Source organism: Haplochromis burtoni, unplaced genomic scaffold, assembly GCF_018398535.1.
Source record: "Haplochromis burtoni strain Fernald_Lab_line unplaced genomic scaffold, NCSU_Asbu1 Contig_155, whole genome shotgun sequence".
Classification (NCBI taxonomy): Eukaryota; Metazoa; Chordata; class Actinopteri; order Cichliformes; family Cichlidae; genus Haplochromis; species Haplochromis burtoni.
This window is the reverse complement of record NW_024582516.1, coordinates 877,487-933,234: the sequence shown is the minus strand read 5'-3', so window position 1 is coordinate 933,234 and position 55,748 is coordinate 877,487. Positions and strand designations below refer to the sequence as shown.

The window sequence follows — 55,748 nt, the reverse complement described above, 5'->3', positions numbered from 1 at the left end:
GTTGAAACGTGCTGATCAACCTTGGAGGCAAAAAAGATATAGTCATCTACCTCAACAACATCGTGCACCTTACTCGCTCTCTGCAGAAAAGCTGCCTTTACACCTCATCTCAGTGATGAGAGAGAGCAGAAGTGACATTGGCATGCCTCAGGAGGTGGGAAGAGAAGAGTGCTGGCAGGAGATACACCCACCCTTTTCCACCTTATGCGTCTGAGCAGACCAGCATGCACCTGTCCCTTCTGGCTGTACACAGCCTGAGAGAAACTTCAGGTCGCTTGCGATTGCCTCCACTGCCATGAAATATCCCTATGCTGTCCAACCTTTGTATCGGGATAAAAAGACATAAAGAAAAGGATAAAAAGAGATGGAAGGAGCAACACATAATTGGAAATGACTGAATCTGTGCATAACAGAAGAGGGAGTATGCTGGGAGGGAGGAGGGATGTGAACGATAAGCAGATAGCGGGCGTGAGAATGGGAGTGACAGTGACAGAGTCCAATGCAAAGATAAACAGCCTGGGTGCAGCCCCTGTAATGGCTTTGCACAAGTAATTTGTCACTCCATGTGAAAAGCAAACAGCAGGAAAGGCAATGGCAACACTTTGCACTGACACTTAAGATTGGCCAAGGATGTCTCACCCATCTGTGTACAAAACTGGCTCGGCCTATTCCTCAAGAGCGAGAAAACACCTTGAAAACGTCCAGCCGCATTTCAGTTGACGAGATTATGTCAGGTTCATTATTTTAACTGGGTTTAAATAATTGTTGCTCCCTGGCTGAAGAAATACAGATTTAATAGGAGTCATAGCTTCTTGGTACAAACGTCTTTAGACATGAACAGAAACATAACTTAAGTGAAATCTGAAGTGTTTTAATTCCTTCTTTAAAGGCAGCTTTTATATCACTTGCAGTATATGAAACTCTACATAATGAAACATATTTTTTACATCTTTAAAAGGCTTGAAAATGGAAATTGACCAGCCACCATTTTGAAGTAAATGACAAGCGACATAAGCTGTAAACATAATTTAGCATGTGAGCACTGCCATCTTGTGGCCGTTTCCAATACTACATGCATAAGGAAAAAATATTTGCATCAATAAAAAGCAGGTGCCGACATTTTTCATTATAAATGAGAATATTAAAAACATTCCTGAGCCATTGAGGCATCAAGCATAAAGAAATAGGGAACAAAACAATGCTGTGCAAGTCATTCAAATCCAGCAGTTCATTTTGAAACAAACAAACAAAGAACAGAATTTTGTGAAGGCGTTATGCACCATCTCAATATATTATCACACCAACCATTAACCTATTAAAATGCTCTCTGCAGGACCACCCAGCTGCGGCAGGTGAGAATGCAACAACCTTGACCTTTTCCCTGAGATGGGCAGAAGCTCGCCGTTGGCTTTCATCTGGTCTATTTTCCTGGACAGGTCGGCGTCGCTGTCAATGACCAAAGTGCACCTTTGGGCGTAGCTCACCAGAGTCTCTTCCCCTTGGCGAAAATTGCCAACCAAGGAGACCATGTCTTTACCCGCCAGGTGGAGCTCGGCAATTGATGCCGTGTTGGCGATGGTGTTCCGGTCGATTCCGAGATGGCGGAACGCTTCGCTCATGCTTTTCTTCTTGATGAAAGCGGACAGGACTTGTTTGTAGCGGTGAATGACGTACTGGACTCCGGTGGCTTGTGGAAATAGATGACAGGTTATGAAATATATGAGTTGCTGTTGCTTTTTATTAGTTTTAGTAACAATCTCAACTCTCACTGGACACACATACAAATAATTCATGCATATAGTTTCAGCCTTCCAATTTTAATTGAAAGATTTTATTTTGAAAACAGGGAAATCGTCTAACTCACTGTAACATTTATTTATTTATTCCTATAATTTTTAGCATTGCTTTTAGGATTCACTAAGCCTTCAGCTGCTAATATCCACAAACAAATCTTAATTCTGTTACTGATGCACTGATTCCACCTTTGGGTACTTAACTATCCTTTGTAATAGTACATGACGTTGAAAATGTCACCTGCATCAGTTTGAGTGAAGAATTAATTTTCTGTTAATGTCCTTTTTAATAAGTCATACACCTACAGTAAGACTGCAGCTGATAGGTGGGAAAACACATCAAACTTGTGTTTTATAACAGCAGCTAATTATCTGCAGTGTTGTCTTTATGAAAGTGTGGTTATTATGCAGAACCTGCTGACTGCTTTTCATTTGCCTGCTCAACCAACCAGTTACTGCTGCCTTAAAATGGTGATGCTGGAACAAGACTTAGGCCTGATTCAGACCTAAGTGAATCTTTCTAGAGTCTACAATGTTGCCTATTTAAGTGCCGATGACTGTGCTGGCATTTATGCTTGTGTGCTATATTACGTGTTAATTACCAAGTGATCATTTCACTGTGTTTTATATGTGGCGACAGATGACAGAAACATGTAAAATACTAGGACTTTTTTCCCCTCCTGGGTCCCTGCGCTTTGTCGTGGTCCGTTTTTTGGGGGGGAGCAAATACATCTATCCCTCAAGTTTTTGCCACTTCTTTGTACATTCCCTCACATTCTGATAGCTTCAGCAGCCTCCCTCCAGGAACCTGCTGACATTTACGAGTCCTTATATTGATGCCATGATTATTAATCCTTAGTTTCAGACAATGATTGTTATTCTGCCACTGAGAAATTCAAAAACTGTGCACAAAAAAAAAAAAGAGCTGGAAATGCATAAAAGCAATCGATGGTACAGGACGGGCCAATCACAGAAGTCACCGACTGCATCAACCTGATGTGTTGTTACATTTCAAGGGCGGTGCAATTCAGGTTAAGTTGTGAGTTACGGCGTATGGTTTTACAGCAGTTTGTGGTTATGACGTAGCTACAAGTAGATTTCCCACTGAAGCATAAATCCCCAGTTACAAGAATACATATAGCTCATGAGTGAAGCATAGGACCAATGAGTACTGATTATACTGATGCATCGCTAAATTCTAGTCAAACTGAATTATTACCCCTTTTCCTGCTGTAGTCCCTCCCTTTCTTTGATCTTTTCTTATCCTTATGGTGTTTCTTGCGTCTGTGTTCACTAGATGCTGCAGACACTTCCGATGAGTCGGATGCCTCAGAGCCGCTGTCGCTGCTGGTGGAGGAACTAGAAGAAGCTCTTTCTCTCTTTCGAGATTTATTTTCTGAATGCTGCACTCTGCTCAGCTTGGGAGCTGAAAAAAGACAAAAAAAAAAAAAAGCGTATAAGAGACAGTATGATAAATAACTTTGTGTGCACGATAATATTATACAGTATATGCTGTATACCTTAGTAGCGTTATAGTAACATCAAAGTTGACCTGGGCAGTTCAACCTACCAAAACATACTATCAATCTAACACCTAGCTGGCTACGTGTTAGATCGATAGCCAATTGATGCCAATTGTTACTAGCATCATTCACAGCTAGTAACAATTGGCGCAAAGCAACATTGGAGCAACCGGTGGTTTGGGGGGTTGGGAAGCTCATCTTGTAACCGGAAGGTTACCGGTTCGATCTGCCGATCTGTCTTGGTCGTTGTATCCTTGGGCAAGACACTTCACCTACCGCCTACTGGTGTTGGCCAGAGGGGCCGATGGCGCGATATGGCAGCCTCGCTTCTGTCAGTCTGCCCCAGGGCAGCTGTGGCTACAACTGTAGCTGCCTCCACCAGTGTGTGAATGTGAGAGTGAAAGAATACTGGAACTATAAAGCGCTTTAAGGGTCTCGAAAAGCACTATATAAATGCAATCCATTATTATTATAACATTATTCAGCATAATATAGCAATACAGGATCAACTTAAATAAAATCATTTATTTAATTAAAAACAACAGTTTATTTAAGATGCTTTATACAGTAAAGATACTTCAGTATTATAGAGAAAACCTCAAGAATCATCTGATCCTCATACGAGCAGCAGGTGATGATGGCTAATGATGGAACCACAGGGGAACAGCTAAGAGGCAGTGGGGCAAAATATCTGCATCTTTTATGTTTTTTAAATGTAGTTCTTCAAGTAAAATAACTATAGACCATATAGAGGCAAGTGAAAGTTTTAGGCTAGTTCTCATAAAAAAAGGCCTGTAGTACAGTAAAGAAACAGTATACTTCACTTCAGTTACTGACTTTCAGTCACAGGACTGGGGGCAGCAAACGCTGGCATGGAGCGGTTACTTGTGAGGTTTTCAATCTGGCTTCTCAGGAACTTGCGGTCTTGCATCAAATCCTCCACCTGCCTCTCGAGAGCAGCGATGCGTTCTTGTTTGCTCTCCAGCATGCACTGCAGCTTGGTGATGGTCAGCAGCACCCTCGGGGGAAGACCCTCTACTTGGGAAGCAGCTAGAAAAGACAAGACAGCCACACAAAAGAGGATTACAAGCATACAAGTTAAACTTCTATCATTTTTCTATCAGTTTTTGTCTCTAGAAGGGATGGTGTGCTTTTCAGGCAGTCGTTTCAGTATTTGTTCAGGATGAGAAGATAAAATCAAACAAATTATTATCTATTTTCTTAACTATCAACATGTTTACATCACTGCTAAGCCAGAGGCTGATGCTGGCTCAGCTTAAAGGACGATAACCATAAAAAGTAAACTACATGAAGCAGCAAATACTGTCAGAGCTTCCCATACCAGACATGGCACTGCTGGGTGTGTTGTCCTGAACAGAATCTGCTGATGCTCCCGTTTGAAAATTCTCCCACTTAATGATACGAAGGTCGTCTTGCTCCTGCTTTAGCCAGGCAGGAGAGCTGAGGCGCTCTTTGGTCCTCACGGAGCTGGAGTCGATTTCTACACAGGGCGAATAACATGACGGCTCCTGATGCCAAACAGATGACATCTCTTCAAACCTGGAAAAGGACAAGAAGGGGGTATCATAAGCCAAAAAGGTCAAAGGCTAAAGGACAGAATGATGTTAGAGTTCCTATATGGATGACACCCCAGAGAGAACAGGTTTTTCACCAATCAGAAGATTGGCAGTATAAATGACACCTCACCTGTACAAGTGCCCATTGGGAAGACAATGAATCTCAAAAATCACTCCTGATGCATTTATCAGTGAGTGTGATAGATTAAGTGCTTAAACCTCAGTCACACAGTCCTTTAGACCAGGTAGCAACCCCCTGGCAACCACCAGTGATAAGGGAAAGGTAAGGTAGCACTTTAATTTGGTTTTTTTAAGGCAAACATTCGCAGTGTAAAGTTTGTGTTGCACGTTTTAGGGTTGCATTATCCCATGGTGAGTCGTTGCTGAGCATTTTCATTTTCCATGCAAACTATGGGTAATCTGCTAGTGACCAAAGAAAGGAGGTTTTTGGTGCAGCAGCCTCTTTTGACCAATTTCATGTAGCAACAGCCAGAAACCTCCAGTAACCACACACCAAGCAATAGGGGAACACTAGTCTGTAGGCCTGCTGAGGCCTTTAGTACTGGTGATGACTCCAGTACTAAACCTAAAACAACTTTTACTGTGTCACAGAAATTTCAGTCTTACATTAATGCAGGAGCATAGGGGTAATGCAATATCTGGAGAAACATTGATTAAAACAACAAAGCAACTGAGGAGTTTTTTCAAAGTTGCAACAGTACTGCTCAGGAGAAGACTGAAGTGCTTCTAGGGTAACCAGAATCAAGTTACAAAGCCGTTTTGATGTCACTGTAACAAGGGCTTCAACTTCTGGAAAAAACAATGTAATGTCAGGGACTCATATGTAGCCACAGAAGGTGCCTCATCACGTGCACTTCTTTACAAAATGTCGACACATTTTAAATTATATTTACTGGTTTTGAGAGTACTATTCAGCAAATGTAGTACTTCCTGTGCTGTTCAACGGGGCCACGCTCAAATGTTAACTAGTCATGACTACAGAAAGAAACCAGGATTCTTCGATTACCAACAATCTTGAGCTTGACTCTGCAAAATCATCTGCAAATTTCTGTTCATGGAGATTTACAGGATGCGACTGACAGTGATTTTTCTCAGGACTGCAGCTGTATTTTTTTGGTTTAATTAATGGATATGTGGACTTCCTTATGTTACTCATGTTAAATGTGACCACAGTTTAAAATGAAGAGGTTGGCCTATGTGCAAGTAATCCCTGTGAGCCAAGGTTCAGCCTCAGGTTCCAGACAGCTCTCGACACTCAGGTTTTCATTGTTGGTTTTACATGATGTCAGCAAGAGATGATACAAAGTGAGAACAATTCTGTACATTCGGTAAAAAGTTAAGATAATGAAGCATCATGAGGTTTTTGGACTGCCTGATGCATAACACAGTTTTAAGAATGGATCATTTAGTATTTCTTTATTGTTCAGAAAAAATAAGCAAATGTGATTTATAACTATGAAAAAAGTCAGCCACCCTCTGTTCCTGCACAAAGCTACAGGTTCAAACCAAAGGATTACTCACATGTGGTGGCTTGCATTGTTACAATGTTTACCATCAACAGCTCTCTGCAAGTAAACCTGCACCAAAGCTGTATCCATGGCAACTTGATATGATCTTGTAATTAAGCAATGTGTATCTTGTAATTAAGAGATGAAGATCTTGCAATTATGAGATATTTTTAAAAGATGCAGATCTTCTAATTATGAGATGGTACGTTAAAATTACGAGCTACAGAAGTCATAATTACGAGATAACATCACCAGTTTGTGCAACGTGCTACTGAGCAAATGAAGGCTTGATGTAAAACTGAAACATGACTCAAAGCGCTTTAGTACCTGAACAATGCTCACGCAGTATGACGGCCCTCTACGGCCTCATTTAATGCATGGCTGGCTGCATCAAGAGCTGTCACTCAAAATTAACATAACAAAGGCGATATTACTATCACGCTGTAGGTCATGTACAGCAGGCTTGAGTCCATACGTAGGTCTGAGGCATATAGTTTTAGCTGCAGTCAGGTTTACTCTGAGAAGAAAATAGATTTTATCTTCTAGATTCACTTGTAAAGAAAAGAACATTTTCCAAATTGTATGTAAGGATGCACCCAGTTTTAGAAGTGTTGATGACTGAATTTGTCATCTGGATGAAGGACTGAAACAACTATTATTTATTAATTAGCAATGCTTAAAATAGCTTGAAACAAACTAATAAGCAGATATGACTTTTGTATATTAAATAATGAAAGAAAATCTGTTTATGCATTATGTTCATTAAAGAAAAGATGAACAGGATATTTTATTCTTCAATTATGATCTCTGTCATTCATAATTCTGATTTACTGCCTCATAATTACAAGGAAAGGTCATCAGATGCTTGATTAGAAGTTTAATTATTATTATTTAATTTACCTCTATTTTAACATAACATTATACAGGATACCTGAAGAAGTTAGCAGGGTTTTTTCCATGTAGAATGACTCATGTGGCCTCTCATGGAAAACAGCCACATAATAGTTTCTGTTTCCCATCATCGTCATCATAACAGATCCAGAGGTTGACAGTGAGTCTAAAACATAGAGGTGCAAAGTTTTCCTCTGTGAGCTGGCTGTTACCAAACATGGGAATGGTCACACACGGACTTTGTATAGTGAGAGTCATAGTTTAACATACTAACCTGAACGTATATGGCCACAATTATTGGATAAAGACTATTAAACAAAGATAGATAGAGATGTGGCAGATTTTTCAAGAAAAACAAACGTGTTTGCATACACTGCATAAAAAGCAAACAAAGAAACAACACAATAAAGTGTATAAGAAGAAGAAGTCACCACAACCAGTATGGATCTACATATTTGAGCTGGCCGAATATCTTAACTTCTACACTATTGAATCATTCACTACCAGAAACCAACAACAGTTTCTAAAGGGTAAAATTAATTTTGAGTAGAACTGACTTCAGCTTTTTGGTTCAACCCAAATAATCCCTGTTTGTCATGTGGCCCCTTGGGAAAATTACTGCCCACCCCTGGTGTAACATCACAAAAACATCTATGCTAGTGTGGGCCACAGTCCTCTGGTGGGATATGAGGGTACTGCAGGTAGGCCACATATCTATTTTCTTCTACATATCCAGTACATGTCATGTCAGTAGGTGTCATGGAGAACTGGGACCTATCCCAGCTGTAATCCCAGTTGATCCACTGCAGGGGCCACAGTCATTTACAATAAATAAACTTTTTATTTGGTTTTCTGAAATTCAATCAAATCAAATCAAATTTTTATGAAATGTTTCTACTGTTCTTCTAAAGAACTTTTGATGAAGGTTTTTACTGGGTGGCCGAAGATGTTCACATTTCAAACTATGTTCAGACATCGATGTTCAGACACCTTTCATGGATCAGTGAAGGGTGCTTGCTACTTTTTCTGCTCCTGAATGAAACACTAAACAGCACTATGAGATCTTCAATCCAAATTATGAGATAATCTCTTCTGTGCTAAAACACTGAAACAAAAACACTTAGTTAAAAGCACATGTATCATTAGTTATTGTTTTAATCAGTAGTTACTATGAATATCCACAGTGTGTCTTTTGTCCTGTGTCCCTCCTGTTAACCCCCATTGGTTGCAGTAGATGTCTGCCCCTCCCTGAGCCCTGCCAGAGGTTTCTTCCTGTTAAAAGGCAGTTTTTCTTTCCCCCTGTAACCAAGTGCTTGCCCACAGGGGGCCTTTGACTGTTGTGGTTTAATTTAACCCTAATATTGTGGCGTTTACCTTAAAGTGGCTTGAGGCAACTGTTTTTGTGATTTGGTACTATATCAATCAAATTGAACTGAATAGGTATAAACTGCAAAACGTTTATATGACATTTATCACGTCTGAAACACAGTAATAATGCATGAGTAATAGTGAGGAATAGCAACTTCTGAGTATCTATACATCAGAATAATGCACTAAGTGCATTAATGGAACCACTAAGGTATTTTTATCCTCTATAAATGATGTCATATTGATCAGAAATTGAGTGCAGTTAAATAAGTAAGTGACCTGAGTGTTAGCTTTTCGTGACATCAGTGGGTTTGTGGGCCTTTGGTAAATGATTGATGATTAATGATTGAAAAAGATAAAAAACTAAACTAAAAATAATCTGTCTGCTTTACTGCTGCAGTGAGCATTGCTTTTACCTTTGTGCAAAGGCCTCGTCATTTATTAATCAAGAACCATGAGTTCATAACATATCACACATTACTACACTCAATAGGAGATCATGAACAAAGCACAAGTTAAGCACTGATTGATTATGTCCTAATTTCTGCTTCACTACAGTGTTATGCTGTTTTTCCTAATTTTTTATCACTCATTAACATGAAATGTACTTTGTTAGTCAGGAGAAGTTTCTGAATCAGACACACCTTTGCTGGAAAGATGTGGAAAGGAAACTCCAGGTGGAAAATATTTCTGAGTAATGCAACACCGCTCGATCTAAAGTGATGTATGTTTTAAGCTAAATTCTAGTGTTTACTGTCACAAACTTCTGGTAGCAGTTTCAAATGCGGCTCAGCCTCCTCACATGCATAAAACAAACAGCTGCTTCTGCAGGTAAAGAAAGCTTTGTTTACCATTTCTACTGTGGCACTTACAGTGGGATCAAATATCAGAGGCTGCCTGCAACACATGAAGACGCACACCCTGTATTTACAAGACTTTGAAGGGTGAGCTTGGCTCTGTGTTGAAACGATAACAACTCTTAAAGGTAGGAGGAAGAGTGGGTGACAAGCTATAAAAGAAATGTAAATAACATGACTTGTGAGTTTAGACACTTTTCTCTTTACATAATGAATTTTATGCCACCAAATGAACTCAAAATTGGTTTCTATCAATCAAACTTTTTGTCTGAAAGTAGCAAAGTGTAGCATGTACAATTATGCACTGAAAACCAAAATGATCTAATGTCTCTTTAATCTCTCTAATGGTTTAAGATGGTAGTGAGACTTGCTATGATGTGTGGTTTGGAAACAGTGGCACACAAAAAAAAGAGCTGGAGGTGACGTAGCTGAAGATTTTCAAGGCTAACATTTTTACTGGGAATAACCAGAATGGACACGTCTAGAAATGAGCGCTGCAGAAGGACGGCTCTGCTGGATGTTTTGGAGACACAGTTGGAGAGGCAAGGCTGAGATGGTTTGGACATATGCTGAGGAGAGATAGTGGATATATTGGACAAACAATGTTGAATAATAAACTGTTTGGTAGAGGGATGAGAGGAAGACTACAGAGAAGATTCATGGATGTAGTGAAGGAGGACATGCAGGTGGTTGGTGTGACAGAGGAGGATGCTAGGGATAGAGTGCCATGGAGGCAGATGGAGTTGAACTTAAAAAAATGTAGATACATACAATTTTCTGTTAGAAATATGAAGCTTTATTTGCTGGAAGTTGGGCCAAAACTGAAGCAGAATTTCTCATCATATCTTAAACCAGTGAGGCCAAAACATTTCCCATAATGCAACTGAGCAGCACCTTTCAATTTCAGTTGTAGCACAGTAATTCTGTTTAAACACTGTATAAAAGTCAACCAAAAAAGAAAAAACAAAACAAAACAATGAAATCACAACACACTGACTAAATGCTAAGCAAAAATAGTTCATCATACGTCTCCATAAATTCCTCCACCAGCAGACGCCAATCGTGAGAGACTGGACAAATGTCAGTGGTTAACGTTTGTAAGAAAAATCCCTTTTAATGAATGCAATATATGTATATATTATTTTAATCGTCGAAGGCTGGGCCAAAAAATGAAGCAGCTATGTCAAACCTCCATTGCCCAGAATGCAACCAAACTGTATGTTTTGTATTAAAACATCTTGAAGCATGCTCAATCATCCAGGTAAGTAAATCTCCAAAAGTTGATTCTGTTCATCTGAGACTGAAGAAGTCACTGGATGAGTGACGAAACGTTTCTCCCACTGAAAACGCTACGTCCAGATGAACAGAATCAATATTTGAAGATGCATTTTTTGTAGTTGTAATCAAAGTCCTCATTGTATAATTTCTCTCTTGCAACTTTTGTGGAAATACTAAAGTTTTGTGATGTTTGTGGCAATTTCTTCTAACCTCTTGGCCAGATCTCTCTGGAAAGAGATTCAGTCTCATCTCAATGAGACTTTAGTATATGTAAAATCAGCACAAAATTAACACAGAATCACAACATCATGATAAAAAACTAATGACACATCTGCATTAACTCCTGCATGAACTCACGATGATTCAGAATACTGGCCTTGTATTTACTAGGTATCTGATCTATACCAGTTATTGATCGATAATTTGCAGTATTGCACAGTATTAGTGTAAGATGTAATGGCTGCAGCCACAAGATAAGTGGTGCATTTAGGTGCTCAATTCCTTAATGCAGTATATCAAAATGACAGTAGTTGATCTGCTAGTGTAAACTGGAGGAAGTGGACATCACTGCTTAACTTGGTGTTTCCATGGAGATGTTGACTAACTCTTTAACAAGCTGAAGCACCAAAACACAAGTAAGTGAGTAAGTGCTGCAGTGATTAATCTGAGTCCAAAAAACACATTAATATCCGTGAGGTGATCCTAAGCTACTAAGAGAAAAACATGGGGCTCAATGCAGAAGGAAGACCAATGTTATTTTTTTTAACCTCTTAATTACAGAAGCATAAATGTGTTCGGCAACTGTTTTAAATAAGGATATTTAGCATGACAGAAGTTACAAACCTTATACAACACACAAAGGTGCAACGTTTAGAAGACTACACAGGGCTAAACATGTCTCCTTGCAGTGGGTTTAATTAGCTCCTACCAAGATGGATGCTAATGACTGTAATTACCAGCAAAAAAGGGGGAAAGGGGAGCAAGCAACAAAGCCGGTGAAACATGCGGGACAACGTACCTTTAAGAGAGTCCAGTGGATAAAAGTGGAGGTGATAATGTCGTCCTGTTTGTCCTGCTGTCAGCTGAAAATTCACCTGGAGTAAATCACTTGGTTGGAGGGAAATATAAACAGAGACGGGTGAGAAAATGAGGGAGTACTGTAACGTGCGTGTCTGGCAGAGGGGCGGGGCCATGAAGCTGCCTTCAGGTGCTCCACAGAAAGTCAAGCTTCTCGTAACTGTAACTTTGATTTCAAAACTGTGGCGCTGTCGTTTCAGAGGTATAACCAATGTAACTGGTTGCAAAGTTCTTGAAGTAACAGGAAATCATTAGTAGAGCTCCATGAGTATAAAAAGCAATTTCTGGATGTAACAGTTGGAGTGCGAATGTTCTATATATCCAATATGTACCTTTTGCTGATGAGTTGTACACCGGATGCCCTGACTTGTGTCACCAGCTGGAAACAAACCAGACCTTTTACTTACCAAGCAAATGTGTGTTTTCTCGCCGGCTGGATTACAATGTATTAAATGCATTGTTGGACGTTGTTAATAATTAAATAACAATGGTGTTATATTACTGGAATAAAGATTGAAATGGTGACTGAATCAAATTTCGTACTAGCAGATCATAAGCTCTCTTGAAAATATAAGATATGGTGAATCAAATCTCAAAAAGCATTTTCTTTTTTGAATCTTGCTTTATCTCAGTTATTGTTCTGCGCTATGGGATAAAGCATATGACCTTAATTTGAAAACCTTAAAAACATTATAGAAAGAACAACTAGGATAATAGCCGAGATGGGTTCAGGAGATCCCACCAACAAATTGTTTCTGAGTTTGTAAAACTTTAAGATGTGATTTACTTGTGATCAAAATTTGATTAATCATGTTCAAAGCAGTGGCCATTTGAGGCTAGCTCCAAAAGCATATTGATTGTGATATCCAGAGCTAAAAAGTCGAACTTTAAATAATTAAAAATAATCTTTGGATAGTTTCTCCCTTTCAAAAGGTCTTCACATAGTTCTTGCAAAGCTTTGATGTGTGTCTGGGCTCATTATTCATCTCCATGATGATGCAACAATGACACAACAATCATGGCTGCATTCACTGTTGCAAATGCCAATCACCCATGATCTTCTTTCCCCCAGAAATGACTGCAAATGTGTTTCTAAATCTTTAAACTTTCTAATAATACTATGGAAAATAGTTTTTAAACTCTTTCACACCATCACCAGAGTAGGTACTTTAAGTTCAGAACTAGAATAGGAAATAATATTTATTCATGTTTGACATTATTTCTTGTGCGTCTTTGCTGATTTTATGAAGGCCAAGTTAGGATAACCACATGCTTTAAGAGTTATTTTTTGTTTTGTTTTTCAAATGTGTATTTCTTTTCTTTTCCTTTTTCCACAGAGAGAATTTTCTCTGGCTAGTGTTGTATGGTTCTGATCACCCCCAAATTTATGTTCCAGTGTGAGTCAAAGAGTAGGTACTTGTCTGTGTCTGGGGTTTCTGGTAAATTTCATTACTGAGGATTCCATCTTCCTCAGTGCACACAACAATAGTAACCTATTTTCTTTGGTTTTTATATATATTTTTTATCCACAGAGTTAATGTGTTTGTTAAGTTACAACAAATATTCTTACAATCTCAAAGATATTTTGAGGTTAATAAAAGAAAGCTCAACACTTACCTCCCAACTTGGTTAACTGTGTCCTTTACATGTGAACATTTCCCATTTTGATTTCCTAAATTAAATTACATTTACGTGCTGTTACCATATTTCCCACTGTCCTCGAAAGCAGCAAAGGGGTGGTGACAAACTTGAAGGTGGGGTCTCCTTTCACGGAACATAAAATGATAGTAAGCCTTTTCCCATTCAGTGTAACATGTTCAGTGTTCATGTTCCAGGCCATTTGGATTACTGAGGCATGAATAAAGTCAGACATGATGACATTAAAGGAAACTTTATTAGCAGTAAGACTAAAATTCTTTGGCTATATAGAAGCTAATAAGCAGACTGATGCTGTGACTATCTCATGTGCTGTAAGTCATTTGAGTATCTTTTTGCAATATGTTTATAATAGTGGTCACTCATAAGAATAAATCTCAGCTGCCATTAACGGACACACAAGTGACACAGACATCAGATTCTCCACATGTTAAAAATCAACCTGAACATCACGATCAGATTTCTTTTCACACACCCTCTGGTCTATTCTAAGCAGTATGCTAAATAATGCTCCGTATTAAACACTCTTCTTTGTTAGTCATAAAATATAAAAAAATAATAATACATGTATAACAAGGAGAGGTGTATTTGGATTTGTCAATTCCTTTTTTTTTGCAACTAAATATATATCAATATATAATTTATTTCAATGAGAAACTGATAAAATATGTAACCGCTGCTGTGAGAACAGTTCAGATTCAAGTCCATTGCATTGCATAGCCTTCATAATGCCAGCTAATACTCCTTCAACTCGAAATTTCACATTTCTTCATTTAAAAGCACAAAGCCATGCTGACTGATTGCATTAGTTATAACAGGCACAGTTTGGGGCACGGAGGGTGAAAAAGGTCAAAGAAGTATTTGATCTAAAGAAGCATAATACTTACATGAAAGTCTTAATAGATTAGTGAATGCAAGAGAATCAGGTAGCGAAGTAAATACGGGTCTTATGTTTTTAACGTCATTATCTTATCAAGTCTTAAGCCACCTGATCACACCACGCTCGATCTAATTGATTCAGTGTGACTACAGCTGGCTCCTGTTTGTGTTGTAGAAATCTTGGTGCTTTATACTGGCCACTATATAAATGCTGGTTAATTAAAGATTAAAAATTGACTAAGAAATGGGCAGTAATTGTGAGACACAGCTTCACTCACTGATAAGTTCTAAGTAAGAGAATCAAGGTCAGCGTCTGTGAAGGAGGTAAAATAGAGAGCCAACCACATTAACAGTAAGTCAGTTTGGACAAGACACGAGCCAAGTTAATTATTTAATCGCCCCACTACCCTCCTGCTCCGGTCACAATATCATACAGAGAGACCGAGTAAAGTTAGTTTGTTAACCAGACAACCCGCGTCCTTCCTGCCTGCCTCTCTGGCTTTCAGTGGCAGATAGCGAGAAGGAGGCGCTTAAAGTCACCGCTGCACTCGTCCCTCAGGGCGTCCTTAAGGGACACATCATACTTCTCCAGGTACATGTCTTTGATGGTCTCCAAATCATACTGTTGAAAAAAAGAGAACCACAAAATTAAATTAGCCTTTATGTCGAGCCTGCCAGAAGTCAACTCATGGGAATTTACCAAATATAATATGATGGAAATAATCAGTTTCAACTTGACCCTCTAGCAAATGTGGAGAAGACAAACTCATGTTTAAAGTTTCACTCACACAGGCCTAGAGACAGGCCAGCGATTCCCTAGAAACCTCTGGTCACTAGGGAAAAGTGTGTATTCCCCAACTGGTTGATTTGCAGTCACTATAAGTTACTGGGTGAAAGTGATCGCAAAGACGGTGTGGCATCGACAACCTGGAGTTACTGGGAGTACTGCCCAGTATCACTAGGTAACATCCGGGAGTTGATTCTGAAATGGTGCTTCTATGCAAATTGCTGATAACTGTGGTGACCAAAGTAATCACATAGAAGTTTTAGTTGCAGCAACATATACCTGTTTTTGCAACCAGTTTTTACAAAGCTAGAGCCACCAGTCTTCTGCAACCACTTGCCAACCACTTTGGGAATACACATTTTTCTCTAGCAACCAGTGGTTACCATGAGGTTACTGACTTTAAATCTCTGTGAGTAGGGCTTATACATCAGTTTCACAGTGACTGTCAGAAACCTAAAGCAACTACTCATAATTTATCTAGAATACAAATTTTTCCATAGTGACAAAAGGTTGCCAGGCAGTTGCCAACTGGTCTCTAACCTACGTGACTGGGGCCTAAATCATTTACATTTTCTGGAGTAGATTTCTGATCCACATTCTGCACTTGTTTGAATTCTTTTTGATTAGCATTTAAAAATGCCTTGTATACTATACGTTTGTATGTTAACATAAACCAGGGGACAGGATTTACCAGAGTTTGCCTGAAGGTGGCAGTGAACAGTCTTATAAGTGACTTTAAAGTGTAAGAACATGCATACTGTAAAAACAGATGTAATAATCAGTGAACTGTTTAGTAATCGCAGCATGTTGTGAATGTTTTTAATCATCTTTTATCGTGTATTTTAGCTTGACAGTCTTTGGCCCCTTCTTATAAACAAGGTCATGCATCATTAGCGGAATTACCTCGGAGCGACACACAATAATGCGAATCAGGGTGTCCTCATCAGTGCCTGCTCCTTTCATCGCTTTGTTCACACGTCTCGCAAAGTAAAGCTGGGGATTCTTGGCAACTCTTACTGTGAGGAGGAGGAAAGGGTTTCATTAAATTCCACAGCAGATTATGAACCATATGTTCCTGCAGCAACAATTTATTTTTCTTCAATATGCTTATTAAACACCAAACTTTTATTTGCATAGCACAATAGGAGTTTACCCAACGTACTTTCCTGTCATCTAGTATACAAAAAACTAGCAGTTTGCCATGTGATTTTGATGCTACCACTGCTTCTCTAATCTTCTAATCAAATTAAATCAAATCAAATCTAGAATCATAGATTTTAATATGGACAGCTTTCTAATTCATACTAACCGAGAGCAGTGTAGCATTTTTTCAGTGTCCCTCCAGTCTCGTTCTCAATGGCATCGAGGATTTCAGTTCCAGAGAGCTGTTGAGAGAGTATAACTAGCTGAGTTAAGCACTGTAAATGTCTTACAGAGTAACCTTTCACTTTCCATATACAAATATTTCTTATGTAGTGATTTGTTAGGAGGTGTCAGGAAACAGTGATGTGATATGTGCAAGCAGATATGCAATATCACTGCAGCAGCGGGCACAAATACCAACCTGCTCATATATCTTGAAGGTGGCCTGGAGCTGCAGGTAATTTCTGGTGGCCAGGATGTAGGTGAAAGTGGATTCGTCTGTCCCAAAACGGCTTTCACCAGCCTGCATCAGTTCAGCGAATATTAATGTTTTTCAGGGTTAATAAATCTGCCACGATGCAATTATGAATAATTTAAAAATGAAACTGTACCTCAAACAGGGCAATAGCATCTTGTTCAGCCAAATTCTCATCCACCTCATAACTCTCATCTCTGTTGCCCTGGAAGAAGACAATTAAGAGGACTTTGGTCCTTACTGAGGTCTATTTATCTGACTCACGCAACTTTATCTGGGCTCCATTTTACTCTTGAGAGGCTGTCTGGATGTTGGCCAGTGTGTGTGTGTGTTCACATGGCATGGTTTGGCGAAGGGAGAGTGAGCTCGATTTCAGTCCAGGGACAGATGGGAGGAATTTAGTTACACGAGTAGAGTAGAAACTCAGGGCCACTTACCTGCAAAAGAGCTGTGAGAAGGTTTCTAACATCCCCGCTCGTATCTCCCTCGATATCGGCTTCAAGATCACGCTCGTGCACTGCAAGAGTGACACCGAGAAAACCGTTTTAGCCATTTCCTGCAACCATTCACCTATTCTCATTTCCTTGCTGTGCATAAAAGTGTACAGCAACAATCAGAAAACTAGTTACTAGTGTAAAGTGAAGTAGTGCAGTTAGCTGCTTAGTTAGCTTCACAAGTAATATTGGAAGCAGAGCACATGACTCAAGTAAATATTTTCACATACTTGGTCATAGTCCTGGTTAAATGGGGCAGCACTCTAAACTATTAGGATTGGGCACTGGAATGATGGCATCTTTCTAACAAGCTATTATTTATTCTTTATAGCTGAAGTGACCAACAGACCAATTACTAGACAAATCTAGTAGTCTTTCTAGATTTGTCTGACCATTTCTATTTTACTCTGTGCAACAACTGTCACAGTTATATTAACCTGCACAGCCTTTTCCTTTGTGTTTACACTCAATGTATGGAAACAAGAGAACTTATTTAAAGATTTTCCAACCAGCCTTTTTATTTTTGAATACAAACCTTCTTTTACTTGAAGTGAGAAAATAAGATTTTATTATTATTTTATTATAATTAATAAATTAATAATAAAAATTGTTGAACTACTGTTGAATTGCTGTTTGTGTTTTAAAGCATCAATAAAACATTTGATAACTATAACATGGTGCTTGACTACTATATGGAAGCTTGCTATTACATTTAATAATTTTCTCATTATACGTTTATTAGCAGTGTGCCCTGCATATGCTATTGTGCTAGCTTTATGCTGTCCCAAGTAAAACAACAATACCTAGCAAAGTCAGCAAAGTCATCGCTCAGGTCTATAAAATGTAAGCTTTAGCTATCAGTGTGCTAACATAGCATATTAGCTAGTTCACCCGAAGAACAAGGACAAAGCATGCTAATAATCTGTTCAGCTAACCAGCATATCCACAGGCTGATTAAAAGCCATCAAACACATCAACCAAAGAATGTTCTAGTCATTCTAAATCCTAATAAAACAAACTCTTAAATAATCATACGCACTCTGTAGAAAATTACAACGACAAACTTGAATGATGATGTAATTCCTTCCATGCATAATTATAAAAAGAAAACTAAACAGAGGTTACTCTGTTCAAAACTCATAAGATTTCAGTGCCTATAACCACAGAGGATATAGCCAGCTATAGTGGTAAGTATAATCAACTCTCAGCGCCAGCACAATAATGAAAGGGAAGTGGAAACAGGATGGGCCTTGACTAAACAAAATGTGACATAGCACTAGAGACAAAAATAATAAGCTACTGTATGAGGTGTAGGTTGATGACTCACACTTAGTAATTTCATCAAACGGAGAAGAGATTTAAAAACTGCTAAGTTGCTTATTGTACTAACCCTGAAAGTAGCATTCCTTGAACATGGCAATGTCCTGTTAAAAAAAAAAGTAGGAAGTTAGACATTTCCTCTGAAATTGAATTGCAATATGATTGTCAATATAAATATATATTTTGCTAGTTACAGCATTTGTAGCGGTGCAGAGGAGCTCCACCAAGACATCTTCATCAGTGCCCGGACCTTTCATTGCCTTCCTGAGCTCCTTCACAGCATAGATAACCGGCGGATCCAGCATGGCAAGGACAGCCTTCTCAAAGTTCCCTGACAGCTCTTTCTTCAACACATCCACCAATTCCTATCCCAGACAGACATGCTGATTTTAGCAGAAACATAAAAAAAATGTTTCTTACACATTTGAAATGAGAAACATGTCAAATGGCACTCACGTCATCATATTTTTCAAAATAGGCCTGTTTAATTTCCTGACGCTGAGCTGAACTCCGGTTTGCCAGGATGTCAATAATAGCCTGCTCATCAGTTCCTGAAAAGAAGTCACAACAGATCAGATGCAGAGAAATCAGATGCATCCTTTCAAAGTTTAAAGAGACTAGTTTAATTAAATAATGTACCGCTTTCATCATATTCACAACCTACCTAACCCCTTGCAGGCTTTGCGAATGGCCTTGATGTCAGCAACAACATCAAAATCTTCATAGGGAAAAACTGTGGGCTGAGAAAACAAAAATAATAATGTTACATGCAGTAACTGTTATGGACACACACTGATTACAGCTAATCACTGTTTATGCAAGGATTTCTGATCGCAGGCAAGAGCAGCTGGCAGCTGGGGGAAGGGATGGTGCTCCTCGTTGAGGAATTCAGCAACTGAACTCTTTAAACAAACTTGGTGGAGGCCACATGAATGAAAGCAGTCAGTGAAGTGCAATCGAGGGTTTCTCTCTCTCACACACACACACACACACACACACACACACACACACACACACACACACACACACACACACACACACACACACACACACACAGAGAGAGAGAAGTCTCCCATAGTAAAGATACATTAGACTACATATATGGGCATGAATATTATGGTATTTTCATATATACAGGTTCATACAACACCCCTAAAATAACATATACGATATTTTAGGGGTGAGGGGAAACATTGATACAGCCGAGTATCTTAATATTTTGTATGGCGATAGGAACGCCAAATATCGATATGTTATTAAACAAATTCAAATACTGGACACACTTCGCTCAACAGGACAGCAACCTTCCTGCATCTACAAAAAACCTCTGCCTGATGGGAGGCAACCTTCCTGCAGTCACAATCTGCCTGGGACAGACGTAGAAAGATTGTCGTAGGCCTGTATTACTCTCTAATCTAAAATTGCAGACAATGCCAACATGTTGCCATCAGTCTGAATGAGTCTTTGTCAATAAGCCCAACTCAAGGATCTGATCTCAGCTGGCTCCCAGCCATACTTGCCCACCTTGAGACCTCAGAATTAGGGAGACATTCGGGGGGGGTATACATATACATATATTTACAAAGAAAACCCTTTAATTTTGCAGTGTTTATTTATCGGATAAAATAAGTTAAATGTCACCGTTATTATTGTCCGGCAGACCTGGCCTTCGCGGTCTAAGTGGGCCGGGAAAGCCGGGTAGACCGGAAGTGAGCAACTGTGAAATTGGACGGTCTAACCTTCTTCTGTTTGACGTTTATTCAGCTGTGTGGAAACCCTCCCGAGGGATTAATAAAGTTTTATTTAATCTAATCTAATCTAATAACTTTAAACTCAGCCAAACCGATTTACTCACGAACAAATAAGACAAAAAGCCAAACAATAACATGTTTACGTTATCTAAGTGACTTATATGTCATGTTTAATGTGCCGGGAGTTTGCTGTTCTCGTCGGCTCAGATATTTGAAGTTTACACAGCTACATTCTCGCCTGAAAATATGATAAAAGTTTATTTTGCGACCCAGAAAAAGTAATAACAGTAATATAAAAACTAAGTAGCTGCAGTAGTAGTAGCCATTGTTGGAAACTGGAATTGACTGGGCCAGTGTGGGATATGGTTTTTCAATTTTGTTGTCCGGGTGGAAAATTGAGAGAAATTCGGGAGAATGGTGGCTCCGGGAGATTTTTGGGAGGGGCATTGAAATTCAGGATTCTCCCGGTAAAATCGGGAGGGTTGGCATGTATGCTCCCAGCTGGTTTTATTCTGGTTATATTCCTATAGAACACAAAGGTTTCTGAGCACAAAGGTAACAAATGTGAATTTCTGTCTGTGTAGACAACATCAGATATGGGATTTTTGATGATTTATGACATTTCATTGGTGTATTATCAAAAAAATTTAATAACTGGCTTGACACCCTTTAATTGCAGACTGATCGCAGACTGACTCCATCTTATGGCAGCATTTGTGGCAGGTTTTACTGATAGGGGCTGGCATGTTTTTTTTTTGTTTTTTTTGTCCATTTCTAAGCAAAAAAAAAAAAAAACTTAAGTGAGATAACTGTATACTGGATAAAACAGATACTGACAAAGTTTAACTTTGAGGACCCCTTCCTGTGCCCCCTTCCCTTGTTTAGTTTCAGCTGATCTCTTGACTGATCCTCATTTCAAATTGAACACCACGGGTGCTCAAGCTTTCAGCTGTGCCGCACCTTGTTTCTGAACCCATTATCACTGCACTTTTGTCAGCTTGAGTCTTTGACAGAGTTCAAATCTCAGCTCAAAACTCATCTGTTTTCATTTTCACATCAGTGATAATCCATCCTGATTTTTGTGTTTTAAGGTGACCTTGAGTGTTTTGAAAGGCACAAACAAAAAAATTAATTATTATTAATAATAATAATAATTTGCAATTAAATCACAATATAATTGCAATGAGTTTTACAATACTCAGCAAATCTTAAAATGTGAAGTCAAGATCTTCAAAATCAACTGAAATTTCCAGCCCCATAAATGGACGAGCCAAATAGCTTCTGGGAAAAAATTTTTATGGTCAGACAAGAGAAAGACTGACTTATTTTGGTTACAATGACAAGAGGAGTAAAGATGAGACTTTCAAACCTTAGACCACTGTACCAGCTGTCATGCATGGTGGTGGTAGCATCATGCGCTGGGGCTGTTTTGCTGCCAGTGGTGCTGCTACATTGCACAAAGTGGATGGAATAATAAAGGTGGAGAGTTTTGAATTCTTCAGCTTCACCTCAAATCAACTTTTAACAAAATATCAGGTGGAGTCTATGGATGTATTAGAGCCTGTATACTTACATATAAAATAAATAAATATGAAATAAATCTCCTTTGTAAGTATCCTTATAACTGGACCTTATTCTAACTATTCTTCTTTCTGCATTTTCATCAGTCCAGTTATTTTTCTTTTCCCAGTTAAAATATATCAATAGCATTTTTAAAGGAACTTTGCCAAAAACTTCTCACAGAAATTTTCTTTCTGCCTTAAAATGTTTGACATATTATAGGTTCACAAGTTATTCACAACAATGTGCCAAGCCATATTACCTATAGCAGTATATAAGGAAGCATCTGAAAGACATCTCCTGGACTATTCTGCTCTGCCCTTCTATAATATTAAATATGACTAATATTGAAAAGTCCCTGATTTCCAGATGAGGTTTTAAAGTCGAGGTCTTTTGCAGTGGATAGAATATGTTTTCACTGAGATAAGCCTTTGTGGATTCAGAAAATATATTGTACTTGTTTTTTTGTTAGTTTTTTTTTTACATTTCAGGCTGGAAAATGCAGCCAGGAAGTGGTTAGTATGGTTAGTACGTTTCCAGTGGTCGAGTGTTGACAAAAACAATTCATCTCACGCTCTTCTCTCTACATCCAGCGCTGAATCATTAAAAGTATAGCTGTAGTATTTGCTCACTCAAATAAAAAGAGTAGTGTCAACCATTTGTACTGATTAATAACATGGTGATAGGACAGGATCCACAGCCTCCCGTGAAATCCTTTCATTGCGCACAGCCGAACTCATTAAAGAAAAAAAGAACTAGTGTAACGGGACCGTGATGAAATTCCGCAAAGGAGTGGCCCTTTCCTTTGCGTAAACCCCGATACGGCGTCTCCCAGACGGTGTCATTTGTAGCGTTTACACCGCTTGAACCTTAAAGAAACAGCGCTAACTGAGAATCTATATTCACAGCTCTTTATCTCGTCAGTGTAGTCGCAATAATAGAGGTTCCGTATGATGAAATGGGTTGTGCGTAAAGCCTTAAAAGTGGAGGGCGGCTCGCATTATACGGACTAAAATGATGCAAATAAAACATGTTTTAAACTCCTACAAAGACATAATCCAGCCGTCATTCCTGGCGGTGGTCGAACCGAAAGTATGGCTCATACAGACTTAAACCAGCGAAGCCAAGAGATTTTTTTTTTTTAATCTAGCCTTTAATCAGTGCTTTTCTCAGAGAGATTAGGAGGAGAATGACGCCTACTTGACAGTTGCCCATTTTCGTGGAGATGATCCGTCAGCAGCGGCTGATCTCTTGTTGAACTGGCAGCCTTTGGGTGGGTTTGGGGGATATTTGACCTCTTCTGACCAAACTGCGACTCAGCTGCACATACTGGAATGTGACGTCACCGCGGAGCACAGCGTGGCCCGGTTACGTGCGCAGTTAACGTCCACAGCCCTTCCCCCGGTTTCTGTCTGACTTAATCATGCTTACTGTAAAGATCCACTCCAGACATGTTGCGTTATATAAGAACATATTAGTAATTCTTCCGATTAAATAGTTTAATTAGCCAATATACAAATATTTTTAATAGTCGGTATGAAGATATGGTGCACAAACGAGGATTTTATTACACAGCAACCAGGAGCGTGTACTGAAGGGAGGCATAGGGCACAACCCCCCCCCCCCCCCAATATTGATTATATGGTCATTATTTATAGTGAAGTTACTCTTCCTGCTCACTTCATGATTAGCTCCTGATCATTTACCATTATCAAAAATATTTAAAAAATTAGTATGAATATACTTTTTTCTCTTAATGCCCCTTCAAGTTGGGGACAGTGTGCATGTTAAACACATTTATAGTACTTGGTCATATACAAATGCATAACAAACACCAATTAGGAGTGTCATTAAATCAGAAGTTAACTTTACAATTATAATGGTCTAACGTAGCCCAGAAGTCAAAGCCATCCCACCAAAGTCGAGTTAATTAATAACTCAAATCAGGAAAATGCATTGTTTTTTTTCCCCTTTTCCTCTTCCTATGTGATACCAGAATTACAACAAAAATAATGAAAATCTGTGTGGATCACAAAGAAGAAATATTGTTTGGTTATATAAAAACAACATCGCATTTGAACATTTTGTACTTTTTGCAGATCCACTGTCCTATATGCATACCATACATTGATATGAATGGATACATTAGATGAGAACATGTTGTCCCATATAGGAGGAAGCAAGGTGATTTAGATAATATATGGATTCCCTGTGGCCCTCCTGTACAATAATACAGACCCCCCCAGAAAAGATCATCATGGATCAGTCCACTCTCTTTACAAGACTTTGTAGTAGATATAATAAATCATTGGGTAATGATTATTAGATCGCCATCAGTAACTCAGATACTAACCACACCTGGTGTGACTGTTTCTGATCAGTACAAATTAGTCAGACTTAATAAGGCATTCTACCAGATCCCAAAGGTGCTCAAATAGATTGAGATCTGGTGACTGTGGATGTCACTTAAGTGCAGTAAACTCATTGTCATGTTCAAGAAACCAGGTGGAGATGATCTTTGTTTTGTGACATGGTTCATTATCCTACTGGAAGCAGCCATCAAAAGATGGGTGGTCATAAAGGGATGGACACAGTCATCAACAACACTCAGGAGTCAGGTGGGGTGTAGTGTTTAAAGATTCTTAATTGATACTACGGGGCCCATAGTGTTGCAAGAAAACACCCCCACATCACCCATAGCCTGAGCTGTTGATACAAGGCAGGATGGATCCATGCTGCGTACACCAAATTCTGACCCTTCTGAACAATGCAGCAAAGATCAAGACTCATTAGACCAGGCGATGTTTTTCAAATCTTCTGCTGTCTAATTCTGTTGTCTGTATGAATCATTTCCTTTGTTTCCTGTTCTTGGCTGGCCAGAACCAACCCAGAATGATTTAGGTGTGATTTAACCATTTTTAATGTCCTTGATCAAAATGAATCTCATTTAATTGAACCATTCAGAAAAAATTTCCTACATATATTTTAATGTTATTTTTAACTTATTTTCTTGTTCACACATCGTGTTTTTCCCACAAAGAAGTAAAGAGACACGAGATTAAACACTTTATTCATTTACTATAGTTATTGTACCCCTTTTCTTTAATTTAACAAGCGTTTATATAATTAATAAACCAGAGTCAGAAAGATGATCTGTTAAATCGTTAAAGAATTTAGTTTCTTACAGCATAATTACCAACCTTACCAGCCTGTGCTCCAACAGTGAGTATTTTACTGTCCCTTAAAACTGTCACTGCATCATAATTACTCACCCACTGAATGATAGCGCTGCCGCTGCCCTCCATAATACACGGTTTCCAATTAAATGCCTGATATCGTCACACTTACAAAGCCATATAATCAGAGGGAATGAGTCACCTCTCTTTGATATATCATTAAATGCTGATTTCCTGAAACATCAATCAGGGAAAGTTAAACTTATTTCGGCTGATTACTCACACAGTTTAATGTGAGACACTATAATAAGCAAATTAGCAACATATTCTAAAAAATATGTTTTTTTCAGCGACAACAATCACTAGCCAGATTAAGTTTCATCAGTAGTGATTCTCACTGGCCTGTGTAGGATGTCGTAATGACACACATTGTAAGCTCACATGAATTTGCTGAAACCAATTAAATAACAGTTGTCCACACTGTAATTTCTCATTCATAAAAGTTTCTGCAGCTTCAGTTCTCACTTTTGCAGCTCACTTAGTAAACAAGGTCTTGTGCAATTATGCTTGTGCTGATGCAATTCAAAATTCCTCCTAACATCAGAGCTGTAGACCTGGACTAAACTTAGATTAAATATAAATAAATAAGACATATACTCACAGGATGGTTGGTGAAGTTAGGAGGGCTGAGAGAGTCCCACACAGAGTGGTCCTGCTCAACCTGACCTGTTCCCTCTGATGTACACATTTCTAATGCTGGCATGTGCTCAGTGAATACCTCAGGCAGCAGAAACCCAAGAAGAGGAGCAAGAGGAAGAACCATCATGGAAGGACAGGCCCTTGCACGGTATGTACCACCAGCAAATAGAGGAAGTGGCTGACATCCAGAAATCCTACCAGTGGCTGGACAAAGCTGGACTGAAAGACAGCACAGAGGCACTAATCATGGCAGCACAAGAACAAGCTTGGAGCACAAGATCCATAGAGGCTGGGGTCTACCACACCAGGCAAAGCAGGCAGGCTGTGTAAAGATGCCCCGGAGACAATCCAGCACATAACAGCAGGGTGCAAAATACTAGCTGGCAGAGCATACATGGAACGCCATAACCAAGTGGCCGGCATAGTGTACACAAACATCTGTACCTGGAGCGCACGTTGTGGTGACCCCCAAGCTAGGTGAGTGGCTCCAGCAGATCCCAGGAACAACATCCGAGATCTCTGTCCAGAAGAGTGCAGTCCTAGGAACAGTTAAGATACTGCGCAGGAGCCTCAAGCTCCCAGGCCTCGGGTGGAGGACCCGATCTTGAAGAACAGACCGCCTGCAGGGATGAGAGGGGATTTTTTTAATGCTGTCTTGTCTGGGAATACCTTGGAATCCCCCAGAAGGAACTGTAAAATGTGGCTGGGGAGAACAACATCTGGAATACCCTGCTTAGTCTGCTGCCTCCACGACCTGACTGTGTTTCAAGCTTCACTACTGGCAATTTTTCCTTGGTGAAAAGCCAAAGTATCTTTAATGGATGCCAACGTTTTTTTTTTTACTGAAGGAGAAACCCTGGAGTGTTTAAATCTGCTCCAAAGCATTAAGCAATCTACTGCTACAGAAGCACTGCCTCAGTTTAAACATGAAGGGAAGCCACAGCAGCCTCATTCATGGTATAGATCCCAAATAAATGAGATGTAAACTGTTTGTGGGCCAAAATGGTAATAGGTTGCTATGGTTACTTTCAGACATCATAATGATTGTCTTTTGACTTTCTAAATTGATTGAAGTGGGGTTTTTTTTAATACTCTAAAATACTCTATTTCACTGAAAAACAATGACAACAATGTCAAATTGACCCCTTTACTAACTGACCTTTACTTGTCCCATGTAAACACAAACTGATCTATAAATACAGTCTGATTATTTATGGCAAATATTTTTAGTAATACTCATCTGGCTGTTTGCTTTTCTTATGCTTTCAAAGAATTAAGAGATCTTAAGTTCAGATATTGAGACCAAATGTTTTGCAATAACTTTAAACCTCTTTGAGGATTTGAAACACAATTTGTTGACTCACCAGTTAAGATGAACAAGTTCAATATGCTCAATATGCATTGACTTTTTTCTGCCAGGACAAGGTGTGATTGCGGTATGCAATTGAGGAGCGCAACACTGTTGCAGGCACCTGTTTATTTGGCAGCAGCTGCAAACTGAAAGCTTGCTTTTCTTTTTGTAAATTGTTCAAAATGTCTCTGTTTGTGTTGTCTTAATTTATTGTTTTCCTTGCGAGAGTTCGCTGCTGAAACAGTCCAAATTTCTGAAGGACTACAAAACTTAGACGTGTCTGGGGGAGGGTGGAAGGGTCCTGGGCTTTATTTCACAGGCGGAGGAAAGGGATCCTGCTGAAGCCTCTAACACAGATCTGGGGGAGGAAACAAAGGCGACATTCAAGAGGATCCAGGCTGTAATGTCATGCTGGCACAGCACCCAGACTCCTGTTATGACCTCAAACACATCTTGTTTGGAGTCTGAGCAGCTCCGACTGTTAATAATCACAGACAGAGGGCTGCGTTTCATCTGCTCTGACACTAAAGACCTGCCTGGAAAAGGAGGCCAAAATATTTGTGTTTAAAAAAAGAAAACTACAGGAGAAAAATAGTCTTAGCACATCTTCATGGATTTGTTTGTTTCAATATTTTAACAAATTCATCAATTCAAGATTTTACTTCAGTTTTGGCTTCTTATCTGAGCAGATATTTTTCAGCCCTCTTTGAATTCTTTTAGTTCAGAGTGATCATGAGGCTTTCTGAGCACACTAGGCTTTTGTTTGCACAGAACAATGCTAATAAACAGTGCATTGTTTACCTGCTCTTGTGGTAAAATTCTGGCATTGTAGTGGCTTGTGGTCATTCTTGCTGTACCCAGGTGGTAGTTTGGGGCACCACACAAAGTGTTGCGTGGTCTCATTGTGTGGCAAATAAGAGCTGTGAACACTTTGCATGCAATCTCGCTCAAATAGTTTAACTATTTGGCTGTTGAGGTTGTTGTTGTTGTTTTTACCAAAAAGAAGTATGAGGATGCATTAAAAGTATAAGTGATGCAATAAAGTACAAATGTTCTTCTTGGACTGAAGTAACTAACTTTTTAATCATCAGTGAGGTTTCAACTTTTCACCATTTCTTTGTGTTGTCTCCTCTTCTCTACCTGCTTATTGATGTCTTTCTAGTACCAATTTTTGCTCTGCTATGGACACATTTAAAATAAGTATCTAGAGAAAGGTTATGGAGATGATGTAGATGAGATGAAGTTTAACCTCTCTGCTGATACTGGATGCCTTAAAGTTCATTGTGGACTCTTTGGTGCTACTGGTGTCCTGCAGAAGATCTGACAGCGACACCTTTCCCTGGAAGAAACTCGTTGCTCTGCATAAACCTGTCGTGACATTCCTTAAAGTGGATCAACACCACCACCTAGTGGTCACAGTACTAAGTACAGTTGAAATGTGATTTCCGACTTTTCTCCTTAGTGCTTTCCCTCAGTTTTCAGATGTAATGTGTAGAAAGAGCATTTTTCTTTTTTGATTTGTTTTCAATGCAAATGTTTTAGGACACTGGGCCAAAGTGCCAAAGAGAAAATGTCTAGTGTCAGCAAAAACTACTCGTATATGACGTTAAAATGATTAAATTCCACAAGGTATTACATGCAGAAATATTCCATCGAATTGTCAAAATCTGTAAAGCCCACTGACTCTGCCAGCAGTCCTGTGAAAAACTAAGCCCTTCCTTACAACTTCCATAGGAATTAAGAGGGTAAGTAGCAGCCAGGTGCTGCTAACTATATGCACGTGATTAACTGATCATCAGCAAGTGCAAGCACTTCTTTAAAAGCAAAGGTTTTGGCAGTTTCCTGGTCTGGAGCAGTCAGGTGTGTGTTAACACAATGCCACAATCTTACCAGCAGTTGATGACCCTGCAAATTCACTCCAAAGTCTGACCTAAGAGCTACATTTCTACAGGCCTCAGTTAGCACGTTCAATGTTTAAGTTGATGACAATACAATTAGAAAAAGTTGGACCTGGGCTACAAGTAGTACCAAAGTATTCCAGAGTTAAATGTGACATCATTTATCTGATAGCTAAAAGGTCGGCTGAAATTGGATCAGGTAACAAGGTGAAGGTCCCAAGCACAGAAGCAAAAAAAGACATTGGCATTGCAATGTCCCCATCAAAGTCCAGACCTCAACCTTATTGAAATGCTGCCACAGGAACTCACATGAATGTCCACAATCTCAACGAACTGAAGCAATGTCATATAGAAGAGTGAGCTAAAATTCAACAATAACAAAGCAACAGACTGATAATGTCAGACAAAAACTATTAATTCAATTCATTTGTGCTCCTTTAAGCAGTTCTTTAAGTTACTGATGCATGAACTATCCCAAATAAATGCCATTTCCATTTCAGTCTGCACCAGATTTAGGGGGGTTTAGTTATTTATTGTTTTGAAACTGAATCTGTATATTCTGTATTTGTTCCGTTGGGAACAGCGCTCCGGTTCTCAAGCTGGGAAAAAAGTCATTATTGTTGGTCTTCATATAGCCTAACATTTGTTGTAAATAAAATTGATGTGAAATAGTACTATGTTTATCCTTTACAGGAACTAAAAATATGCCCCTAATCTGACACATAAGCTGTGAAACTTATTGCAAGTGCTGCTTGAAATGAAGCAGTTCCTTTAGATGTTGTTTCTCAAAGTTACAGTTCCTTCCAGGGTGAGTACTGGCAACAGGGCTGGGGGATAAAAGAGATAGGGGTGAAGCAGTTTATGTTATAGGCTGTGATCTGAACGTGAAGGTGTTTGCAAGCATCTACTCTTGTGAATGCATGACAACTAGAGCTGAAAGAATTTGCTGTCAGCTTTCACAAAAAAATCTCTTATGTGTATATAGACAACTTGTTTTAGCTTCTTTTTCTTTACTTTTCTCATGCTAATGGGCATAAATATAAGGAAATATAAGATGCAAACATGCCACATTCATTCACAGTTTCCAGACAGGTCAAATAAAACTTTACAATAAACAAAACAAACAACAGAAACAACTATAAATAGTAACTTGATAAATACAAGAACAACGAGTCTGCTCCTTTATTGCCACTGCTAAGCTACGCCAATATTTAGTATTTACTGGTAGCACAGTTTGTCCAAATGTAGGGAACCCATAAGACACTGGTGGCACTGGTGGCACTGGTATCAATCTCCCTGTCAGTTTTGTGTTTAATTAATTTAAACGTGGTTTGTCAAGTCCATGTAAAAGCTCTAAAACCACATGGCTGCACTTTAAATGATCATAACCCAAAATATTGTGTTTCTCATTATAAAATGAGAATGACTTGCTACTCAAAAAATTTAAAATAGTTCTCTTTGAAGGTGATCCTACTGAATTGGTGTTTCTTCTGTTAATGACCAGGCAGTGAAAAACAAATAACTATCCATCCACCCGCTTATCCTTTTCAGGACTGCGGGGGGCGCTGGAGCCTATCCCAGCTGTCACAGGGCGAGAGGCGGGGTACACCCTGGACAAGTTGCCCGCCTGTCGCAGGGCTAACACATAGAGACACAGACAACCATTCGTACTCACATTCACTCCCGACATTTTGGTTTAAATTATTGTCATTTTGTATAACAGTGTGTCAGGGTTTGGGTGGCACTGGGATGTTCTGCCCTGGCTCCACCCATGCATAGGTCAATTACCCAGGCTTGTCCTCTCACACCTGTGCTTCCGGGATGTTTTCCATCAAGGAAGCACATTTAGGAGCCAGTGTGGCAATAGATCTCTGCCTGACCATACTATCCTCATGCTTAAAGAAATACCAAGAAAGCTTTCCTAAGAGAGTTCAGACTATGTTGAAGAACAAAGGAGATCATACCAATATTGACTTGTTAGGTTGTTAGAAGAAACTCTGTTTTTACCTTATATACTGTATTTCTATGAGTTTTCAAATACTTCACTAAATTGTTGCACCTATTTCTAGAAGAAATCTATAAAAAAGAAGAGTAGCTTAAGACAATGTTACTGCACATTACAGCACAAAGGAGATCATTAATACAAAGTACAGATAAAAGGGGCCCAAATAAGGAGCCTTGGGGGATTCCTGCAGAACATTCAAGGTAAGGAGGCTTGAGATTGCTAGTACATATACATTGCTTCCTATGGGCCAAATCTGATTTACATCACATTCTTCATGAAAATTGAAAAGTATTGTTGCATCACTCGAAATCACTTCTCTTCACATTTAAACCAAACAGGTAGTTAATGATGAGGAACAGTTGTTGGCGGTTTAATGGGAAAATATTGACCGTAAGACAATACCACTCAAAACCTCGTAAAGGTCCATTTCAGCTGGTTTATTTCAAATGTGAATCAATTGGTGGAAACGCACTCAATGGCACAAACCAGCAAGAAACTTTGCCAGTATACTCATACTGACCCCAATTGCTCATACTTTTCTTTTTATGACCTGAACAGTGTTTACAATTTACACAAATGAATACTAAAAAGCAATAATATTGAGATATTTGGTGTTTGGCACTGATCATTTCCTTCTGTTTTTGTCTATGACCTTTACCAGTGAGTAAATACAACATTACACCTGAACTGTGGACTGCTAGTTACACATCATATCACATGTATCTTTCTCCATTTTTGTTAAAGTCACGATATCTGAACTTTTATCGGTTTTAAATGCACAATCTGAATCTAAATTCCTCTACCCTGAAGCACACATCATTTCGTGCTCCAACTTCTGCAAGGGACTCGATTTTACTCCCAGATAATAAATCAATAAACCTGTTTTGTAACCCAGACTGTCTCCTCCGCTGACGGGGGAAAAAGCCTTTTGTGAGAGCTGGAGTTATCCATTTAGCTCCCACTGTAACAAAGCCCACTCAAAATAAGTTGTACTATCAGGCTGACTCACATCGCCTTTCAGGCTGTGACTGCAAATGTGCTCTTTGTCTCCTCGTGCAGAATTCCCCTAGGCTTCCCGTGAGTGGAGGTGTGCAGTGTGGAGTGGCTGTATTGTCATGGAGGCAGTGATTAAGTAGTCTCAGCCTGATTATGTAACTAATTCAGTACTACAGTAGTGTGGATTAAATCCCCTGACTGCTCTCATTTAGTCTGAAACATCTTTTGATTAAACACAGAGGAAATACAGCAGAAATAATAATTAAATGCTTCTGACTTTATTTTCTTTTCCTTGTTTTATTCATTGTTGATCCACAGCTGTAGCAGCAGCTATGTTAACTCTGTTTTTGTTGTTATGTGGGTCTTACAGAGCTTTAGAGCATCACAAGACCTGCCTTTATATGTGCAACAATGGCTACTGAACATTTTGTATTTCTACAGTCATATGGACTGTGGCTACAAGAGCCTCCACACCATTGGTAAGACTTTATGTAACTTTATCCAAAAGTAGCTGAAGAGGTTGAGGTAAGCAGCAGTTTGTGGTATACATAGAGAAAAGCAATCACATAGCAATCACACAGCTTTTGAAAACCATGTTTTTAACTCCAACACATCTTGTGCCTCATAATCACACACAATTTTAATACCTTAAATCACGTCTCAAACTCAAGCCTTGAGGGCCAAATCTTTCCCTTTTCAGATTTCAGCCCGGCCTTTAGGTTCTCAATTAATTTTTGCCCATCCTGCTGTGGCTGTGGTTGAATTAAGGGAGGGAGTCCTCTCCACTGCAGCTGCAAGCTAACAAGCTAGCTAACATGAAATGGATCCAAAAAGAAAAGGTGATGGTTAAAGCCTCGATTATACTTTCCACATATGCGAGGTCTACTACGGTCCGCTCAGGTCCGTGCAGATGTTCTCATACCTGCCTGGTTTTTCTGACCACGTGGACTTGCTTGCAGACAACTTACATTGCATGTCATTGGTACAATAACTAACGAGCTACGCGTGTGTCCTAGGTGACAGACTTCCAGGTGCCTTTAAAGAAATATAACAGGACCGGCGAGATGTCTGTGTCCATGTCATCAATGCAATATATCAAGGTCTAATGCCAGATTTCTTCAAGACAGAGCTTTAAACAAGGCCTAAGTATCTGCTTGCAATAATGTTTTGTGAAGATAATTATTTTAAAAGAGCTGGGAATTGAATCAATGTGTAGGGAAAGGAAGCTTTAGAAAGTGGCTAAACTATAAAAAGGTATGAAGTTACCACTGAATGTCCTGTTTGGAGTCGAATTTCAAAGTGATGAAGGCAAATTTCACCATAGCAGAGGAAATGATATGATGAGAGAGGGGGAACAGAAAAACTACCAAGTTTACTTGCAGTTTTTATGGATTTATTTGAGTGATTGTGAATTCTACATTATTTATGTAAAAAGGGCCCTCTAAAATGGGTCTGCTGCTCATGGTGACACATGAAGATACTGCAATCCTGAACATGTCTTTTATCCCATCAATAGTAGGAAATAAAAAATAGCGCAGTGGTTGTCAGGTACACCTGTTAATGGAAAATCAGCCTTGATGAGCAAATCATAAGGAGGTCAAAAGATATCAAAGAACGGTAAACTCACTGGCTCTTCTAAGCTCCTGGAGCACTCAAAGCACTTCATTCATACAAGCAACTTGTTTTTCTCTATGTTCAAGTGCTGTTTTCTATCCAACATCCACACTCCGATGAACAGAGGTGAGTATCTTGCCCAAGGACACTTTGGCATGTAGACTGAAGCAGGCAGGGGTCAAATCACCAACCATCTGATTAGTAGATGCCCTGCTCTACCTCCTGAGCCACAGCCAGGAATCATTTTAGGCTCATGTGATGATCCGAGTTGTGATAAAAGGTTTGACATTTTCAGATTTCCAAGTTTACTACGGCAGTCTTAAGTTAAAGGATGGCTGGTGACAGCTGTAATTGTGACAAATTTAGGTGCAAGGTTAATTTGGTGTCCAGGACTCTGTGTTCCCTGCTAATCAATGGAGGAGTGTTAATCACGTAAATTTGCCTTTGTAGTCAAAGAAAGGTTTAGTGGGAAGCATCTGCTGATGGAGAAGTCGCCTCAGGCACCATAGCATTCTGGTTCACAACTGGTTGAGGTCAAGGATATTCACACCAAACGGTGGTCTTATCTCACTACCTCAGGGTTCACATAATAGGTCAAATATCACACTTGTTTTGGTGATTTCTGACAGTGGTGCCAGCAGCTGTAATCCTGCATTCACCGTGCTTACTTTTAAGAGTTTGTAACTATTGGCCTGCATTCTTTACTCGTTCTTTAAAGTGTTTGATATTCATTTTGGCTAGCGTTAATCTTGTTAAAATGACATTAACGCCATAACCGCATTAACGTGGCAAATCTCCGTTAGCGAGTTAGCACGGCGTCAGCGTTAGCGCGGTTAGCTCTATCTGACGGAGATTTGGCGCGTTAATGCAGTTATGGCGTTAATGTCATTTTAACAAGATTAACGCTGACAGCACTAGTTATGATACAAATACATTTGAAGGCTGATGATTGGGGTTGACGTCACTTTATCACGTAACCTATGTGGTGGCTAATTATATTTCATTTTGTTTTTTGGGGGGTTTATTTTGTGTCTTAGCAACATTTTACAAAAAATACTATGAATTGCACTTTTTAAAATGATGATTTAATTTACTGAAGAAAAAAAAAAATCTATCTGGCCCTGTGTGAAAAAATATTTTATGATGGCGTTGTACCAGCAAAGTAAAAGCAACTTTCGAAAAGGAAAAATAAGGGGAATAAATCTCTTTGTCTTGACCACTGTGGGCGGTGGTGGTAAAGCTACGTTTTGTTATATGTGCGTTTTTCTTTGTCTTACTATAGCCAATCATTGCAGAATGGCGTACATAGTCACATATTTCCTGCACGCATGAGTAAGAGTGAGTGACTAACAGTGTGTGAATGAGCTCACATTGGTCCCTGAGAGAGGCCGCCTCGTTCCCATCAATCAGTTGTCTGCATTCTACCTGGAGGCAGAAAACAGTGAAGACAAAGCGCACTTACCTTCTGGAAATTGCTGTAATTGAGTGATTAAGACTGATGACGTCAAATGAAAGCCTGAATGAGCGCTCATTCACAAACAAACGGTATGTGGGTGACTCACCAGCATCCTGGCCTTGGGCTTTGTGCATGGCATCTGCATTCGTGCGGTAGCAGCTCCTGGTGAAAGACAGCGCCATGATTTAGAGTCAAACAGGCAGCGTTTGCACCTTTTCTACAATCACAACAGAATATTGGATGAGTGGACCCGTGTTTGTCCTTTCCACACCAAGGGCATGTTTCTGTTGCCTACACTTGTGCATAAACCATGCCGGCGTTGTGATCGCTGCCATCATCGTGCTCATAATCACTGTGGGGATGAGCCGTGTAATAATAAAAAACAATTTTACTGAGATGATTATCACGTAGCTCTTTAACTTCATTACTGTACATCACTTACATCCAGGGTTCACTGTCATACAAACACAGGAAGAAGACTTTTGTTTTTATCCCTGCTGTCCACTCACCCCTCTGCCTGCTGGACTATGTTTAACGTGCAGATTTCTCCTGACCTTTATAAATCAGATCACAACATCGCATCAACTTACAACTTAATATAATCACTACTCTGGAATCAGTTAACAGTATACTTAAGGGACAAAGGCAAAATGTAATTTTATTAATATTTTATAATTCCTGCTAACAGAGATTTTTTTTCCATAGAATTCAATCATTTCTTTTAAAAAAAATGCCACAAAATCTTTTGTTTCTCTGCCAGATTTAAGAAGTTAAAGCTTAATATACTACAATGTACTATAATTGGTTAAGATACATATTAACTCTATATGATAGAAAATTTCTTTGTTACAGCAATGAAAAATGTATTTAAACATAACCCATTACAAACTATGTTAAATAAGAAGAATAAACCCATAACAACATAACAATATGAGTGCTTTTAGTAGAGATATCATCTGAATTTCAGGAGTGGGACCGCTCCTCCTTCACGCCCCCTCCGGCCTCAGGCTATAAAAACCCTCCTTCTCCAATACCTGCTGTTCTCATTTTCATGCCCCACCCTGCCCACCCCTTTTTCTTTCCTCTCTTCTCCTGTCCTCTCCTCTCTTTCTTTCCTTTCCCTTTATTTCTCATTAGTACATGGGGTTCTGCCCGGCCCTAGAGCCGTCGCCAGTCCCCTTCAAGGCCTTCCCCAAACCGCAGCACTTTTCACACTCCTCATCCCTCATCGCCCATCGTTACCAAAGATGTGGTCCCTGCTAGTGAAATCCGATTTTTTGATAACTTTATTTGACAAATAAAGATGTTTGTGTGGACATATACTTTAACAATAGTTAGCTAGCTAAAATTATTATTACACATTTATGCAAAGGTAGGACTTGATAAGGTAAGAATTTGATATCTTTTTTTTAATAAAAGTCAACTTTTTTTCTTGAGTATTTCTTTTTTTTTTTTTACCCTGTTCATAAAGTCCATTCATTTGTCTGTGGTTCCCTGTTTAGCTATGGTTTCTTACTTCCCGTTTTATTTTGCTACTTACCTGTCTATACTAATGATTGTCACTGTACTGCAGGGGTGTCGAACTCCAGGCCTCAAGGGCCGGTGTCCTGCAGGTTTGAGATCTCACCCTGGGTCACCACACCTGAATCAAATGATTAGTTCATTACCAGGCCTCTGGAGAACTTCAAGACATGTTGAAGAGGTGATTTAGCCATTTAAATCAGCTGTGATGGATCAACAACACATCTAAAACCTGCAGGACACCGGCCCTCGAGGCCTGGAGTTCGACACCTGTGCTGTACTGCCTGTATTGGCTTGTGCTGTGTTTGATTTGACTTCCCCTTTTCACATCATCTGATTAAAAGCTCAAACTAATCATGTGATCAGTTTAATCTGTACTCAGGTGTTTCTACTTTCTTCATTACCTTGTCTGTCTTTTCAAGCGTCTGGTACCCCAGGTGCTGACAATCACGCATCTGGCCTGATTGATGCTTGATTAACAGCACCTGTGAGCATGGCCTTTGCTACAGCAGTTGTTGTGTGCTCCTGGCATGCCACATTTGACTTATGTGGATTGGGGACTTAGCACAGGGCAACTTCAAGCTGGTGTGCTGCAAACTCAAGTTGCACCATTTTTTGGACCTATACTAGAGTCCTAGTATATAGAAGTAGTATAGTATAGATATTTATTTGTGCCTTTGGAGCTCAGGAACAGTTCAAACTGTTCTATGAATTTTGTTTCATAGAACATGGACGTCAGTTCACCTAAATATATATATTTTTTTTATTGCTCTGCCTCGAGACTGCCACATTTGGGCCTTTCTGGTACAAGTATAACAGTCCATACCTTTCCTATACCAGTAAGACAGCGGTTAATGAGATTTGTTTGCCAAAGAGCTTTACGGGTTACGATTATAATGGCACCGTGATTTGTGGCCAAACTGGCCACTCATGAACCAAAATACCTGCCTTCAGAGAAGAGTGCCCGGTTGTTTCAGGTGAAATTAAATACATCCAATCAACAAACGGAGTGAAAAGTGGGCAATGAATAACACACACATGAGCACACACACACACACACACACACACACGTAGGCCTAGAGGACTCCAGCATAAAAATACAAACACCGTTCGCAGCTGGAGTGTGTCTGTCCAAATAACAGGAGCAAGAAGGGGAATTTCTCAGAGAAACAGCCTCCTCAGGGCTGAAGGCCTTCCCTAATTGGGAGAGAGGTGTCATCGACCCCCAGCAGTTAATCATGGCACTGTGAGGAGAGAACTGCAGACACGGAGGACTCATCGTTCCCCCCCCCCCGCAAGACATCGTGAGTGCTTGCACAGTGTGCTGGGGAAACTCTCAGCTCCTTGTTACGTCTGCCAGGACGATAGCTTACACAGGTTCAAATAATTGTCTCGAGTATGTGGGATAATTACTGTAAAGCTATTTTCTGCTGGGCCATGTCTCTCTACTATCACTCAACTTGGATAAGCAGATATAATTTGGCTCATAAATGTCTAATAAACTCTAGATGTTGGGGAGGACTCCAGAGTTTGACAGCATCTTGGGTTTCAGTAATAATAGCATTGATTGGCAATATTTATATTTATACTGTATATCATCCTGAACCAAAGCCATTATGTTAGGTTAGTCATCCGATTTCAGAGATGAGCCAGAACTGGTCTCATCCTGTCAGCTGGGGGAGATAAATTGCCTATTAGCCCTCTGGGTTTATGATAATTTTGTACAATCAATCATAGTGTATGAATAGGTGTCAAATAGAGGCTCATCTAACTGGAATAATAAAAGGTTGTATTCATACAGAGTGTCTATTTGTTTTCCCCTGAAATGTGTGCTTATGAGTTGTTCGCTTATACTTTTTAAAAAAATTTTTAAATCAGGGCAGCAAATCTTTCATTGGTTATTAGTGTGTAAAATTAGTACCTGGCCTTTTAAGTGTTCTTGGAGTGCAACTGGGCGTTTTAGACTCCTCTCTCCTGTCATTTTTTTCTCTCTTAGACTGGTGACTGGTAGCAACACGTCACAACAAAAGAGGAAAATGTGACACGTAATTTGTGCTTTGCTAGCATGGTCGCAGTAGAGGTAATGAGATGAGAAAGGGTTTTAACTGATTGTGGTGAGACGGGGCAATTTGGAAGCTATTCTGACGAGTGAACAGATATACTGAGCTGGGACTTTCTGCTCTCAGGATTATCTGCAACTGAATTCATCTAGAAAGCAATCGTTCTCTGCTAGGGTGAATTGAGATGCTCAGCCAGCCATAAAACACACAAATAAAGATACAAACTTTGCTTAATTCACTGTAAATATGTCCAGCATGAGGTGATCTGGAGCTACACAGCTTTATGAAATTGATCACTTATTGCAAAATACTGTATAACTTGTTTTTATGGTGTAATTATAGAGTCATTATTCTTGGCATGCATGACAGACTACATGCCTGCTACCAGTCAGTCAGTGCTTAATGGCTTTATATTCAGAAAAAGGTGGCAGGCACTGTAAAAACAAAAACAAACAAACAAACAAAAAAACAGTGTTTGCAGCAATTAAAATCCACTCCCTGTATATAAAAGATGTAAACATTTATGGGCCTGAAAGGTGAAGCGAATGTGAAAGTTAGACCTGCATTCCTCCTAGTGGCCAGCAGAGGGGTGTCTCATCTGGTTGAATATGAAAGTGTGATTGCTTTGATGACTACGGGAAAAGATCCATTTCCTCACTTGATTTATAAACTCAGGTTTTATGCCTGTCATATTTTATGCCTCTCTAATATCATTTTATGTTTGATGGTCATTATTGGAAAATAATAGATGATAAATCAGAGTTTACTGTAGGAAAGGAGTAGACAATTCATTTTTCCAAGGCATCCCATTAAAAAACTGGTAGGTTTAAAATGAACTTGAACAGTCCCAGTTTTTCCATGTGGCCCTTTGGGGAAATCAATCGCCCAAACCCCTGCTTTGGGTCATGGCTAACTCGTGATTGATCATTTGCTATTGCATGGCAGTGTGGTGTCTTTTTATTTTAATTTCTCTGTTCTAATATGTCTGTGAAGGTTCTCAGTCATCCAGGTCATTGTAGTCAAAGGAGCTTGCAAAGAAAAGCGTCTGTTCTAATATCAGATATTTACTCTGTCACAATCTGCACTGGCACATTTTCAGCCCTAACAACCTACATGTAGGGAGTATTATGATGTAGTAGATTGCCTGTCAGTAGCAATCCCAGGCCAGCCTCTGTAACTTGTATCTACAATGGCAATTTTTAGTCTGGTTTGCCTCCGCTGACTGCCTACCTGTTGCCTATCATGCCTACTGAATGAATAAAGTCTGCTTTTATCCTTCAACTCACATGGCCTTTTTGGCTCAGTATAAATGCAAACACGGAGTATTTCTCCATAAGTTTAACACATCATGCCAGGAATGAAACATGACAGAACTTAACTGATGAAGGAAATGAAAGAATCTGGTTACAGGACACAGTGTTACCCTCAAATCCAAAGTCTAAGAATTGTGTCACTGGTTTTATAATCATAAGCTATTTCGATGAGTGTAAAATAAAGCATTTTCAGAGGTACTGCCAACCTGCTCAGACATAATCTTTAAGAAAAGGTTTTACAAAAAAAAAAAAAGCTCTGTGTGCCAAATAAATGAACAATAAAAGAAAAATCAAACCTTAAGAGTGCGTCAGGAATCTGCGAGAGTTAAAAGGTCCTTTTCGGGTACAAGTTTTGGGATGTATGCACATGACATCAGTCCTCCAGAGATGTGTCATCATGTGTAAAGAGCTGAACTGTGAGCGTAATAGAGCAGAGTTACATTAGCTTCAAGGTTTTAATGCTCTTTGTTTCCACTTGTTTGCCTCAGCAGCAGTCACATCAGGGCATTTTTTTTAAAATAACTGAATGACCCATTCATTACATACACAAGTAATTCAATCGTGATTGTGCACCTGAATGCTGAATTGTCTGTTAAAGCGTCGATTATTTCCCAGTCCTCCTCCCTCTGGGTGTGGAGGTGGTAGTAGTGGTGTTGGCGGCAGCAGCAGAGGAGCGTAACAGGAACGCTCTGTGAGTCATGAGTGCTTACATGAACCAGGGCCTCCTCCAGTGATGAAACCACCATTGAAGCTTGTAACGCTGTGTGGGAGTCCAGACCAGAGGACAGAGGCTTGTGGGTGTGTACTACTGGCTGGGGTCTCCAGCTTATCAAACATCCAGCTGACTGCTGAAATAAATCAGACTCCACGTTAAATAAAACAAAACCAAAGTGTCAGAAAATCCAAAAAGCTCAGAGGTACATTTACCCACTGAAACTCAATAACAAGATTCAAATCCTATCTCAATTCAAAGGTCACTGACCACTCTTGTTAAGGACATTAATGGGGGGCTTTTTTGCTCACTGTTGGTCCCATATTTGTATTCTTGGAGTTTATAGAAAAGCAATGCAAGATTTATGGCTGTAAATAATCTTTATTTATCTTATACTGGGTCTTGTTGCCGCCCTTAGTTCCTCTCCCTTAAGCCATCTTTATCCTAATTGGGTGCTCCACACAAACAGACGGTTTAAACAGCATGTGCTCACAGGATATCATCATACATACATGTCCAACAGTAAAAAATGATTTAGAGCTGTATGAAGTATTATGGAGCGGTATTTCACTCATCTGCCTTCACACAGATGAACTCGAGTATCCTAATTTAGCCCTTAATCCACAGGGTTTAATTTCATGTTGGCCCACACTCGGAAGCTATAACAGCCTCAACTCTTCTAGGAAGGCTTTTTACAAGATTTAGAAGTGTGCTCATAGGAATTTTTAACCATTTTTCCAGAAGTGCACTTGTGAGGTCAGACACTGATGTTGGATGAGGAGGCCTGGCTCGCAATTCCCACCCTGATTCATTCCAAAGGTGTTCTGTTGGGTTGAGGTCAGGTCTTTGTGCAGGCCAGTCAAGTTCTTCTAGACCCAACTCACAAATTCATTTCTATGTCCTGCTTTATGTACTGATCCACTCTACTCATCCCCAAACTGTTCCCACAAAGTTGGGAAACATGAAATTGTCTAAGATTTCTTGGTATGCTGAAGCATTAACAGTTCCTTTCACTTGAACTGAGGAGCCAAGCCCAACGCCTGAACCCACACCATAATCCGGCACCACAGTACCACGCTGGAATTCACTGGGCCCCTGAGACCAACCCATTCTGCCACAAATAATTGTAGAAGCAGTCTGCATGCCTAGGCTCTTGTTTGTTTGTTTTTTAAACCTGTGGCAATGGAAGTGATTGGAACACCTGGATTTGATGATTTGGATAGGTGAGTCAGTACTTTTGGCAATACAGTGTATGTTGTCCTGATTATTTAAAACATAACAGTATATACATGACAGAAAATACCATATGATAATAGGTCCACTTGGGGTTACCACAATGGAGCACCTTTCTCCATTTCACCCTATACCTAGTATCCTCCTCTGTCACACCAACCCTCCTAATGTCCTCCTTCACTACATCCACAAATCTTCTTCTTTTCCTTCTTTCTGGCACTTCCATATTCAACATCCTTCATCCAATAGATCCACTATCCTTCCTTGCACAAACCACCTCAAGCTTGCCTCTTTAACTTTGTCACAAAACTGCCCAACCTGAGCTGTCCCTCTGATCTACTCATTCCCAATTCTGTCCACTGTGGTCATAAATGCTTTAAAATTCCTCCTTTTTGTTAGGACAGGGAGAACACAGGAGGGTCTTGCCCACGTTCAGATGCAGGCACCCCTTGTTGAGCCAACCACTCAGACTTTGTGCATTTAAATGACAAAATATATCCTTTATCCTTCACATCTGAATATTGTCTCATTTCTGAAAGCAGTTTGTCTGGGCAGCAGTGAGACAAAGTCATTAATTTACCAGTGAAAAATAAATGGTGAAGTCAAACTCTCCTCTTAAATTGTGTCTGTACTACATGAAGTTCAGTGTCATTTCAAACTTTTTAATAGGTAACAGTTTGTGTGATTTTATACAGGAATAATGATCACAAAGTCAAGCTCCAAGTCTTTTATATATTTCAGAATATATAAAAGTTTTAAATTAACCTCCTAGGACCTGGTGTCCACATATGTGGACATCACATTTTGGGTTATTTAGACCAAAATACTCAATTTTGCTCAATTTTGCCTGATATCCCTTTACGAGGACATTATACTGCTACTGTTCTATCAAAATATTAAACGAATATCCTCATATGTGCCTCTTATTTTTCATAAAATCAAAAATAAGGTAAAAAAAAATATCTGGTAAGTCTTTGTTTTTACATTTATCGGGCCCCAATATGTCCAAATATCAAAGAGAAATGAAAAATGCATGCCGTGGAAGAGTTTGGGTCTTAGGAGGTTAATCCAAAATGACGTCCTTCTGTGGTCATGAGCTACAGTAGAGAAAAACCAGATGCTTGCAGCTGTAATTATGTTGTACACATTTTGTGTTTCCACACAGATCTCCCACATTGCTCTCCCCCCCACGCATGCATCCCCCTCTTTGTGAGTCATGAGTGCACCACAACACACGATATGTCCTCAGTGTCTTTCCCCCTCCCACTACCCACCACCCCCACCCTCCCTCTGACCCTCCCTCAGCTGTTCCTGCGTCTGAAAGATGGATGAGTCAGCAGCAGAGTATACTTTGGCTTGTGCCAAGCCATCATCTTCCGCTCATCTCCCGTCTCGCCTCCTCTCAGCCGCCGTCCATCTCTACACGCATGCCCCTGCCACGAAAGGCTGTGATTCATGTGCTGTTCACTGTCTATACATAACAGACAACTTAGCAAAGAACCAGTTTTAAGTTATGTTTTCAGATGCTTTGTTAAAGAAATTATAAAAAAAATAATACATTATAATCTTCTTGTGACAAGCTGCTAGTAACAGAGTCTATGAAAAATGCCAAAGGTAACAGTTTGGCAGGCATTAAATAGTATTGTTGCAATAACTGTTAGCCCTGCGACAGACTGGCGACCTGTCCAGGGTGTACCCCGCCTTTCGCCCTATGACAGCTGGGATAGGCTCCAGCGCCCCCCGCGACCCTGAAAAGGATAAGCGGAAGCGAATGAATGGATGGATGGATGTTGCAATAACATCAGCAATGTGATTCCCAAAGAACTATTAGCTTTAAAACTCGTGTCCTTAAAATATTTGAGGAAACTGAAAATAAGTGGCAACAGGTCCTATGGAGGGATAAATCCAAATGTGAGAATTGAATTGGTTCATGCTGTTCTGAGGCACTGTGCAGGGCAACTAGGAAGTGTGTTCCGGACTCTATTTCAACACTCAATTGACAGTCACACCGTCCCCCAGCTGTGGAAACACTCGACAGTCATCCCCATCTCCAAAAGAAACAACCCAAAGTCTCTGAATAATCTTCGTCCTGTGGCCCTCACCTCCCTGGTGATGAAGGCCATGGAGAAGATCATAAAACAGCACATTGTAAGAACAACTGACCCCCTGATGGACCCATTCCAGTTTGCTTACCATGCACGCAGAGGTGTCTATGATGCAAAAATCTTCATCTTGGACCCCATCCACAAACATCTGGAGCTCCCTGACTCCTCCGACAGACTTCTGTTTGCTGATTTCTCATCAGCGTTCAACACTCTGCAGCCTCATATCCTGGCCACTAAGCTTTCCACTCAATTTCACCGGAATGATCAGCTAATACTGTGGATATTGGACTTTTTGACCAACAGGACTCAGAAAGTTCGGGTGAACAACTCTCTCTCCGGTCTCCGTTCCATCTCCACTGGCTCCCCCCAGGGCTGTGGGCTCTCCCCCCTGCTCTTCATCCTCTCCACTGATGACTGCAGATCCACACAGCCCAACTGTCAGCTGGTTCAATATGCTGACAACACAGTTCTCCTGTCACTGCTGTCAGGCCCCTCACAACACCACGGGCCCGCTCTGCAGGAGTTTGTAGAGTGGTGTGACAGCTCCAAACTTGAACTGAACGTGAGCAAAACCAAAGAGATGGTGGTGACCTTCTCCAGTAGGCAGAGGGATCTGGCTGCTTCAGCCACCACCACCATCCACGGGAAGCCAGTGGAGGTAGTTGAGGAGTACAAATACCTGGGAACCATCTTTCACAACCTCCTGAAATTCTCTGCCAACACAGAGGAGATTCTCAGGAGGTGCCACCAACGACTATACCTCCTTAGGAAACTCAACTCCTTTGGAGTCAGCACACCCATCAAGACGACTTTTTACTATGCCTTCCTGGAAAGCATCATGACCTTCTCCATCACCTGCTGGCTCCACTCCCTCAGCGTTCAGAACAGGAACAGACTGCAGCACACTGCATCAGTGTGCTCTAAAATCATTGGCCTGCCTGTCAGAGCCCAAAGACAGGTAGCCAAAATCATCAATGACCATTTCAATGGCTCCCCTCTGGGCGACTCCTCCGCTGCATTTCCTGCAGGACTGAGAGGAGGAGAGCCACCTGTGTCCCCAAAGCCACTCTGCTTTTTAACTCCAGCCGATAAGACCATCTCCCACACCAGAAACATAAACTACTCTACACTCTTTTTATACTACTGACACTTTGTTCACTTTTAGTCACTGTTATATGTTAATTGCCCCTTGGGGATGAATAAAGTCTTTCTGATTCTGATTCTGGAAGAAGTCAGGAGAGAGGGTAATGAGGGAAATGGAAACACCTAGGGAGACACAGCTGACACAAATGAACATGACGCCACCCAGGAAGTAAAACAAAATACCTTGAATGCAAGAGTTTCAAAATAAAACAGGAAACATGGAGAGACGTAGACATGATAACACAAGCTTGACAACATGAAACACAAAGACAAGAAATACATGACAGACTAGCACAGACGACAGGAAAAGACTCACAAACACAGAGACATAGGTGCAATATAACCTAGACTAAAACTCAACTAAACTCTAACTAATAATAACACAAGAACCTGTTATCACAACTTAACATAATTCCAATGAAACGCGAGGAATCAAAAATACAAAATAAACTCAAAATGCTGGGTCACACACTCAGCCCCTGACAATAGCTTTCTACTGTTGCTAACAATAAGAATAAACAAACAGGAAAGAAAGAAAATATGAGTACCTGAAACCACAATGAAAAAAATATAATAACACTCTGGGTAAAAGTGTTAAAAAAAGAATCTAGATATAGAAAAGCTCATTATCTCAACATGTGCATTCAATATTTTTTATGTTATCCTCGGATGACTCAAACTGCTTTCTAACCATAATTAATATTAAATGGAGCATCAAGTTCCATTTATCCAGTATCAGCACATCACAGGTTATTTATCATAATTAGTTCTTTTCTGCTCTAATGTTTCTCAATTTTAGTTCCCTGTAGCAGCCTGTATTGATCTTGTATTTATTAGAAAGGCTCTGCAAATGCTCTTTAAAGAGCAGTCAATGCTTAGCCTTTTGCACTGATATCTGACTGCATCTCGTCTTATGGGATGTTCAAAACTGTTGTAGTCTAGAGTCAGCCCTCATTTCTTCCATATTTTGCTTCCATACAGCCAGAGTTCTCCATCCTTTGTGAACATAAAAGTTTCTATGCACATTGGCTTTCTCTCACTTTTAGTCCAGTGCTTGCAATGGACCATTTCAGAGGATTTTTGTTTTGTTTACTAAGCCACTTAACCTTGACCTATGAATCATTCAAGCATAATAAATGCACCGAACTAAAGAGATGAACCTGTGTCGTGTATACACAAACAGTCAACTTAGCAAAGAACTTTTAATGGTATCTTAAGGCACTTTGTTACCAGCAGCCTGTCACAAAGACACATGATTTAGTCCCATTTCTTCAGTTAAATCTATGAAAAATGCCTAAGATAACACAACTGGAAAGGCAGTATTTTTGCACGAGGTGATAAAGAGTTACTAGCTGAAAACCTTGTGCATTTTTGCATGGTGCACAGCATATCCCTAAAAACTGTAAAATAAATAAATAAATAAGTAAATTGGACAGTTTAGTTTAGGACAAAAGAAGAAGTGGGAGGCCTAAAAAATATCTACAGCAGATCTGAAAGTATCAGAAAGTCATGTCCTTAGGAAATCCACTAAAGACCTCAAAGGGCCTGATTGTTGCATCTGGCCTTTCAGCTGATCCATCTGCTGTTTACTGAAGACTCATCAGAAATAGTGTCAGTAGTAGGTTGGCCCAAGAGTTAAGAAGCCATTCTTAAGGAAGAAAAGCTCGAGATATATAAAATTACAAAAGAACTGGACTGAAAATATTATGTTGTTATGGATCTTATTGTGAGATTTTCGGTTCAGATCATTGTCAGTGCGCACAAAGGAAGTCAGGAGAGACGTATCATCGGTAACCATGAGTGTGTACATCCTATAAAACATGGTGGAGATTCTGTCCTGGTTTGGGGCTGTATTTTAATAAGTGGTGTTGGGGGATTTTGTCAAAACTGAATTTTAAACACACCAAAGCACTGCCAAATTTTTTGATTCCCCATGTAATATCATCTGGAAAGCATTTAACTGCAATGGCTTCATTTTCCTGCAAGACAATGATCCCAAACACACTGCCATTGCAGTAAAAGCAGACCTTGGTGGAAAAAACAGACAATAGAACACTATTAGTCATTGACTGACCTCCCCAGAGGCCAGACCTCAAAATTAAAGCAGTATAGGATCATCTTGACAGAGAACAGAACAGAAGGCAGAGGACATCCAAGAACCATTCCTGAAGACTCATTACAATTGTACATAATCTGTTTAGCCTTATATACTGTATTTGCATGTGCATGTGCATATACACACTTGATATTTCATTGACTGCTATGATTTTATGTTGCTTTAAACAGTATTAACAGAGCAGGTTTTCCCTTTGGCTTAGGTATGAAATAATTTCACCTTGGCGGATAATTATCTCAGAATAGTAAAATAACAGCACTCAGTTTTTCTTCAGGGGTCTGGAGTCAGCATTTGATATAATCTTCTGTGTCCTGCTTCGTGTAGAGAATATCCATTGATCTTCATCCAAAAAGACCACAATGAGCCATAAAAGCATTTCAGGGCAGTCGCCAAGAAGCACATACTCTAAAGTGGTTATGATGCACAAGGTCGTTAAATGCTGGACTTTCTCCAACTGTATGTCTGCACAAAGAATAAGCAAATCAATCTGAGACAGGCATGATTATAAGCAGAAATGCATCATGGGACTGTCTTCCTGTAGGATCTGAAGCATTGTAGTGGAAACAGAGGAGAACGCACAGTTAATTTTCATATAAATATTTATTGCAGAGGAGGTATCTTTTATGTACATGCTATCACAATATAACACAATATAAATCTACCAAATATTCCCATATATTGATGCTATAAGCTTGTCATAGAGCAATAGTTATAACAAGCACAATACAGTGGGTTAGAGACAGTATCACTCACTATACAACTTGTAACAGTCCATAAAAGATCAATTTTTTCTTTTCTTTTCTTTATTTTTTTTTTGTTCTATCAAGGGCAGTGAAACATCGGTCCTACTAATTTCTTGAATTCATGCAGAAGCCACAAGAGCAAGATTTACGACGTTACAGCGTTGAGTAGTAGTAGTAGTAGCGATAGTAGTAGTTGTATTTGCCTTTGTGTGACTTTGTTTGGTCACAAGAAATAGAAGTCAGGTTTAAATGAAAGCAGCTAACCAACAAAAATGCACCATGGTAGAGACGACCCAATTGGAGGACAAAGAAGCTACGGGACACGGCGTGGTACAAGAACAGTGGTCTTGGATTTTCACACCCGAGTAAATGGCTGAGGTTCAAATACTCACAGACTCATTGATGAATTCCAGAGAGACGGACAGTAACAAACACTTGGTTATGTATCACACTGTTTAATACACATACAGCTATGGACTGGCAGAACTGAGAATTCCTGCAGCAAGCACGCTATTGTAAATTAAAAAAGTAGACTCAAAGTTACATAAAACAGTGACTTCATTTAGTGCTGGGATGTTGCACTGTCATTTTTTGGGGTTTAGTTTTAAAATCAACATAAATGACACCATAAAAATTCCTTCTGTTGTTAAAAATGCTAACATATTGCTTGTTTTTGGTTCTTTTTCTTTTTGGGATTAAATTCAACCAAAATCATGGAGCCTCTATTCGCTCCATTTCACTTTGAAATATGAAACAAACACATCTTTCCATTTTGAAATAACTTTCCTACAGTGACAGTAAAAGAGGCAGCAGGTTATTCTTCTCCCGAGTTCAGTGAAAATGGCAGTGACTCCAAAGTTAGGTTTAAATAAAGAAGGGTCTTTTCAAATGTCGCTGTACTCATGCAATAAAATCCTGACTCAGATGATAGATGACACTTAACATCTGGTTCATAAAGATCACAAGGATCCATCAAAGGATTGCAATCAATCAGTGCTCTCTGACACCTCCCACAGGCTGGAGGTGGAGGTAATTCTCAGAAAATGATATCAGTTGCTGGATTGTTTTCATTTGAGTTGTGCCAAAGAAATTTAGTAATTCAAGAAAACTCACCGATGGGTACTGGCCTGAATCATAGTAATTACCAACCCCTAATGGGTTCTGAGGAAATTAACATGAACACAGACAATTACAATCAGTAATTCTCACAAGATACCACAATGCACTGTGGATGCTTTACTGACACACAACTGCAAATATAAATGCGGGTATTTTTTTCACTTTGATAGTTTATGGTGACTATTTAGACATTTTGATACAAAACACGGCACATCTCAAAACCTTTAAAAGATTTAGTCAGATTATTATTTGATAACTACCATGCTAAGTTTAATTATGAACTTATTAGGTTGATAAACAAATGGGGGTTCAGTCTGATTTGTATTTAAGTTGAAATGACGCCTAATATGGAGATGCAAAGAAAAACTGCAGCAGTGCTTAACCTTTAAATATAAAAGGTCACACTATTGTCAGTATTTCACATCATTCAATGACAGTTCCTTTATCCAGTTAATAAAAACTTGGATTTTATTTTGGAAGTTATGGCCACTGTTTCTATCATTTAGATAGGATCATACTTGATGAAACTTCATTCATCCCTGTCTGTGTCCAGAGTTTCCTACATTGCAGATTTCAGACTTGATGCTTAATCTGCACTAGACCATAAACTTTGAAACACTATATAAGTAAATAAAAGATGGATGTGAACAACATGACATCACTGATGAAGAGTTGAGTTTGGCATTTCGGCTGCTGTTGGGATTTCTTCTATTTTTTGGAGCCAGAAAGAACCACATGTGGAAGTGAGGATGAAGGTATAAGTCATCAACTTACCTTAACTAACCCAACCTGGTACTAGCGAGCAAAGTCCTGGAAATATTCTTCAGAGACTTTGGTTCATAGTGGCATGATCACACAGTTGCTGTAGATCCATAATGTGAATCTCACCACTGGAAGGTGCGCTATTGGATTAAGGTTTGGTGGAGGCCATTTGAGTACAGTGAACTTAACGTAATGTTCAAGAAACCATTTGAGATGATTTGAGGTTTGCGTTAGCCTACGGGGAGCAGCTATCGGACAATAGGTACGCTGTGATCATAAAAGGATCAGCAACAATACTGGGGTAGGCTGTGGCATTTAAACGGTGATGAATTTGTATTAGAGGCCTACATCCCCCAAGCTATTACAACACCACCAGCATCACCCTGAACCACTGATACAGAATTGAACCATACTTTTGTGTTGTTAACTCCAGCTTCTAACTCTACCATGCAAATGTTGGAGCAGAAATTGAGGCTTCTTAGACCAGAGGGAATATTTTTCCAGTCTTCTATTGTCCAGTTCTGGTGAGTCAATGTGAAATAGGCTCAGTTTCTTGTTCTTAGCTGACAGAAATAGCATCTAGGACAGGCTTCTCCTGCTATAGTTCATCGGCTTCAAGGTTAAGAGATGCTCTTCTGCATACGTTGCTTGTAACAAGTGGTTATAAGTATTTTTCTTTCTTTCCTATCAGTTCCAAGTAGTTTGGCCATTCTCTTCCGACTTCTCACATCAAAAATGTCATTTTTGCCCAGAGAACTGCCATTCACCGGATATTTTTCTCTGTTTTTGGACCATTCTCTGTAAACTCTAGAGCAGGAATGTGAGAAAATATTAACAAATCAGCAGTTTCTGAAATATTCATCCCAGCTCATCTGACAACCACAATCATACTACGTTCAGTCACTTAAATCACAGATTTTTCCCATTCTAAACTTCCCTATTAGCAGGTCATATTGACCATGTCTACATACCTAAATGGACTGAGTTACCATGTGACTGACTGAGTCAAGATTTGCGCTAATGAACAGTGAACAGGTGAGTGTAAACAAAAACATACCAGCACTCACACTCATTACAACTGTTGTACAGACCTCTTGCATAGACTCTTAGTACATTGAAATGCATCATAATCTATAATATTTGTCAGATCACTCGCACACTGTAAAGTTGGGCATTTTCAACATTCTCAAGGGATTGACTGACTTAAACATAGTGGGCTCAAGTGCAGTGTAGCACACAAGTGTAGCTAACAAAGTCATCTATCGCTGCAAGATCCAGAAAAAGTAGCTATGTCCATGAAAAACAAGGTCCCAGAGGCACAGCAGCATTTCAGGCAGCTCATTTCTTTGACTAAAGGTTACTTTCTGTTGCTACAGCATGGATCTCCACATTTTCGATATTTATGCTAACTGCCCTTGCTGACATGACCCAAAAGCGATTAGTGTCTCCTTCATTTTCAAACAGGGTATCTTTTGCTTTTAGGCCATTACATTAGACTATAATCTACAGATGCATAGCATGTTAATTTGTTTAATTTTGATGGATGATTATCCAGACTAAGTAATAACTTCCAGACAGTTTTAGCTAAGCCAGAAGTCTCCTTAGTGGGACTATCTGGCAAATTTTAGTGGCCACAACTACTAGACAGAACCCAAGTTTTAATTACCCAGAATGCTTCTGTTATTGTGTAAGAGAAGTTGCTTTCCTTTTTGTTTTTACGTTGAGGCAGTAGGACGGTAAACACAAAGGCAAGAACAGATCTTCTGCAAATTTTTCTGCATCTCATTTGTCCTTTAAATATTGCATCCTCAGGCACACACTTACTCACATTTGGTGCAAGACGAAGATCCAAGCTGGATTCATACACAAAGCTGGTGCAAATAACTTTTCCTTCACTACTTTTGACATATGTGAACATATCTGACACATTCATGTTAACGCTGCTCTCAAATATCACCCTTTAGCTTTTGAAACTATAAAACAGGGTCTCAAAAAAGTGAACTGAAAACAACATTATAGATTTGCCAACACATTAACTGTTTTAGTAGACAAATCGGTAGGCTTCATCTACTCTCGATACCTGGCTGTGCATGCTGTTTATATAATTCACCATCACAAAATGCTGAAGAAGAAGACACTCGCTTCTCTTCAGACTGATACAAGACAATGCTAGTTAGATAGGCACATACAGTACATCTCCGCAGACTTGGAAGCATTTTAATCTGCCGAGAACTACAATTAAATAGATCTAAACAAAAAACAAACAAACAAACAAACAAAACATGTCTGAGTTTGGTCAGTGTGTTATATCGTGTGTGATATCATGCCATGTGGTTGAAAATAAGAAGACAAAATGTACAAGTTGGACATAACCTGTCCTCAGTTCTTAATTTGTGAAATTGGCTAAAGTGCTATAGACTGATTTCTTTCCTACGCCAAGGACAAAAACTAATAAATTAACTTTAGAGCTTCGAGACCTGCATCCCTCTTTGCAACTGTTCACTTGTTCTTTGGCTTTCACTTTCCCTGTTATGCAATTCAACCTTAATTTTATACTTTCTTGTTTATACACATCAATATTTGTCTCTACAGTCTCGTCCAAGAACTAATCATAGCAAAAAAAATGTAAGAACAGCTGACATGGTGAACATGGATGTTTAACATTGCTTATGAAGTGAAAAGACTGAATTAAAAGTTGCATAATTAGTCTACAATTTCTCTTCAGGAGTTTCCTGTAATAATCTGGAATGCTCATCATGACTTTTTTTTTTGTAGATTTCACTTTTTTCCAAAATAGATAAAACAGGAACAAAACCTTGGAAAGGAAGGCAACTTGTGGATCAACTTTGCTTCCAAGTCACCGTACTAATAGTAAAAGGTGATATTTAACGATTTCAAAGTGGAAAAAAAGTATACATCAATAATTATAATATATCAGTGGTCCATTAAGGTTGAGTGTCATGCTTTCTTGCTCGACGTACTATCCTCAAAGTCCCAGGGACAAACATCTGCCTTTTTAGCAGCACCTACAGGCCCCCCTTTAGGAGTTGGTTTGCTCTGTTTCACTGCAGAAGCACTTTTGTCTGTACCCGTTTTTTCCTCAAAATCCCACGGACAGACTTCCGCCTGCTTTTCTTTGGCTGCTCCAACATTAGCGCTTTTCCTTTTTTCTACCAGCAGCATTTCCTGGTGACTCTCTACATCCCACGGGCAGACCTCGGCCATTCTTTGCTGGCCGACATGTTTCTCTGAAGATTTACTCTTGTCCTTCACCTTTGTTCTGCTTTTCTCATCATCAGTGTCTTTTGATTTTTCTTGGTCAACTGTTCTTGTGAAAGGGGGCCCTTTCTTTTTAGAAGGGGACTCCTTGGTTTTGGGTGCTTGTGAGGGGCTGGGTATCCTCTCTGAATTTGGAGCAGCTGCACTGTTGTCGAATTCCCATGGACAGACGTCGACTTTTGATATTAGTGGCTGGAGTGATCCTTTAGGTGGATCTCTCACATCCATTGGAGAGGTTCCCTTTTTCTGCTTTGTCACGTCTGGTGAGTGAGCTGACTCTGTTGGTTTTTTCAGCTCTTCGAAGTCCCAGGGACAAACATCTGCCCGATGTGTTCTGGAGCTTTCAACTGAAGATGGAGGCTGCTGGGCTTTAGACTGAGACATCGATTGCTTCGATGGTTCCGCTTGACTGGCTTGACTCTCACCTCTGTCTTCCCATGGGCACACCTCTGCTCGAATAGCCGATGACCTCTGAATCTCCTTTGGGTGCCTGCCACTGGATGGAGAATGATCAGAACCTTTCTGCTTCTGAGACTTGGCTCCTTTTGTGCTACCTCCATGAACAGTTGTGGTTTCCTTTGGTGCAATAGATACATGCTTTTGAACCTTATTTTCAGATGGAGTTGGGAGATCTTCCACCTCCCAGGGGCATACTTCTGAGAGATCATAGAGGTCTTTTCCCTTAATGGGGTCGGAGCAGATTGTCGGTTGGCTGCCACTAACTGGCTGTTTCATGATTATGCCTTTTGTGGTGCTTTGTTTGTACTCGACTGACTGGCTGATAATCATCTTGGGTTGGCATTCATTTTCTGGCTCTACATTTGCCTTTGTGTCTTTGCTCTTTGGCTGACTCTTCTTATTGCTTTCCTCTGTACCCTGGGTCTTTCCAGTCAAGCCCAAAGTCTTCTCTTTGGCACTAGCAATGACACTGAGGGACTTCTGCAGCATGGAGGCTCTAGGATGAATTGGTTTCTTGTCTGCAGAGAGATTATGGGCGCTTGCTGACTTGCATACCAAGGGAACTGATTCTGTAGATTCACTGGGGGCGTTTATGTTCTCACTGGATGTCTTCTTGACCAGCTTCTTGCCCATAAGTGTATCCAGGAGGGACCCTTCAGCTGTGTTCTCATCAATCTTATCATTTACAGTGCTGCTGGAGTCCTCATTCTGGTCCCGGACGTGATCATAGCTACTGTGTGACTTCTTCAGGGAGAACACCTTGTTCTTCAGTGTCTCTTCCTTCGCTGGTTTTGCTGGGTGAGTCGTATCCAAGGGGGTTTTCTTCAGCATGGAGATGCTGTTACGATTGCTGCCATGCTCTCCCGCCTCCTTCTCTTCACGGCTGCACTGGCGATGCACGGACTCGGGAATCTCTGTGATGCGCCTCATCAGCGAGCGACCTAACCCTTTCTTAGAGCTTCGCTTTTTCTGGAGATGAGGGTTGTTTGCTAGCATCTTCTTCCTTTTGTAAATCTCCAACTGGGAGTACAGTTTCTTCAGCTCTTCCTACACATCAATGATAAGACAGATACAAAGTTATAAGTCTTTTTTTAAAGACATTAACCTGGCTAAATAAAGAAAACAAACAAACAAAGGTCGCGCTCAAACACTGCTACAGAAAAGCACACAATCTGCTGCACAGAAAGCATGCAGCACTACCTAATGACACGTGACTACAAACAGTTTTTAAATAATGCATTACAGAGTATCACATGCTGAAAAAAAGCAAAGACGGGACAGTTTAGGACAGCATCAAATAAGAAAACGGAGTGTCTTTTAGTGTTAGGTCTGAAACAGCCTCTAAGCTCAGATCCTGAATCAGTTGGATTTCAATCTGCATTTCCCTCCGTGACAGTGAATGCTCTCAAACACCTGGATGTCACCATAAAACCCCCTCTTCTACATTATAGGCTTAAGGTACCCAAATATTTTGGTAGAGAGACTTCTTCAGCTCTAACAGACAAACAGATATCTCTGCTCACGTTGGCACGTTTTTCCCAAAGGCTGTCGCAAGATCTTATGCCACAGCCATTAATAGAATTGAGATGGCCCATTTCGTCTGGTGTCTGCAATAAAAAACTGCCATGGCTCAGTATTTTTGGAGGATTCAAAAGGTGCACAATGGAAATGTAAAAGTTGGTGGAAACACCCCTCACCCTGATGTCCTCAGGGTCCAGGCTGTGCTCGCTCCATGCTGACGTTATGCTGCTGTTGAGGTACGATCCAGAGCGACCCATGTCCAACTCGTCCTCATAGGCCTCAGACGCGATATCGTCTCTCATGTGGGTGCCAGCAAACAGGAACTGATGGAGGGCGGTAAAATTGGTCAACACTGATTGTTTCCATTACATTTCTTAAGCAAGGAAAAGCAAACAATGCAGAAATCACAATATACATATACTTACTAGGGCTGGGCCATATTATACCGTTCACGGTAATACCGGTATAATGTTAGGCAACGATAGGAAAATGAAATATCGCGATAGAAT

At 39.8% G+C, this 55,748-nt stretch overlaps 3 protein-coding genes across 4 annotated transcripts in view; all 3 read right to left on the bottom strand.

Annotated features, from left to right (window-relative positions):
• Positions 1-850: 850 nt before the first annotated feature.
• Positions 851-11,996, bottom strand: LOC102294681 (coiled-coil domain-containing protein 106). The gene is made up of 5 exons (XM_005932126.2): positions 11,835-11,996; positions 4,659-4,876; positions 4,154-4,366; positions 3,013-3,219; positions 851-1,687 (listed from the first exon to the last, which is right to left on the bottom strand). Exons 2-5 carry the CDS (start codon positions 4,864-4,866, stop codon positions 1,308-1,310), a joined length of 1,008 nt encoding a protein of 335 aa, XP_005932188.1. The 5' UTR covers positions 4,867-4,876; positions 11,835-11,996; the 3' UTR covers positions 851-1,307.
• Positions 11,997-13,768: 1,772 nt separating this feature from the next.
• On the bottom strand, positions 13,769-23,321 carry anxa13 (annexin A13). The gene is made up of 11 exons (XM_005932127.3): positions 23,159-23,321; positions 19,312-19,387; positions 19,104-19,198; positions 18,842-19,012; positions 18,718-18,751; positions 17,271-17,350; positions 16,970-17,038; positions 16,780-16,881; positions 16,525-16,600; positions 16,119-16,231; positions 13,769-15,050 (listed from the first exon to the last, which is right to left on the bottom strand). The coding sequence occupies exons 1-11, from the start codon at positions 23,171-23,173 to the stop codon at positions 14,931-14,933; spliced, it is 951 nt and encodes a 316-aa protein (XP_005932189.1). The 5' UTR covers positions 23,174-23,321; the 3' UTR covers positions 13,769-14,930.
• Positions 23,322-51,692: 28,371 nt separating this feature from the next.
• The window catches only part of gpr158a (G protein-coupled receptor 158a), a 101,003-nt gene continuing 96,947 nt past the window's right edge, over positions 51,693-55,748 (bottom strand). Inside the window, exons 10-12 of one of the 2 annotated variants that reach the window (XM_005932128.3) lie at positions 55,416-55,562; positions 55,242-55,325; positions 51,693-54,765 (exon numbers count right to left, since the gene is read on the bottom strand). In XM_005932128.3, the coding sequence (XP_005932190.1) occupies positions 52,939-54,765; positions 55,242-55,325; positions 55,416-55,562 (2,058 nt within the window). In that variant the 3' untranslated portion in view covers positions 51,693-52,938. The remainder of the gene's footprint in view (positions 54,766-55,241; positions 55,326-55,415; positions 55,563-55,748) is intronic. The other variant, XM_005932129.3, reaches the window with a different exon arrangement.

What these genes read in the sequence shown, in the direction of transcription:
- LOC102294681 (XM_005932126.2), bottom strand. Translation starts at nt 4,866, where the DNA reads ATGTCATCTGTTTGGCATCAGGAGCCGTCATGTTATTCGCCCTGTGTA. An exon ending in CCCCAGTCCTGTGACTGAAA is followed by an intron (nt 3,220 to 4,153) that starts GTCAGTAACTGA and finishes GTCTTTTTTCAG; the next exon opens with CTCCCAAGCTGAGCAGAGTG. An exon ending in GGACTACAGCAGGAAAAGGG is followed by an intron (nt 1,688 to 3,012) that starts GTAATAATTCAG and finishes TATTTCCACAAG; the next exon opens with CCACCGGAGTCCAGTACGTC.
- anxa13 (XM_005932127.3), bottom strand. An exon ending in TTCTCACAGCTCTTTTGCAG is followed by an intron (nt 17,039 to 17,270) that starts GTAAGTGGCCCT and finishes GTCTTCTTCCAG; the next exon opens with GGCAACAGAGATGAGAGTTA. An exon ending in AAAATGCTACACTGCTCTCG is followed by an intron (nt 16,232 to 16,524) that starts GTTAGTATGAAT and finishes TCCTCCTCACAG; the next exon opens with TAAGAGTTGCCAAGAATCCC.